This window comes from Theobroma cacao, chromosome 5 (genome assembly GCF_053813885.1).
Source record: "Theobroma cacao isolate CCN51 chromosome 5, ASM5381388v1, whole genome shotgun sequence".
NCBI lineage: Eukaryota > Viridiplantae > Streptophyta > Magnoliopsida > Malvales > Malvaceae > Theobroma > Theobroma cacao.
The window spans coordinates 23,135,801-23,207,889 of NC_142643.1; the positions used below are offsets into that span (position 1 = coordinate 23,135,801).

The window sequence follows — 72,089 nt, forward strand, 5'->3', positions numbered from 1 at the left end:
GGCATTGGAAAACACAAAGCGAAAGCCATCAATTGACAAGAACAAGAAAAGTTCATTTATAGTCATTCATGCCTTCAGAAGCCTAATTACTAGCTTTAAATGGTTTTATAATCTTTCAGATGATTTTAAGTTGAACCTTTTTTTCATTTTTAGCTAAAAAAGATCATAATTGGACGTTAGCCTTGGGAAATGTGAAGTGAAAGCCATCCATTGACAAGAAAAGTCCATTTATTGTCAGCAATGCCTTCGAAAGACTAGTTACTCACGTTAAAGGGTTTTATAATCTTATAAATGATTCTAAGTTGATTTTTTTTTCATTTTTTGTTAAAACAAATCATAATTAGATGTTTGCCTTCAGAAACGTGAAGCAAAAGCCATCTATTGATAAGAAAAGTCCATTTATGGTCACTTATGCTTTCAAAAGCCTAGTTACTCACTTTAAGTTATTTTACAACTTCAAAAAGGATTTTAATTTGAATTTTTTTCATTGTTGGCTAAAATAGATCATAATTGGATGTTTGTCTTGGGAAACATGAAGTGAAAGCCATCTATTGACAAGAAAAGTCCATTTATAGTCACTCATACCTTCAGAAGGCTAGTCACTCCCTTTAAATGATTTTATAATCCTATAAATGATTTTAAGTTAAATTTTATTTTAGTTTGTGTTAAAACAGATCGTAATTGGATAATTGCCTCAAGAAACATGAAACAAAAGCCTTCCATCGACAAGTAAAGTCCATTTACATTTACTTACACCTTTAAAAGACTGGTTACTTGTTTTAAATGGTTTTATAATTGTGTAAATGATTTTAAGTTGAATTTTTATTTATTTTTGGTTAAAACAGATCATAAATGGATGTTTTCATTAGGAAATGTAAAGCAAAAGCCATCCATTGACAAGAAAGGTCTATTTATAGTCACTCATACCTTCGAAGGACTAATTACTCGTTTTAAATGCTTTTATAATCTTATCAATGATTTTAAGTTGAATTTTTTTTTGAGAAAATATTTTTGGAGGAAAAAGGTTTGATTTTGATAAATAGATTTTTTTAAAAAATTTTTACAAATACTAATTCACCCTTTTCTTGGTGTATTGCTATTAAAACTTTTACACTAACAAATTGTAAAGCTAACACAGGAAATGTAGAAAAATTTATGAAGTTGAGAAATTTGTTGGAAGGTTGATTATTTGAGCTTAGAAAAGCCATTTGAAGTTTCAGAACTTGATTTATGAACAAGAGTAGGTGGAAATCACAACAACAAGGTCATTCGGTGAGCCTATTTTAAAACATATTTTGATAGATATATACTAAGCCTAGTTTAAGTTCCTATTGTTTGTGTTGAAAAGCTTGATTTAATGCTTATTGAGACTGCATGAGTTGGTTGGTTATAAGCATGATTTTAAAGATTGAAGTTGATTTAAATTGAGTGGGCTTGGTTTGAATGCTAATTGTTAGTATAAGCCCTACAAGCCAATTTTTGGTTGTATGGGAATTGCAATTTTAAGATAATCATGTATGACATTTTGTTATTCATAATAACATTGAGGTAGTTCTTTATCCACAAGTTTGTGATTTAATTACTTTTTGTACTTATGTAGCTAAAGCCCATGGAACTATACATGCCTTGCAAAGGAATTGTATTGGGATACAATTATGAGATCCTTATGCACTAAAGCATTGTTCCTAAAAGTTCTTGATCCTTGTATTATTGAGACAAGGCATCAATAATGCTCAAAGATCGGCACATGTTATGTTCTTTACTTGTCAACTAAGCAATCGCTTTCATAGGTTGAAGTATAGAGATACTTGAAACTAGCATGTGGGTACTTGCCATGGGAGAGCGAGTTCACTGAACATGACCCGCTATGAGAAGTGCATTTGGTACCTCACTCAAGTGTTTATGCAATATTTCTCATGTGTCAGTTGTGTAACTACTCCCTAGACTTGAGACACCAGGTTGTATTGTATGTGACGTACTATGCTTTGATTTCATCCTTATGGGTGCCTAATCAAGGATGCCAAAATAGGATGTTTTTTAGTATAGTATGAAGCAGATGAAGGTAAATGAGTGGTCAAGATAAGAATCATCACCCCATGTGATTCAAGGGGAAATATCTCATTAGTTCTTGGTTGACATTAGCTTAATCAAATCCTTGGCCAAGGTGATTGGGAGATTATGAAATGAGTTTCAAAAGTCTCCATAAAGTTAATGATCAAACTGCAAGAACAAATATAGAGATCAATAAGAGTAGTCATTGCACCAAGCTCTTATCATCTTCGGGATATATGATGAGGGAATGAATTACACTGAAAAACTATACATTGAAAGGTTGTCAAAGAATCCTTTGACTCTCCTAACAATTGGGTGGCCATGATGCATTGCTAGATGCCAATCATGGTCTATGGCATTGAATTAGTTAATTTAAAATTGAATATGATGTTGGGTGAGGGCTGATCATGCATCAAATGCAAATAAAACGCAGTGCAAATAAATTTAAAAAATTAAATTTATGCCTCATTGTCAAGACCCGTTACTCCCCTCAAGCCCGTGACAACCGCCACGATGTCCCTGATCGACAATCATTACCCGAAATGTCAACCTGAACCCCGCAAGGCTTTAATATCAGTTTCTCATTTCCCTTGTGAGTAACCGTTGCCAAATGTCATGTTCTAAAAGATTTTAAGCTATTTCCAATTTAAATAAATAAAAAAATTTATTTCTGTCTCACAGGGGCATTTTGGTAATTTTTTCTCAAAAATCTCGAAACCAGCTAAAAATATAGTATGCAAGAGGAAAACATATATTTCATAATAAAAAATTAGTTTAGATATCTAAAACATTCATTTAAAGTGAAATTATAACTATTTGAATATAATAAAAAATATTCAATAAAATATTCTATTTTCTTATAAAATAATATTTATAGAGTTACCGGTAAATAATTTTTGTAGCGTAAAAGCTAAATAAATTCATACATACTGTAATACAGATAACCAAAGTATAAAATTTAATTTATAGTGACACTTGGGCCCAAAACGACCAAAAGTATCAAAAACGGAAAACCTACAGTTTTTGAGGATGCAAGTCCAATTGTTGCCCTTAACAAAGTGAGCTATCTATCGACTATTCTGAGCCCTAAATGGGTGGAAAGGAGGGTGGTGAGATTATATAATCCCAGTGAGTAAACAAATACAATCTAAAATATCTAAAGCTGAGTAAATGGAGACTAATAAAATAGTTTAACATACTGTAATTCATCACCTTTCAACTCATTTGAACCACATAAAATCAATTCATATAAATTGAGTAATCAACATGACTTATGAATTTCTTAAAACTTTGGCTCATGCCAAAATCATTCTCATATTCAGTTATCAGGGATACCTTGGTTGAGGGCTATCCCAATCGAGTCCGCCAAGGCTGTTAAAAAGTTATGTACGCATAAATCATGTTTTTATTTTGAAAACATAGCCATTCCTTGGCGTTGGCTGAGTTCACCCTCACGTGGTGGTTTGGCATGAAGTGGACTCTAAATTCTTAACCTCAGGAGTTATCCATCCGCGCCTTTCATATTGAGGTATGAATATAATAGGGTTCCCGTGGCCCCTCTAATAGGCTGGTCCACGGAACCCGTCCACTGCAACGACTAATCAATAACCCACCAATTCAATAAAATTTAACAGCATGACATGGCAATTTTATCAAAATCCCGCCTATCAAGGCAAACAACAGTTTATACATTTTCAACACAAATACCAATTCAACCATTCATGCCAATATTGCCATAAGCCAATCAATTAGAACCATAAATTCACAATACATCAAATGGTCTCCAATTACTCTATTTTCAAAGCTATCATTCAATTTCGAGACAATTTATAAAATCATTTCATTTAAACACATTTTGTTTATAAAACATAAAGATTTACCATTTAAACTCATTTTTCTATCAAATCACAAAAACGAATAAAAACTACTATAGATAATTAAGATGATAATAAGGTTACTCACTATTGCGGGAGTCGAATTCTGAGTACTCCGATTCTTAATCCTCGGGTACTATCTCTTTACTTTTACCAAAATGCTCACCACCTAAACATAATGCACAATAAGCCATTTACTACATTTGTGCTAAATTGTTATAAAACCAATTCAGGCTCTATACTAATGCATGAAATGAAATGCAAATTGTTTGAATTATCGTCTAAATACGGTGTTCTACACAAATTCAATTGTGTACCTAAATAAAAGGGTATTGGCCTAATTCGATCTATCACTCGATAATTGGTCAATATGTCCAATTTAACTCCATTAATTCCATTTTTCTTCCAATTCTCCAAACCATCAAACACAAGTTAAATAACTTGAAATATGGCAAAATCACCCTCACATTTTCTCTTGGAAAATTCGGCCATGGTGGGTGCATCAACACTATAATTTTTCAAGCTTGATTCTCACACCATAATATCACTAATTCCTAACCAAATCACTTGAAATAAAATCAAAATCATCATCAATACTCTACAAGGAATATTCGGCCAATGGAGGTTCTCGAGGGGTATATGTTTTTTGATGCTAAACATTACCATTTTCGGTTTCCACCACTACAATTCATTAAATTTAAACTAAATAACGTAAGACATCACAAGATTCATCTTCAATATTGTCTTTATGAAATTCGGCCAATGAAGAATCCATGAAGAGCATGTGATTTTTCTTACTTGTTTTCCTTCCAAACATGATAAATCAACTATAAACACTAAAATATCTCAAAATCTAACCAAATAAATCATCAAATCTTCTCTCTCTAAATTTGGTTAGCTATGAATCCTTCATGATATCTTGCAATTCAACCATGGAAAATGCAAAAGAATGCATAGGAAAGGTAGATCACAAGTCAAAATCAAGAAATTTTACCTTTGATTGCTTGATTACTTGAAATCCACCAATTTTCTCTTGAATTTTCACCCTAGGGTTCTTGTTCTTTCTTTTCTTCCTTTGTTCTTGCTTTGGCCGATCATATGAAGAGAAATGGGCTGATTTTATGATGGTTTTTAAGCCAAATAATAAATGGATGAAAATTTGACACGTGTCACCATTCCATTGGTCCATGCGTCATACTTATCCATTAAGCAATCTCTCTCCACCACTTAAATTTCCTCAATTATCCATGATGTTGGGTGGTGTAAAATTACAATTTTGCCCCTGGGGTGGCAAAATGACTATTTTGCCCTTATACTCAAAAAAATGCTGAAATTAAAATTTTTCACTTCTCAAACTCAAATTATGTTCTAAATAGTCAATCCTGATCAAAAACTTCTTCCAACATTCCAATTTTAACCTCGAGTGGCAAAATGACCATTTTGCCCTTAGATCATGAAAATTCCAATTTGACTCCAAATCGATCTTCGAACTCTGAATCACCATTTTAAGTCATTCTAGGGTTTTAAAATTCTCAATTGCATCTTAAAATATCTATTTAGACTAGTTTGAGGCTTAATTCAACTTAATTGTACAATTTGGTACTATACCATCCTTTAATGATTTTCGAGGTACCCAAGTAAGCAAACATGCATTCTTATGTAAGAATGGCATAATAAACATATTGTTGAGCTGGGCTTGACACTCACCCTCCTAGGATCTCTTTCATACTAAATTGTGTATAGAATTAAATTAAAAATAAAAGTATATGATCAGATCGTTTTACCTAAATAACAAAGGTTGATGAATCCTTTGTTAAAGCACCAAATCAGCCTTCAAAAAGCTCAACCACCCCAGTTCAGTTGTTGCAAATCAAAGCTATCCAAGGAATCCTTGTGCAGCCTCTAATGGTGATCCACACCAATGAATGAGAAAATCCTTCTGTAAGGATTGAGAGTGCTAAGCCTTTACAATGTGCTAGCAAAGATGAGTTTCATAAACTCATAATCCACACAAATTTGCGGGGCTGAACACACAAAAATGAAGTGAATGAAAAACTATTTTTCTTCACACAATGAACGGCAAGACAAAAGAATTTCTAATGTGCCGTTCACTTCTCTCTTTTTTTTCAGTCGTTTTCCACACTCATGTTTGGAGGCTATAGCAAGGTATTTATACCTTGGATTTATTTGAAACCCTAATTACAAAACTATTTTATAATTGCCAATTAATCCAATAATTTGATTAAATAATTTAATTAAGTCCTTAAGAAGCCCAATTAACTTAATTGTTTAATTTAATCAATTAGGCCCAATAACTTAATTAAACAATTTAATTAATTAAGTCGAACAATTTAATTAAACAATTTTAATCAACTAGGCCTAATGACTTAATTAAACAAATTTTGTCAATTAGGCCCAATAACTTAATTGTTTAATTTAATTAATTAGGCCCAATGACTTAATTAAACAAATTAATTAATTAGGCCCAATGATTCAATTAAACAATTTAGTTAATTAGGCACAACTTAATTAAACAATTTTAATCAAGTGCTTGAGAAGCTCATAACTTCTAATTTGATTAAGTCCAACTTAATCACCTCTCCCATTTTATTTTCAACATTCATTTTAGGTGTGTGACCCATTAGGCTTCCTACATGTTGGCAATGAACTCAACATGTAATTATTAAGTTAAACTTAGAATTAGATAAATTTAAACTACCTTAAATTTATCATTAATCAAGTTAACTACCTAGAGTTCATAGACCAAGATTGGGATCTAGCAATCCATCATGGCCACCCAAATGTTAAAAGAGTCAAGATGGTTTGACTCAACCTTTCAGTGATCAGCCTTTCAGTGTAATTCATTCCCTCATCATATACCCCGGAGATGATAAGAGAATGGTGCAGTGTCTACTCTTATTGATCTCCATATTTGTTCTTAAAGTTTGATCATCAGCTTTATAAAGACTTATGAAACTCCTTTCATAATCTTTAAGTCGCCTAGGCCAAGGACTTCAATAAGCTAATATCAACCAAGAACAGCTAGGATATGTCCCCTGCATTACTTGGGGTGATGATTCCTATCTTGACCACTCATTTGCCTTCACATGCTTCATGCTATACCCAAAAGCATCCTGTTTTGGCATCCTTGGTTAGACACCCGTAGGGATGAAATCAAAGCATAGCATTCCACACATAAGACAACCTGGTGTCTCAAGTTTAGGGAGTATTTACACAACTGACACATGAGTAGTATTGCATAAACACTTGAGTGAAATTCCAAATGCACTTCTCATGGCGGGTCATGTTCAGTGAACTTGCTCTCCTAGGCAAGCACCTACATTGTAGTTCCAAGTATCTTTATACTTCAACCTATAAGATCGATTGCTTATTTCTCAAGTAAGGAACATAGAATGTACCAGTCTCTAAGTATCATTGATGTCCAGTCTCAATGATACATTGACCAGGAACATTTTGAGATTACGCTTTGATGCATAAGGGTTTCATAGCTGCAACCCATTACAGTTCCCTTGCAAGGCATATTAATCTCATGGACTTCATCTAATTAGACTTATAACTTGTTATAATTGATGTCTTATTGATGAAGGAAAACCTTTAATCATTCAACATGAATGATGTTGTTGCATGATTGGAATCAAGCTTTAACCAATCCCAGTTGTTCCTTGGCGTTAGTTGAGTTCCCCCTCACGTGGTGGTTTGACGTGAAGTGAACTCTAAAATGTTAGCCTCAGGAGTTATCCACTCGTGCCTCTCATACTAAGGTAAGATATAACGGGGTTTACCATGCCCCTCTAATAGGCTGGTCCACGGAAACCCGCCCACTGCAGTAAGCTAATAATTATCCCACCAATCAATAAAATTCAATAACATGATATGGCAATTATTGTAATTCACAGCCTTTCAAGGCTAAATACACAGTTCATATATTTCAACGCAAATACCAATTCAGCCATTCATGCCAATATCGTCATAAGCTAATCGATTAAAACCATAAATTTACAACATATCAAGTGGTCTCCAATTACTCTATTTTCAAAGCCATTATTCAATTTTAAAACAATTTATAAAATCATTTCATTAAATCACATTTGGTTTATAAAATCGAAAAATTAATCATTTAATTCATTTTCCATGAAATTCACAAAATCAGATAAAAACCACTTTAGATAATTAAGACGATAGTAAGGTTACTCAAAGTACTAGGAGTTCGATATACTTCTATTCCAGGTCTTTAGGCACAATCTCTTTACCCTTGTTAGAGGGCTCACCATCTATACATCATACGTGACACGAATTTCAATAAATTGTGTCAATTTATCATAAACTATTTCAAGCTTTATAAATCTATAAGAATGCACGAAATGTGATGCAAAATGTCTAAATAGCTGTTTAAATACGATATTCGACCTAATTCGTACTATTCTCGATGTCATTGGCTAAAACCTCTAATTTAACTCCAAATCGATTTCTTTCACTTCCTACACTCCAATGATACTTAAAATAGCTCAATGACTGTGAATATGATTCAATTTATCAGTCCAAACCATAAATTGCACATGTCTATACATTAGGTAAAAATTCAGATTTTCATGCCAAAATTTCCCATTAAATTTCTAGCCTCACCAATCATTAAATACCACCAAAATATCAAGAAATATCATCAATTTCAGCCTCAATATCCTCCCTAGAAAATTCGGCCTCTTGTGGGTTTGTGAAGAACAAGGTGATTCCTTGCTAGATTTTCATACTTTCCATTACCAAACAATCAAAAACATTTAATTAGCTTGAAATCTAGCAAAATCAATACTCAAAACCTCTCCTCTCAAATTCGGCCAGCATGGGTTCATCGTGCAAACTTGAGCTCTAAGCATGGAAAATGAAAAAGAAAGCATGGGTAGTGTAAATCACAAGATAAAATCACAAAATCTTACCTTTATTAGCTTAATCCCTTGAAATCCCACACTTTTTCTTCAATTTTCCCACCTAGGGTTTGTGTTCTTTCCTTTCCTCTTCACTTCATGCTTTGGCAGGCCATATGGGTGAGAAATGGGCTGATTTTATGCTGATTTTTAAGCCAAAATAATGAATGGATGAGATTTTGACACATGTCACCATTCCATCGGTCCATGTGTCATACTTAGCCATTAAGTAATCTCTCTCCAACACTTAAATATCCTCAATTATCCATGATAATATTGGGTAAAATCTATATACTGGACAAGTGTTGGGTGGTGTAAAATTACGATTTTGCCCTTGGGTGGCAAAATTACTATTTTGCCCCTATGCTCGAAAAAATGCCGAAATTAAAATTTTTCACCTTTCAAACTCAAATCATACTCCAATGAGTCAAATGTGATCAAAATCTTTTCTAAAAATTCCCATTTTGTCCTCGAGTGACAAAATTACCATTTTGCCCCTAGAACATGAAAATTCCAAATTGACTCCAATTCAGCCCTCGAACTCCAAATCATCATTTTAAGTCATTCTGAGGTTTTAAAATTCTCAATTTCATCTTAAGATCTCTATTTAGACTAGTTCGAGGCTTAATTCAACTTAATAGTACCATTTGGTACAATATTAACTTTTGACAATTTTTTTTCAGGGCTTTCCAAGTATGCAAGCATATTGTCAATCTCATGAAGGACATGGAAAGTACTTTATAAGGTCAGACTTGACAGTTGCACACCAAAACTATCCAAGGAATCCATGTGCAGCCTCTAATGGTGATCTGCACTAATGAATTAAAAAATCCTTCTTTAAGGATTGGGAGTGCTATGCCTTGACAATATGCTAGCAAAGATGAGTTTCATAAACTCATAATCTATACAAAATTGTGGGGCTGAACACACAAAAGAAATTAAGTGAATGAAAAACTCTTTTTCTTCACACAAGGAGCGACAAGGCAAAAGGAATTTCTAATGTGCTGTTCTCTCTCATTTTGTTTGAAGGCTATGGCAAGGTATTTATACCTTGGATTAATTTTAAACCCTAATTAAAAAACTATTTTGTAATTGCCAATTAATCCAATAATTTGAATAAACAATTTAATTAACTCCTTAAGAAGCCTAATTAACTTAATTGTTTAATTTAATCAATTAGGCCTAATAACTTAATTAAACAATTTAATTAATTAAGCCGAACAATTTAATTAAACAATTTTAATCAATTAGGCCCAATGACTTAATTAAACAAATTTAATCAATTAGGCCCAATAACTTAATTGTTTAATTTAATTATTAGGCTTAATGACTTAATTAAACAATCTAATTAATTAGACCTAATGATTTAATTAAACAATTTAATTAATTAGGCACAACTTAATTAAACCATTTTAATCAAGTGCTTGAGAAGCTTATAACTTCTAATTTGCTTAAGTCCAACTTAATCACCTCTCCCATTTTATTTTCAACATTCATTTTAGGTGTGTGACCCATTAGGCTTCAACATGTCAGCAATGAACTTAACATATAATTCTTAAGTTAAACTTAGAATTAGATAAATTTAAACTACTTTAAATTTATCATTAATCAAGTTAACTACCTAGAGTTCATAGACCAAAATTGGGATCTAGCAATCCATCATGGCCACCCAAATGTTAGAAGAGTCAAGATGGTTTGACTCAACCTTTCAATGTTCAGCCTTTTAGTGTAATTCATTCCCTTATCATATATCCTAGAGATGATAAGAGCCTGGTGCAATGTATACTCTTATTGATCTCCATATTCGTTCTTAAAGTTTGATCATCAACTTTATAAAGACTTATGAAACTCCTTTCATAATCTTCAAGTCGCCTTAGCCAAGGACTTCGATAAGCTAATATCAACCAAGAACAGTTAAGATATGTCCCCTGCATCACTTAGGGTGATGATTCCTATCTTGACCACTCATTTGCCTTCACATGCTTCATGTTATACCCAAAAGCATCCTGTTTTGGCATCCTTGGTTAGGCACCCGTAGGGATGAAATTAAAGCATAGCACTCCACACATTAGACAACTTCGTGTCTCAAGTATAGGAAGTATTTACACAACTGGCACATTAGAAATATTGCATAGACACTTGAGTGAAATACCAAATGCACTTTTCATGGCGGGTCATGTTTAGTGAACTTGCTCTCCTAGGCAAGCACTTACATTCTAGTTCCAAGTATCTTTATACTTCAACCTATGAGATCAATTGCTTATTTCTCAAGTAAGGAACATAGAATATACCAGTCTTTAGGCATCATTGATGCTCAATCTCAATGATACATTGACCAGGTACATTTTGAGATTACGCTTTGATGCATAAGGATTTCATAGCTGCAACCCATTACAGTTCCCTTGCAAGGCATATTAATCTCATCGACTTCATCTAATTAGACTTATAACTTGTTATAATTGATGTCTTATTGATGAAGGAAAACCTTTAATCATTCAACATGAATGATGTTGTTGCATGATTGGAATCAAGCTTTAACCAATCCTAATTAGCTGCAGGGCTCATCCCAACAACTTAAATATAATTATAGATAATGTTGTCTTAAATATTATATTTAAATTATCTAATGAGATTAGATAATTGAAGACACAAAATCTTTAATTTGAAAGGATTAGTAAAAGTTACTTAAAACATTTAAAGATTGCAAATTAAAAATGTTTTAATTTGTAATAATATTTTAATTCTAATCCTAATGAGATTAGGAATGGATAATATTACTATTACCGATTAGTAAAGACTTTCCATGCATGAAAACTGTTTCTATACATGGAATTAAAAAAATGAACTTGAAATTAGTTGCACACTAATTTCGAATGACTCATATGATTAACAATTAGAATAAGACATAGTTTTAATTTTATGTTCATGTGGATGGATGAATATGGATGATTATGGACTAGGCCAAATGTGATTATGGATGTATGGTTAAATTGTATCATGGTTTTTATTTATTAAATAAGGTCTTCGCACCTTGCCTTTCTCTTGATTTTCAGGGATTGTAAAATTCTTTCCTCACCTAACTCCCCTAGGATGTACCATGAGGTTTTTTCACTAAAATGTAATTAGTTGCATATAAGTGTAGAATTAGGATTAGTTTAAGAGTTATTTTACAATCCGGAGATGAAGACCTAAAGGTGCCATGAAGATACAAGTAGAAAGATTACAATATGTTGTATGTTATCCCTTAGGTTTGACCAAGCTAATTTTCTTCGATGGCTCAAGGAAATTAGTATAGATAAAGTCCATAACAATCCAAAGTAGTATGCATGAGATAGATTTATTTATGCAACTAATAAATGCTATGCATGCAAATATGAGACCTTAACTAAATTAAAAATAAGAAAATCCCTCGGTAAATATTGAGTCACATGCCACGCATGATTAAGTTGCCTTCCACCATATAGCAAGATAACCTGGTGTTAGAGCCCAATTCTCGGGCCATGACCGGCGCAAGGGCCCAATAGGCATAGCCCACTAGACCCAAGCAAGCCTTTCTTTCTTTAAGATCTATTACTCAAAATTTCTAATGAATGTTCTTTGGAAATTAGACCGTGAGAACCAAGTATATATATATATATATATATATATATATATGTAACATCCCTAAAATAGGGTTATCATTATTCAACCTTAACCGACAGGGGTAATCAATCAACATACAGAGTGGATAACAATCCCATAATTTACATTTTAGTAAAAATATACACTAACAAGAGACCTTGACTATCAACAGAGTGACTCTAGGCGTGGGTGCCGCTACAAGATACCATGGTACTTACCAAATGGTGAATACCAATGGACACTTCAATCTAGGTCCCAACTACCTCCGAATCTGAAAACATGAAGTTAAAAAGAGTGAATATAAACCTAGTGAGTGAACATAAGAAGGGAACACGCAAACGATACGGAAAGCTTTTCAAAAAGATGATGCATTTGTGTAAAAACAATGCAATTTTATATATTATCAACAAAACTCGATGCCATGCTATTTTTCAACTCATTTTAAAACATTTAGGAAATTCAAGCAAGGCAAGCATAGTAGAGTGAATCTCGCTGCAGCAGAAAGGCATTCTATAGTATATAGTACAATCACATTTTTTATTTTCATAACTTATCTATAGCATATATATATATATATATATATATATATATATACATGTACACCACCGCCGCCTTACTCAGCTCATGTGCACTCCCTACACGCACAAGGCAATATCATCATGTGCACTCCCTACACACACAAGGCAATATCATCATGTGCACTTCTACACACACATTTCAAAATATCATCATGTGCACTCGCTACACGCACATTTCAATATCATCACAGGCACTCCTGCTCATATCATTACCAGAATGTGCACTCCCACACTGCACACCACTAGAATCATCATATGCACTCCCACAGCGCACGTGCATGGTTATAGCTATTATACAACATTATCACTCAAAGCATAACACACATATCCACATAATATAGGAACACATGGTTTCATTATATCACATATTTTACCACATAAAAACATTTCATCAAGGGCTTGTTCCCATGCACGTTTTAAAGAAAAGTCCGATAAAACATTTCAGGTGATTCAATTAAACACGTATGCATTTATCCCAAAACATTTTAATGTAAGTTCACTCACTTTACGATAGCGGGATATTACATTGCTATTTGTTCAGAGGCGTATCTAGCTATTTTTACTTGCTGGTCGCTTGTTATTTCCTCTAGCACGCCACCACAATCTACTATCTTTACTTTTGCACTTCCTAGAAACAATCCAAATTCAATATTTTTTAGTGTACATCATTTCTACTTTTTTTCCTTCAATAATTAATCCTTATTCAACTAACTTATATCTTAACACATTTTTAGCATAGTTGCCTTTATCCTTTACTTGTGTAATTCTTTAAATTATAATTATTGGCAACTTAATTATGACTTTAGCTCCCATGTTAACCTTTTCTAGCCATTTTCATTCAAATTTGTCTTATATTTCCACACATAATCCACATAAATGGCAGCAACAATCATCCTCACTTTCACTCAATTATTTCCAAGTTTATATGCATCATTATCTATCTAACTTTCAATACTTTGTTTCTCAATTCTCCATCCACAATATTCCTTTTTCATTTCTTTTCAAACAACATGCCATACAAACTTAACAGATTCCAACAAGCTTATGCAAATAGATCCTTTCAACAACCACAATTCCTCAAAATATTCAACTAACCGTAGGCTTTAAAACATAGTGTTAAGCTTACCTTTTTCCTTTTCCACCTTGAGTCCATCGTATACCCATGGGTTTATTGGCTTGTATGTCACGAATGTTTCTCCTATCAAGCCAATATTTCTGCCACAAGACATTTCTCATAGTCACTAACTCATTTTCAAAGATTACTCTAACTAAAAACAAGAATCCTTACCTTTCCTTGCTTGAATCACCAAAACCATGTTTTTTCTTCCGTTCTTTCTTTTTCTTTCTTTCCTTTCTCCTTTCTTCCAATTGATCTCATTTATTTTCTTTCCAAGAGTAATGTTTTCCTAGCAAAACAGAGCCATTTTTCTTTTCAAATGCATGTTGGCAAGGTGAAATGGCATGGAAGCTTGAAAATGGCGTGGAGCATGGAGAAGAGGAAAATATCTTGTGGCTGGAGATAAGAACCAGCCATGGGATAAGGATGAAGAGTCAAAGCTTCCTTTAGTAGCTTTGACGAACTTAATGGCAAAATTACCATTTTGCCCTCCAAGGTTTTCACACTTCTTAATTGTATCCTCCCATAATCTTTTAATTCCAATTTCTTTCCATTTTTCTTCCTTAACACTTGTATCAGTAAGATATCAAGTTCATGCTTCAACGCGGTATCACTGAAATATTTAAATATTTACTTACCCACACTAGCTTTATTTAATAAAAACACACAAGGCCCAATTAATGTCATTCTTCTCCAAAATTTCCTCATTCTTCTTCTCCCCCACTTAGATTGACCATATACTCCTTCTTCATGAAAAATTTTGACAATGAATAAAATATTAATATTTTAATATTATTTTATTCTAAAATTTTTCACTTGCCTCCTTGGCACCTAAAAGGTCTTTTTATGCTCTGATTCACTTCCGACTCACTTTTAAACAGTCTAATTAACCTCAATTGGCTTCCGATGAGCTTTATTAGTCAACATATCAAAGTACGAGGTATTATAGTCTCTCCCACTTAAACAAAATTCGTCCTCGAATTCAAATCAACATAGGGTGAGCAATTAAAGTTCTAAAATTCTACCACATCACTTTCGTTGGCCATTCTTGACAAAGGATCTTGGTTTATACATTATATCAACTTCCAATCTTTATAGACAACTTGACAATGTCGTAATATATGCAATTATGTGTACTACACTTCTTCGATCAAAACAATATTATTCTTCATCTTATAGAGTGAATTCAAATATGCCATTAATTCTAGTTGCACTGCAATCAAATCAACTTTAAATTATCAATCATGCATGTTCACATAACCATTTACAATTCCTCTACCTTGATCTTTTATCAAACTTTTCAACATTCAAGCATTTATCCCACCATTGACTATGGGTCTAAATCATCAATCAATCTCTATTTTGGTTTACATACTTCCACACAAATCCCATTTAGGCATTTCATAATACATAAGGATTAAAACGTTTTATCTATTTCATATATATTCAACATTGCAGATGATTCAAATCTAGTAACCAATAGTACTATATTCTAGATAATAATCTATAATATTTTCATGATCGAGTGCTCTTTAAGTAATTTCAACTTATACCACAATGCATTTTAATAATCAATGATATTCTTGCATGCATCCTCATGACTTAACCGATCTTTATAATTCATGAGTCATAACCAACTTATTAGTTATAGGTCACATACAAACATATCCAACTTGAGATTCCTCAAATTTACTTCAACTGCTAAATCTCACAACCTCATTAGTTCATTAACCCGAAGATGAAATTAGACACTTATCTTTCCTTAAGTGCACTTTAAAATCAAAGAATCATCTATGAAGACCCTTCTGATAGTAACTTCTTTTAGCCTTTTTACCTTAGAAAATTAAGTCCATAATCATCCATTCTTAATCATGGGCTTTATGCCAAACAAGGGAGGTTTTAAACTTCTCTTACACAACTTCAAATGCACAACCTTCATGCATAAGCTATAAATTTTTCCCAAATTTCCACAAATCATAACTTTATACTAGAGCTATACCAATACTAATACGTTATATTCCGTTAGCCTTTAGGGGATTAAATCCACGGCACACTTCTCTATTTGTGTGCTTCATAATAGCCTTTAGCTTACAATTAAGCTAGTTCAAATGCCCAGCCTCTCAGGCTATATCAAGAACATCAAGTTTGATTACGATATAATAGAACTTTATGAACTCATACCAAAAATATAAACACTTACCTTTAGGCTAACAGAATTTTAATCAACTTATTCACTGCCAAGATCACCGATGGATTATCTTAGTCATTACCTAATGCTACAACCGTTGAAAGGCTATCATCATCAAATCAAATTATAACCAACTCCGTCTAAGCTCCTTTTCACCCATATGCAACATATATATATCCATATATATTTTCAAAAATTTCGACTTTAAATAATCTTTAGGTATAGAAAGTTTAGTAAACCACTTGTAATATTAAAATAGCCGTCAAATTTAGTTTAAAATCATCTCCTCTTACGTTTAATCGAATCATGCTCACCATCATGTGGGGAATACTCAAAATCGGTCTATGTGTTCTATTTTCGTATTAGAGTCAATCACTAGTTGACATCATCCCTAAGCACCACGTATCTTAAAAGTTGACTTTCTTAGCCAGAATTTATATTCTATTATCATGCCTCTAAGTCATAGCTCATTACCAAAGTCTTTGCTTGTATAGGATTACTTAAAATCTCAAATCATCAACTCTTTCTAAGGGGATCTCTACAATTCCCGTAGCATATATCTATTTCCTCACTAAGGGTAGTACTATTTAATCAAACCATATCACCCTCGTTCTCTAAACATTTGTAACATAATTCAACCTTTGCCTACCCTTATTAAGAACTTTACCTTGATAATTACTCAAAATAAATTTGAACCTTGTGGGGGGAAGAAAGCACGTTTCACAATTTATGCCTTGCGTCTACAGTATATCGAAACCGTAACTTCATCAGGTCTAAAAAATGGCAAGATAATCATTGCCTTAGACCAATATTTCCAAGAATCCTTATATTTGCAACATATCTTTATACTTATGTGACATATCAGTCACGAGCCCCAACTTGACTATTATAGCCATTTGTTCTTTAAACTTTAATGTTTTCTCAGTGTGAGAAATTTCTTGAATTTATCTCATTAGGGTGTTCACAAGGTGGATGCAAGTTCATAACTTATAGTTCAATACCTAAAGCAGTGAACATTATCTCACCGTTGGAGTTTTACGCTATGTCATATTATACAAAAATATAATCTCATAACTATGTCATATTATCTCATTATGGCATTTTCAATCTCATGCCAAACTTATAATCATGTAACCACCAGTGAGACTAAATTCCTCCATAAAATATCTCCTTCCACATTATGCATGTGAATCACAAAACATACCACATTCAAGTATATGCCTATATATTGATAACCTTCATATATTTCATGATCATGGAAATCACAATTTGCAAAACAAATTTTCTATCACAAATACGCAATCGGAATATTAATTTCAACATATCTATTTCACCTTTTGTGGTATGCCAAAATTGTCGTTTAGGCATATTTCACTACTAACAATCATATTCCTTTACCATAACATTTAGTACAATTTGATTAAGTAATTGTCTCCCAATAACTGTTACTTACGTATATATCAAATTGCACACCACTTACAGTCAAGATCTTGACTTTACTATTCAATTCTTAACCGATTACATTTATAAAGTGAATAATTTACTTAATTATTGTATCTCGCCTTTGCGATCATAAGATCAAAGTTTCTTAAACTTAGGATACAGAAACTCCCTCTTAGAGCATATCCAAAAATCAACATCTTCTAAATCTCTTACCTTTGGAGAAATCAAATTCAAGTCTAATCATTTTCATCATAGTTTGCATACTAATCCAAATAGACTCCTAAATTGATCATTAAAGCAATTTGTATATCAAGCTCAAATATAGATCTCCATATGGCATTTAGACTAAATCAACATTTCTAAGTCATTTAACCTCAAACTACCAAATCCACAACCAATCTTTTAATCCTTTAGCTTCAAGCTAAGCATAGCAAAATTCAAGCTCATCCTTAGAGTAGATTTGTTTACTAGCCTTGCACTTGATGACTACACATTAATTATAACAATCACTGATTTTCACCCTTGGGTTGATTCATGTACTTATAAGTATAACCCATAATGGGTCAAATCAATTCTTGGGATCTGACAGTCAATTAGTTGAAATCAAAACTAGCTCTTTCTAAGCTGCTGCACACATATTCAACACTTATTCACATATAAAATATTTCAAAAACCCAACACCATTTATATATATGGGCATGACAAGCTCAATTAACAAAGTGCACTTACCCCTGTGCACATAAGTATTGGTTTACACCTCCCTCAATGCTTAGATTTATAAACTCTAAGAGAATTACAATAATCACTATTCATTCAAGTCAAATTACGCTCCTTAGTACTATTATCGCACGTGATCCTTTATATCGATCTCAAATACAATCCATAGTCATCTAATTTTCCTCTCATTGACAATCATGGGCTCAAATTATAGCTTCACCAAATGAGTAAGTTATTACGGTCCTATTAGTCTAGCTCCACTTTCCTCCATCCTTTGTCAGAGGGATACATCATTATAGTACTCGTTCATTAGGAGCATTGGCTTTAAAATCTTTTCGACAACAATTCGTGTCTCGGGTGGCATCTCAAACCCAGACAACAGCACCACTTATAACCTTTATATGACGTTAGTAATAGGTAGGTTACTAGGAATAGGAGTTCATATAGCCTACTGTCTATGACTTGTGTTGCAATCACAAATCATAAACAAGACTCTACACTAACTCTGACAACTCCGCTAACTGACACAAGAGTTCCTAGGACTCGAATAAACCTAGGCTCTGATACCAAGTTTGTCACAGCCCAATTCTCGAGCCATGACCAGCACAAATGCCCAATAGGCATAGCCCACCAAACCCAAGCAAGCCTCTCTTTCTTTAAGATCTATTACTCAAAATTTCTAATGAATGTTCTTTCGAAATTAGACTGTGAGAACCAAGTATATATATATATATATATATATATATATATATATATATAACATCCCCAAAATAGGGTTATCATTCTTCAACCCTAACTGACAGTGGTAATCAATCAACATACAAAGTGCATAACAATCTCATAATTTACATTTCAATAAATATATACACTGACAAGAGACCTTGACTATCAACGAAGTGACTCTGGGCGTGGGTGCCGCTATAGGATAACATAGTACCTACCAAATGGCAAATACAAATGGACACTTCAATCTAGGTCCTAAATAGCTTTGAATCTAAAAACATGAAGTTAAAAAAAGTGAGTATAAACCTAGTGAGTGAACATAAGAAAGGAACAAGCAAACGATATGAAGAGCTTTTCGAAAACATGCTGCACTTGTGTAAAAACAATACAATTTTATATATTGTCAACAAAATTCAATGTCGTGCTGTTTTTCAACTCAATTTAAAACATTTAGGAAATTCAAGCAAGGCAAGCATAGTAGAGCGAATCTAGCTACAACGGAAAGGCATTCTATAGCATATAGTACAATCACATTTTTTATTTTCATAACTTATCTATAGCATATATATATATACATGTACACCACCGCCTCCTTACTCAGCTAATGTGCACTCCTTACACGCACAAGGCAATAACATCATGTGCACTCCCTACACCCACATTTCAATATATCATCATGTGCACTACCTACATGCACATTTCAATATCATCACACGCACTCCCGCCCACATCATTATCGGCATGTACACTCCCACACTGCACACCACCAGCATCGTCACGTGCACTCCCACACCGCACGTGCACGGATATAGCTATTTATAGCATTATCACTCAAAGCATAGCACACATATCCACATAATATAGGAACACATGGTTTCATTATATCACATATTTTACCACATAAAAACATTTCATCAAGGGCTTGTTCCCATGCACGTTTTAAAGAAAAGTCCGATAAAACATTTCAAGTGATTCAATTAAACACGTATGCATTTATCCCAAAACATTTTAATGCAAGTTTACTCACCTTACGATAGTGGGATATTACATCGCTATTAATTCGAAGGCGTATTTAGCTATTTCTACTTGCCGATTGCTAGTTATTTCCTCCAGCACGCCACCACAATCTACTATCTTTACTTTTCTACTTCCTAGCAACAATCCAAATTCAATATTTTTTAGTGTACATCGTTTCTACTTCTCTTTTTTCTTCAATCATGAATCCTTATTCAACTAAATTATATCTTGACACATTTTTACCATGGTTGTCTTTATCCTTTACTTGCATAATTCTTTAAATTATAATTACTGGCAACTTAATTATGACTCTAGCACCCATATTAACCTTTTCTAGCCATTTTCATTCAAATTTGTCTTATATTTCCACACATAATCCACATATATGGTAGCAATAATCATCCTCACTTTCACTCAAATATTTTCAAGTTTATATGCATCATTATCTATCTAACTTTCAAAACTTTGTTTCTCAATTCTCCATCCACAATATTCCTTTTTCATTTATTTTTAAACAACATGCCATACTAACTTAACAATTTTCAACTAGCTTATACAGATAGATCCTTTCAACAATCATAATTCCTTATAATATTCAACTAACCGTAGGCTTTAAAACATAGTGTTAAGCTTACCACTTTTCTTTTCCACCTTGAGTCTATCATGTACCCATGGGTTTATTGGCTTGTATGTCACCAATTTATCTCCAATCAAGCCAATATTTGCTGCCACAAGACATTTCTCTTAGTCACTAACTCATTTTCAAATATTACTCTAACTAAAAACAAGAATTCTTACCTTTCCTTGCTTGAATCACCAAAACCAAGATTTTTCATCCTTTCTCTCTTTTTCTTTCTCCTTTCTTTCTATCCTTTCTCCTTTCTTTCTTTCTTTTCTCCTTTCTTCCAACTGATCTCATCTATTTTCTTTCCAAGAGTACAATTTTCTTTGCAAAATAGAGCCATTTTTCTTTTCAAATGCATGGTGGCAAGGTGAAATGGCATGGAAACTTGAAAATGGCGTGGAGCATGGAGGAGAAGAGGGAAATATCTTGTGGTTGGAGATAAGAACCAGCCATGGGATAAGGATGAAGAGTCAAAGCTTCCTTTGGAAGCTTTGAGCAATTTAATGGCAAAATTATTTTGCCCTCTAAGGTTTTCACCCTTTTTAATTGTATCCTCCCACAATCTTTTAATTCCAATTTCTTTCCATTTTTCTTCCTTAACACTTGTATCAATAAAATATCAAGTTCATGCTTCAATGCGGCATCACCGAAATATTTAAATATTTACTTACTCGCACTAGCTTTATTTAATAAAAACACGTGAGCCCCATTAACATCATTCTTTTCCGAAATTTCCTCATTCTTCTTCTCCCCCACTTAGATTAACCATATATTCCTTCTTCATGAAAAATTTCGACACTGAATAAAATATTAATATTTTAATATTATTTTATTAATAAAAATATTATTTTATTCTAAAATTTTCCACTTGCCTCCTTGGCACCTAAAATGTCTTATTATGCTCTGATTCACTTTTGAATCACTTTTAAACATCTTAATTAACCTCAATTGGCATCCGATAAGCTTTATTAGTCAACATATCAAAGTACGGGGTATTATACCTGGTTGCTCCTTTAATCGGAGACTTGTTGAGCACACTCAAGGTCACACTTTTACACGACTTTGTTTGAGCTATTGGTGGGTCTTACTCAACTAGTTTCATAAAATTCGGGTGCTTGAAAACTTGATTATTATGAAAACTAAAGGCAATGGCTAGGCAAAACATATATGATATGTTTAAGAAATGTATTGTCACCTAGCTGATCTAGGAGTTGTATAGAGATATAATTGGTAAGCTTAGTTACCTACCTAATCCACTTATTATGGTTTGTTGAGCACGCTCAAGGCCATGATTAGAGTGGATAAGTATCCTAGCCCACTAAAAAAATCCTTGTAGAGATCTCTCGAGGTGATATGGAGGGTTATCATCTTGAAGAAAATAGTGGGAGCAATCAATTTAAGATTTACTATCTCATCTTAATTGATTATAATATATGATTACTCATAAATGTTCTTTAAATGTCTAGGTTGCTAGAATGTGAATACACATTACTTTGCATGGCATACTTGATGTCATCATGAAATTCGGGCCAAAATGTTTGGACTGGTATATTAAGTTGAGAAACGTTCTCAAATATCTATTAAGAATAGATGTCATTAAGGAAGATATCCTAGCCTTCTTAACAAGGTCAAAGAATGGGAAACTTGTAGAAGTTTCACCTTTGACCATGTATATGATTGAAGTAAATCTGTCTACTATTGATTCATCATCATGGGTATTAGATACTAGATGTGAGTCACACTTATGTAATGACATGAAGGTGTTGGAAACGAGTAGAAGATTAACGAAGGAAAAGGTGGTCCTAAGAGTAGGAAATGGAGCAAAGGTTGCTGCGTCAACTGTGGGGACAGTTACCATACCTTTACTTTCTAGGTTGATCATGGAATTAAAACATTGCTACTATGTTCCTTCCATATCTCGAAATATCATATATGTGTCATACTTTGCATTATATGATGATATTGAATTTTACATTAAGGGCAATTATTGTTCTTTCTCGAAGGTAGAGATGCATTATGGTGTAGGGACACTGTGAGACCTCAACCTCTATAGGCTTGTAACCAAGTATAGATGTAATAATACAAGCTAGGGGTAGTTTCGTCATTTTCTCTAATAAGCTTCCAAAAGAAAGTTTTATGATATTTTAAAGCCTAAATAGGCATAAGACTGCATAAATGATGTGTGTTGATGAAAACACGAAGAAAACTAGAAGTTTCAACAATTTTCATAATAGGGGCAAAATGGTCATTTTTCACCTCGGGTTAAAATTTTAAGTTTTTATGAACCCGAACATGTCTAGACCATTATGGATCTTGTCCCAGTGTTAAAAGAGCAAAACGATTGCATAAAAGATTGGAGGAGAATAAGTTAATTGGTGGAAGGGCATTTTCGTAATTTTATGGGAATGGATAAGTTTGGCCTATAAATATCTTGAAATTTCCAGTACCTTCTTGAATTTCCAGCAGCTTGTCTTCTTCTTCCTTCTCCTTTCTCACGTTTCTTCAATTCCTCCATGGGAGTTTTCTTCATGTTTCCATAACTTTCTCTCTCTAGCTCCAATTTTCATGCCTTTGGTGTACTCTTCCATAAACCCTTATGCCCTTTCATCCTCTCACTTTAAAACCCTTCAAAAATTTGGTTTTCATACTTTCTCTCACTAGTTGGGCATTCTAGAGAGAGAAAGAGAGAATTATCCCATTAATTAGGAAGCTATTGGAAGAGAATTCGACTACAAAGGAACCCTAGGGTAAGTGATGAACTAAGCCCAATTTTTAGCCGTAGAAAATGGCTAGTAATTGGAATTTATGAGCTGTTTTATTGTTGAGTATGTTCATTACTTTTAGTGATTAAGATAGTGAACATAGATGGCCATTTAATGTGGCAATTGAAAACTAGCTAAGAGATAGCTTTTAGGGTTCATAGTGTATAAATTGACCTATTGCTTATGCTAATGTGATCCTAGGTTCTAAGGAAGCTCCATCATCTCATTTGGACAATTAGAGGAATTGGAGTCATCTAAAGGCTCTACAATCAATTGGTGAGTGGATTGCCTATCAAAATTGTTTTGGGAATATGACTGTTTTGAACAAAGTGTTTGAATGATTTTATACAACTTTTCTCAAAAATGAATGCCTTGGGAACAAGCTCTTGTGAAATGGTTTATGTTGTGATATGTGGTTATTATGGATTTCTATGTGGCTGCATTATGTTGATATACATATATGCTTGAATATAATGTTGTGTAATTATATTGACTCGGCTATGTGCGAGTAGAGAGTGCGTATAAGCCGAGGATGACCCAATTGTGTGCGAGTAGGGAGTGCGCATAACACTGCAGCGAATACTCGTTCTCGTATTTGACTTACTTGTGCAATATTGAAGCTTTTATTCTTCAAATGGTTCGCTATGTATGGGTTCATGATTTTCAAATGATTAATCATTTAAGGGCTTGGTGAGGGGTTTTTAATAAGAATAAAAACAAATTGCATTGTTTTGAAAAAGAATGCATTATGATTTCATTAAAGATTCCTTATGGTTGCTTGTTCCCTTCCTTGTTCACTCACTGGGTTTATACTCACCGTTTTCAACTTCATGTTTTCAGATCACGAGGCAGTCGGTAACTAGGACAAGGTGTCCTTGTAGACTTATACCCATCTTTTGGTAGGTGTCTCGGCATTCAATAGCTGTACATTTTTTGAGTCCCTCCGCTAAAAATCGAGTCTTCTTTTTGAGATGTATAGACAAACTTGATGTAAATTAGTAAGATACATGCTGTAGACAATGTATGTATATTTTAAATGAGTAATGCTAATACGAGTTGGAAATGTCTATTACTATTTTGGTTTAAAGTTATAATTTGTGACTTAACAATATTTGATGGAATGATGAGTAAGATAAATCGATAGGCTTGCTTGGGCTTAATAGACTACGTTTATTAAGCCCTTGCGCCGGTCCTGGCCAGGAATTTGGGTCGTGATAGACACATTCGAACGGTCTCTATTTTCTTGATCCTAAGAGACCCACACTCAATATAGAGGTCAAGAAAGCAAAGAAAGATGATCTAAAACTATCCTATATTTGGCATTGTAGGCTTGGACACATCAATGAGACTTGCTTAACCAAGTTACACAAACAAGGTTATATCGATCCATTTAATTTTGAATCTTATGGAACATGTGAGTGTTGTCTCTTTGGTAAGATGACCAAGTTGCCTTTAACCACGAAGGGTGAATGAACTTAGGTGTTACTAGGACCTGTACATTCGAATGTATGTGGTCCTATGAATACTAGTGCAAGAGGAGGATACTCTTACTTCATCACCTTCACAGATGACCATTCTCGCTATGGTTATGTATAATTGATGAAATCTAAATCTGAATCCTTTTGACAAGTTCAAAGAATACAGAGCGGAGGTTGAGAAACAAAGTAGGAGTATTCTCACTCTTAGATCTGATCGAGGAGGAGAATATCTTAGCCAACAATTTCAAGATTATCTGAAAAAGAATGAGATTCTCGCACAATGGACTCCTCTAGGGACTCCATAGCATAATGGGGTGTTTGAGAGAAGGAATCGAACATTATTGGACATGATTCGATCCATGATAAGTCGTGTAGATCTTCCTATATCTTTCTGGGGATATGCCCTAGAAACTGTTGCTCACATATTGAACCAGGTTCCTACCAAATCTGTGAGACCTCAACCCCCATAGGCTCATAACTACGCATAGACGCAATAATACGGGCAAGGGGTAATTTCATCATTTCCTCTAAAAAGCTCCTAGAAGGAAGTTTTCTGATATTTAAGGTCTAAATAAGCATAAAGACCAAATATATGATGTATAATGATGAAAACACGAAGAAAACTAGATGGGGAAATAATTTTCACAACAGAGGCAAAATGGTCATTTTGTATCCTGGGTCAAAATTTTTAAGTTTTCCCAGACCCGAGCATGTTTAGACTATTATGGACCTTGTCTTGGTATAAACAGAATAAAATGATTGCACCAAGGATTGCATGAGAACAAGTTACTATGCTAAGGGCATTTTCGTAATTTCAAGTGGAATGGATAAGCTTGAGCTATAAATATCTTCTCCTTCCAGCAGCTTCTTCAATTTCCAGCAACTTCTTCTTCTTCCTCCTTCCATCTCACATTTGTTTTCCCCTCCATGGAAGCATGGTATGAAAACTTCATAACTTTCTCTCTCTAGCTCCAAATTTCATGCTTTTGCCCACTCTTTCATACGGTTTTTCATGCTCTTCCACTTTTACATCTTAAAACCCTCAAAAAGTCTTTGTTCAACATTTTCTCTCACTAGTTGAAAGTTTTAGAGAGAGAAAGAGGGAGCTTCCATAGTAGCTTGACAATTTTTCGAAAGAATTTCAATTATAAAGCTACCAAGGTGAGTAGTGAACTATAGTTGATTTTTAGGTGTTGAGAATGTCTAGTAATTAGAATTGTGAGAGTTTATTTGTTGGGATTGTTGTTCATTTTAGTGTGACTAGAGAATTGCAAACAATGGCCATTTAATGGTGGTTGAAAACTAGTTAGGAATGACTAGTAGAACCCAATTTGGAAAATAGTTTTGGAATGGTATTAATGCCAATTTGGGTTGGTTGTGATGTTGTGTGTGTGTAGGTTCCAACAAGGCCTCACATGTCCATTTGGAGCATTAGTTGAGGTTAGAGTCAAGCAAAAGAATCAACAAGACCGGTGAGTGAACTTGCATTTCAAAATATTTTTGGGAATATGAATGTGTTTGCACAAGACTTTAAATGATTTTACCCAATTTTTCTTAAAAATGGGTGCCTTGGGAACAAGCCCTTGATAAATGGCCTTTGTGTTGTGATATGTGGCAATTATGGATTCATGCACTACCACGTTATGTTGATATACATGTATATATATATATATATACGAATATATGTTGTACATGGATAAATAATGTTGTATGATGATATTGACCCGGCTATGTGCAAGTAGGAGTGCGCATAAGCCGATGCTGACCCCCCTATGTGCGAGTAGGAGTGCACATAAGCCGTTGCTGACCCGGCTATGTGCGAGTGCGAGTGCGCATAAGCCATTGCTGACCTAGCTATGTGCGAGTAGGAGTGCGCATAAGCTGTTGCATATGAGCTGATAATGATGGGAGGGTGTGCATGATGATTTATATATATATATATATACACATATATGGCATATGGTTGTAATGCATGTGAAATTTTGGCATGTTGAACTTTGGAAACCTTTGAGCATTTCATGTTGAAATTGGCATGATGAATCTTGAGAATGTCCCATTTTCTTGCAAATTGAGTTTATTGCAACACCAAATGAATATTTAGTGCAAAGGAGGTCCTTTCTACACTTAGGTACCCTACTTCTCACTGCAGCGAGAATAACGAGAAACATTCTATTTTGGCAGTAGAAAACTCGCTACAGCGAAAATAAATCTCGCTGCAACGAGAAACTCTCGAGTTATGATGCAGTACCTTCACTTTGATGAAGATTTTGACCACCTTCCCGTCCGAATTGGGAAAAGTGGAAAACATAAAAGTTGTATCCCTGCCTCTTATCTTTCTAATGGTCAAAAATTAGGTCAATTGGACTTCTATAGCAAAAGATATACTAGAAAAACTGAAACACATGCAAACTGATACTGTTTCTCACTGCAGCGAGAAACACTATGTCCTACATGCTACCCTATTCGGTTTTTGACATAGTTTTCACCCATTTAACTTCATGGATATGGAGTAGGAAAAGGTCCAACTTGTCTTATGCTAGGATTTGGGGATGTACTACTTATGTGAAGCATGCAATGTCTGATAAGCTAGAAGTGAATCAGACAAATGTAAATTTGTGGGATATCCTAAAGAAACACACGGATATTATTTCTATAATCGCACTAAGCTAAAGGTGTTTGTCTAAAGGCATGCCACTTTCCTTGAGAAAGAGTTCTTAAATGAAAGGGCTAATGGGAGTAAAGTTGTACTCGAAGAAGTTCAAGACCCATAAATTGACATTCCATTGGAACTTGAGCCTGAGATTGTGACATCTAATGTGCAACCACAATCTCAAGAGGCATAACCACTCAAAAGGTATAGTAGAATATGTTAAGCTCCAAAAAGATATTTATTTCTCTTGGAAAGGGATGCATTGCCCATAAATGATGAGCCTACAACTTTTTAGGAGGCGATGTTGGACATCGATTCTGAGAAATGGCTAAAAGCCATGAAATCTAAAATGGATGCCATGGATACCAACCAAGTATGGACTTTGGTGGATCCACCTGAAGGGATTAAACCTATTAGGTACAAGTGGGTCTTTAAGAGAAAGACCGATGTAGATGGCAAGGTGTAAACCATTAAAGCTAGACTGGTAGCAAAAGGTTACAAACAAAGACAAGGTATTGACTTTGAAGAAGCCTTTTCACTAGTTGCTATGCTTAAATCCATTAGGATTTTGCTTGCAATTGCTACATACCATGATTATGAAATATGGCAAATGGATGTAAAAAGTGCATTCCTTAATGAAAACTTGTGAGAGGAAGTGTACATGACATAACCTGAAGGTTTTATATCCAATGCTAATGCTAATAAGGTATGCAAGCTTCAAAAGTCCATTTATGGACTTAAGCAAGCTTCTCGGAGTTGGAACATCTATTTTGATGAAGCTGCAAAAGAGTTTGACTTCATAAAAAATGAGGATGAACCATGTGTCTATAAAAAGGTTAGTGGGAGTGCCATAATTTTCCTAGTTATATATGTTAATGACATATTGCTCATAGGAAATGATATACCGTTGTTGTAATCTACGAAGATTTGGTTGTTCAAACAATTCTCCATGAAGGATTTAGGAGAAGCAACTTACATTGTAGGAATAAACATCTATATAGATAGATCTAAAAGGTTGTTAGGTCTTTCCCAATCCACATACATAGACAAGGTGCTAAAAAGGTTTAGCATGATGGAGTCCAAGAAAGGACACTTGCCTATGTCGCAAGGCATCTATCTCTCCAAGGACATGTGTCCAAAGAATCAAGAAGAGAGAAATCACATGGATAAAATCTCATATGCTTCAACAATAAGATCTATCATGTATGAGATGCTTTGCACTAGACTAGATGTATCTTATGCTCTAAGTGTCATGAGTACACCAAGCTAATCCTGGTGAAAGTCACTGGATAGCTGTGAAAAACATCCTGAAGTGCTTACGAAGAACTAAGGATGCATTTCTAGTTCATGAAGGAGGTGAACTTCAAGTTAGGGGTTATATGAATGCAAGCTTTCAAACTGACAAAGATGATACCAAGTTGCAAAGTGGATATGTGCTCACACTTAATGGAGGTGTAGTGAGTTGGAAGAGTTCCAAACAAGAAACAACTACGGATTCTACAACCAAGGCGAATACATCTCTACGTCTAAGGTAGTGAAAGAGGTAGTTCGGATTAGGAAGTTCATTACTAAACTACATGTGGTTCCTAGCATTGTTGATCCAGTATCTTTGTATTATGATAACAATGGAGCCATTGCACAAGCAAAGGAACCAAGGTCTCATCAGAAATTCAAACTTGTATTGCGGCGTTACCATGTGATCAGGGAGATCATTGGAAGAGAAGACATTTGCATAGAGTGTATACCCACTGAGGATAATATTGTTGATCCTCTCACTAAAGCATTGTCCCAACAGAAGCATAATTGTCATGTTGAGAACATTAGTATTAGATACATAGGTGATTCGCTTTAATGCTAGTGGGAGATTGCTAGTATAAGCCCTACAAGCCCATCTGTGGTTGTATGGGAATTGCAATTTTGAGATATTCATGTATGACATTTTGTTATTCATAATAACATTGAGGTAGTTCTTTATCTATAAGTTTGTGATTTAATTACTTTTTATACTTATGTAGATAAAGCCCATGGAACTATACATGCGTTGCAAAGGAATTGTATAGTTCCAATACAATTCCTTTGCAACGCATGTATAGTTCCATGGGCTTTATCTACATAAGTATAAAAAGTTCCTGATCATTGTATTATTGAGACAGGGCATCAATAATGCTCAAAGATTGGCACATGTTATGTTCTTTACTTGTGAAGTAAGTAATCGCTTTCATAGGTTGAAGTATAGAGATACTTAGAACTAGCATGTGGGTGCTTGCCATGGGAGAGCAAGTTCACTGAACATGACCTGCCATGAGAAGTGCATTTGGTACCTTACTCAAGTGTCTATGCAATACTTCTCATGTCTTAGTTGTGTAACTACTCCCTAGACTTAAGACACTAGGTTGTTTTGTATGTTGAGTACTATGCTTTGATTTCATCCTTATGGGTGTCTAATCAAGGATGCCGAAACAGGATGTTTTTTAGTATAGTATGAAGCATATGAAGGCAAATGAGTGGTCAAGATAGGAATCATCACCCCAAGTAATTTAAGGGGAAATATCTCATTAGTTCTTGGTTGACATTAGCTTAATCAAATCCTTAGCCAAGGTGATTAGGAGATTATGAAGTGAGTTTCAAAAGTCTGCATAAAGCAAATGATCTAACTGTAAGAACAAATATGGAGATCAATAAGACTAGGCACTGCACCAAGCTCTTATCATCTTTAGGATATATGATGAGGGGATGAATTATGCTAAAAAACTATACACTGAAAGGTTGTCAAAGAATCCTTTGACTCTCCTAACAATTGGGTGGCCATGATGCATTGCTAGATGTCAATCATAGTCTATGGATTTGAATTAGTTAATTTAAAATTGAATATGATTCATTTAAATTAAATAATTAATAATGTTATAATTCAATTCCATTGCCAACATGTTAGGAACCTAATTGGTCACACACAAAGATTACAATTTGGGTTAAATTGAGAGTGTGATGATTTAAGTTAGACTTAAATCAAATTATAGGTTTTAACTACTAAGGACCTAATTAAAAGAGTTTAATTAGGTATTGGTTAAACATTATAATTGTTATAATATTCAGGACTTATTTTGCAAATTTAAATAAGTTAAACCTATATATAAATATCACATTATAGCCACTCTTTTTTTTAAGGGAAGGAAACAAAAAAAAAAAAAGTTTTTCTCTGGAGTGCTGCCACTCTTGAGAAGTTTATTTTTTTTATTTTGAAAACTTCTCCTTTGATTCTTTGCTGGAAATCAAAGAAGAAAAAGAGGACAAATTGTTGTCCACTTGCTAGCACAAGCCCGTGGCATAAAGCTCTTTCTTTGAGAAGGATTCGTTGCAATTGTTTGTGCATCATTAGAAGCCAAGCGATTGAGTGGCTCGGATTCTTTCACACAAAATGTGTTCATGTTTTGTCAAGAAAACGATTCCATTTGATCACGATATCACTTGGAATTATTGAGACAGGGCATCAATAATTCTCAAAGATTGGCACATGTTATGTTCTTTACTTGTGAAGTAAGTAATCGCTTTCATAGGTTGAAGTATAGAGATACTTAGAACTAGCATGTGAGTGCTTGCCATGGGAGAGCAAGTTCACTGAACATGACCTGCCATGAGAAGTGCATTTGGTACCTTACTGAAGTGTCTATGCAATACTTCTCATGTCTTAGTTGTGTAACTACTCCCTAGACTTAAGACACTAGGTTGTTTTGTATGTTGAGTACTATGCTTTGATTTCATCCTTATGGGTGTCTAATCAAGGATGCCGAAACAGGATGTTTTTTAGTATAGTATGAAGCATATGAAGGCAAATGAGTGGTCAAGATAGGAATCATCACCCCAAGTGATTTAAGGGGAAATATCTCATTAGTTCTTGGTTGACATTAGCTTAATCAAATCCTTAGCCAAGGTGATTAGGAGATTATGAAGTGAGTTTCAAAAGTCTGCATAAAGCAAATGATCTAACTGTAAGAACAAATATGGAGATCAATAAGACTAGGCACTGCACCAAGCTCTTATCATCTTTGGGATATATGATGAGGGGATGAATTATGCTAAAAAACTATACACTGAAAGGTTGTCAAAGAATCCTTTGACTCTCCTAACAATTGGGTGGCCATGATGCATTGCTAGATGTCAATCATAGTCTATGGATTTGAATTAGTTAATTTAAAATTGAATATGATTAATTTAAATTAAATAATTAATAATGTTATAATTCAATTCCATTGCCAACATGTTAGGAACCTAATTGGTCACACACAAAGATTACAATTTGGGTTAAATTGAGAGTGTGATGATTTAAGTTAGACTTAAATCAAATTATAGGTTTTAACTACTAAGGACCTAATTAAAAGAGTTTAATTAGGTATTGGTTAAACATTATAATTGTTATAATATTCAGGACTTATTTTGCAAATTTAAATAATTTAAACCTAGATATAAATATCACATTATAGCCACTCTTTTTTTTAAGGGAAGGAAACAAAAAAAAAAAGTTTTTCTCTGGAGTGCTGCCACTCTTGAGAAGTTTATTTTTTTTATTTTGAAAACTTCTCCTTTGATTCTTTGCTGGAAATCAAAGAAGAAAAAGAGGACAAATTGTTGTCCACTTGCTAGCACAAGCCCGTGGCATAAAGCTCTTTCTTTGAGAAGGATCCGTTGCAATTGTATGTGCATCATTAGAAGCCAAGCGATTGAGTGGCTAGGATTCTTTCACACAAAAGGTGTTCATGTTTTGTCAAGAAAAGGATTCCATTTGATCACGATATCACTTGGAAAGGTACAATTTTTCTAATTTTATGTGGTGCTTAACTTTGCATTAAACAACCAAGGTGATCCAAAGATAGGAGGCATGGTTTTTATTTTATTTCAATTTTTGTAATTCCGCTGCGTTGATGCTCTAATCATGCCGTTCCTAGCACTAATTTCAAGTAAGTTTTGGAAGGATATTAGTATATGTATACATATAAATATTACTATGTAAAGCGATTTTAAACGTAAGGACATAAGCCCTTGAAATACCTTGTACCTCAAATGTAGTTTCAAATGAAAACTTGACAATATGAGCCGTTCTATGAATGGTTTCAATCTTTTGTACTCCATATTGAAATGTGCCGAATGATACATCCGTTGTACTACCATGTGTTCATAATTGAGCATGACATGTGCATAACCTTGATTTAAAAGCTGCCAGCATCATTATTTATCTAGAACATGGCATGTATTTTGAATCATTAGATTTAAATCTTGTTAGAACCACCCTCCCATTGCTTACATGATTATGCTTTTAAGGAAACTATTTCGGGATTAAGTCCTGCAGTTATGACAGTAGACGTAACCTTTGTGCAAAAAAACAATAATGAAGCTAGAGAAGGAATTATGGTCGTCGGGATGCCCACGGATTTACATTTTAATGTGGGGATGTCCACCAACATGTCTTTAACGCGGGATGCCCGCGAGTATTCCTAGAAGTGGGGATGCCCATTGTTATGCTTTAATTGCTGGGATGCCCGTAAGTATTCTTGAACGTGGGGATACCCACGAATTATTCTCTTAGAACTACTCGAGGTTTAGCACTTTACTACTAAATTTTATATGTACATTGACATTGGCATTGCTTGTAGCAGGGCATGGGTTTTAAATGGGATCTTCATAGCATGTCGTGCACAATTTATTTGCCTTATAATTTTTCCAAGGCATGTACTTAACGTACTAAACATTTGAATTGAAGAGAAACCAGGAAATGTTTTGAAACTAAAGGGAAGGAGTTCTTATAAATGGTTTAAGCAAGGTTCCTGGCCTTAAACATTATGAATTTGCAGTCTGGATAGGGTAGGATCAACCCCCTATCCTCCATGGGTCAACCTCCCTCCTTACGGAAACCTAGAAGCAAGTTTTAAAGCATAGGATTGACCCCCTTTATGGAAACGGTCGATTTGCTGTACTTAAATAGAATCAATTTTGAATATTTAGCCAAGGATCGACCCTAGACACTTAGGGATCGACCTTGGGCCCTCGATTTGAGAAAAATAAGGCATTTTCTTTGGATTTTAAACTGAGTAATTCATCGACATTTTTATGCACTATTCTGCATGCACAAACTGTTATTTCATTGCATCAGGTATTTTTTTAAAGTTAAATTACTATTTCTAAGCTCCTTTTCAGCAAATGTTCAGCTTCATTGCTTGTTTCTCTTTTTCACTCACTCACTAAATCTACGAAACTTATCCCAATTAATTGATGTGCAGATAAGTACCTTCGTGGAGACTCCATCAAAGAGTGTGAGGCTAATTTGCTTGGTAGTTGACTAATGAATCTCATAGACACTCAGTTTTCCACGTCAAACTCTGCTGGTCCAAGTTTTAAGTAAATGTGGCTGTTTAAAGCCAGATATGTAGGGTCGAGGTCCACGGTTGTAGCCAATGCATGACATATGAAACTGGTTTATGTAAATATGGTTAGACTTTACCCTAAAGCACATGTAGTATTGTTTTATGTTTATTTGCCTCGGGTATAGGCCGGTTAATGTTTAGCATGTGTAAACCAAAATCATACTTCATATATAATTATGTTCAAGTTATATTTTCTATTGATATAACTTAATTATAGTTAATGGAAAATGAATGTACACTCTTGCTGAGTCTTATGGGCTTGTCTATAGGGTCTATTTGCCGGTAACAGCCTGGGGGCTTGGATCATTACAATGCTAAATAAACATTGACGTGATATAAATATGTAATGGGCTTCAATAGTTTTGTTTCAATGAGGGCTCCAATTACTAAAAATATTTCATTAATGGCTCAATTAGTTATTATAATATATAAAATGATAAAGACTTTCAAAAAATTTGGTATGTATAGTATTTTTCCAAGTAATTTAATCTATAACAGTAATAATAAGATTTAAATACAAAAGAATACATAAATTAATTAAATTATCATCAAATTTTTTGTCTGTTTATTACAATCAATTAAATCCTTAAACAGTTATTTTTATTTATTTAAATTATTTCATGAACAAAAATGATCACATTCAACCTGGAATATAAATGATCATGAGATGGACAAGCCGACCAAAAATGTCAAAACGATGGATCCACCATGGATGAGAAAACTCACTATGTTTTGTGAAATATGTATCACTTAACATGATAAATATTTAGGAATTTAATTAATTGCAATTAAAAATAAAAATTAAACTTAATAATAATAATAATAATACTAATAATTGTTTGTTAGTCAAAGTCGTTAAGAAGCAGTGGTTGTAAAAACTTGATTACGCAATTGCATAAGAATGAAAACCATTCGTATATTGCAGTACCTTAGTGTATTGCATTTATATCATATATAAATATTAATATATGTGGAAAATCGCATTGTGCGCCCTTCCTCCTTAAACTATATATTATCAAAGCCACCGAAGTCGAACCTCTGCAAAGAATTTGGAACTCTAGTGCTATCCATGTCCATGTCAAACTTCTCCTTGGAAGCAATGAAATCCCCAGCCCCGCTGACATCTCTGATGGTGGACACTGGTGGAAAGTCGTCATCAGCAGTCCATGCCCGAAAATTGATCATTGCAGGTGGGATCTTGGACAGGAACACTTCTTTCAAGTTGTTTAATATGCCTTTGTTGAACGGATTTTCCTTCTTATCGTATCCGTACCGGAAATTCTCGTAAGTTGTCTGAAATTCATGATGCAAAAAGGACAAGGAAATCATGAGAATCCCCAAAAACATATACTGAAAGATAGAACATGGTGAAGCGATCGGAGAGGCGACAAAAATTGTACAAGTAATCACCTGGTTGGTGAAAATGAGGTGGAAATGGAAAACTGTTAGGCCACCAACAAACCAGACGGCTATGAAGCAGTAGACGATGAGAATGACTGATAGTATATCACGAGACATGGCAGTCCACAAGCCGCAGTGTTGTCCAAGAATGTTCACCCAAGAACACACGAACACATATATGCACAAGGCAGTCGATGATGATATAAAGCAAAGGAAGAATGGGTAGTTGCGCTGCATCCATTGAAACCTCAATATTTTTTTTCGACTTAAATTCAATAAGAACAGGATCACCTGTAGTAAGCTAGCTAGCAAAGCAAGCAAGGCTCTTATAGATAAATAGCTGATGAGAAAATTAAAGTAACTTACTGCTCCAATGCACTGACCCACCCATGGACAGTGGTGGTCGAATCTCTGGACGCAGTTGTTGCAGATGGAGCAATGAGAAGCACGCGGCGGACGATAGAGCAAGCATGTCTCACAGAACTTGACTTTAACCGTTTGACCGTTCACCATCACATTCTTAATCCTTGGTATCTTGAGGTTTGGAGTTTTACTACTGACCCACTCCATGGATGCACTCTTTGTCATGTAATTAATCGAATCCTCCGACGATTCAGGTGGCGGTGATTTCAAATTTCTAGGTATTATTCCCGGATCTCTACTGCATGTCAGGAGTAGAAACCCGAAATCCTGCAGGCACAAACATCAATTACATACAGCGGTGAGCCATGGCAGAGCTCTTGCTTAATTTGCTAAAACAAATTACCAACCAAAACAGTGAGGATGAGTCCCCCTAAAAATGCATGATAGTTGAAAACCGGGTAGTCTTGATTGGTGATCACCGCCACCTTTATGCAGAATGCTATTGCAGGGCATCCGATTAGAAACGATGTTAAAAATAGTGATGATGCGTCGGGGCCAAAGATCATTCTCCCACCACAACAAAATTTCTGACATTTAAAAACTGTGCATGCATTAGTTCGTAAGCAAAGCCAGATCTTGGTATAGCCTGTAGATACTATTACTCAAAAAAAATTAACTACTTGTTTTAACTTCATCTTCGAGATGACTCATTCTGATTCTAAGCAGCCCAAAGTTATCCAGCAATTAAAATTATTAAAAGAAAGAAAAGGGAATCAGGCACCGGAGAAGCTATAAAGAATACAGAAATTAATAATGGAACAGTAATCTGATTACTCATTGTTTAATGCTTACTTATAAACGGATTGAGAAAATTGAGATAGATGTCAGTAATCCAAGAATTATTAAACTAGTATTTGGACCCAAATACTATCTTGGACAGTATTCAAAGCAGACACACACAATATCCAGCCATGATACGAGTAATAATTTGCCATAATTTATATAAGCTAAAACCCTCATGCATATACTCAAGAACACCCCAGAATCATCCCATAACAACTAGAGGTTCCACAAGTTTCTGTACAACAAAACTAGCCAATCAAAATATATCTGCACATCTATAGGAATTCACATTCAGCTATGCCGCTCATTAACAAAGCATTTTCCCTCTTACAAATATATAGCTAGACACAAGTATGATATTTCTTTGGAGTTGAATTGACAACATATACATGACGAGGGGCATTGTTAAAACTTCATTTGCCAAAATGAACTGTGAATTCGTATTCATGAGAAGCAATAAGAAGAATAGAATGACAAGCATGAAATTTAAGCACCAATTTAGAAAAAGCATCAAACGTTGTAAAAGGAAGACACAGAGAGAGAAAAAAATAATACATTGTTTCCCTTCCAAACTTGATAAATCCTCTTGGGAATGGGTTTGGGAGGGCACCTTTCCATGTCAACGGAGGAAGAGTCATAAACTTGGCTTTTGTTCCTATTCATGGTTCTCTTTTTACGGTCTTTCATTTGAGTGCATGATTCAAGCTATCTCAGTTTAGAGAAAAACACCCCCAGAGAAAAAATCAGGAAGCCTATACTGCCAAATAGAATCAATGAAAACTAGATAAAAAAAAACCCACACAAAATTGAAAAGGGTCAAAAGGCTTTCATTGTTTTCGTTGGTATAACGTAAGATAGCGAAATACAAAGATATCAAACGCTTTGATGGTGTTTGTTTTCTCTTCTCTCACATCATCTCTCCCTCTCTAACTTCCCCTATGTTGGGTTACCAGATCGATCCTTACAACTCTCCCTTAACAAACTTTCGATGTGTCGTTAATATTTTAATTTCAAGCGAGTTTTTCGCGTGCTGCCAAAACTGATTTCTTGTTATATTTCATGTTATGTTTGAGTAAGGACAAAAGGTAATTGTGTTTGACATTATGTTCTGTACCAAGTTATGCCATCATTACATCGGTAACGAAGCTAGCATTAATCAAAATTGAGGTGCCAATAGACATTGAGTTAAAAGTGTTTCTTTCGCAAGAATTAAGTTAAAGAAAAATAAAAAAATATTAATATTTTTTAAATATTCAATTATTTAAATCTTTTAAAATCAACAAATTAGTTTAAAACTTTTTTTTTTACAATAGTTCTCGTATTGTTGTATTTAATGCTATTAGAGTTTTAGGATAAAACCCAAGATGATCATCCTATTTGGATAAAACTATTGGAAATAATGCTTTACACTTTTATCTTAACAAATTGGAGTTATTAAAATTACTAAATGTTAGGGTAAAATACCCCCACCCCTTAAGTTTTAATCAAAATTCCAAGTGGGTCCATTAGTTTTCGAAATAGACGCTCTGCCCCAAAAATGCGAACACCATTAATAGAGATTGAAAAAGACTAAAATGCCCTTTCTTTCTTTATTAATTTTAAAAATTGTTATTATATTTTATAAAAAAAAAGAAAGGAGCACCGATCTTCCCCAAAGAAAGGGAAGCATCGACTGATGCTCCGAAGGGAAGGGAGCACCAGATCGGTGCTCCTAAGGGAGCCCGATTGTGGCTTCCTAAGGGAGCTTCAGTGCTCCCCATATGGGGAGGTTTTTTATTTTTTTAACTAATAAAAAATTTAATAAATTATATAATAGTAATTTTAAAATTTAATCAGGGGTAAAATAGTGTTTTTACCCTTGCCACATCATCAAATTGATTGAAACACTAATAGTTGATGAATGGCTAGACCTAAGTGTCTAGGAAAAAATAGTCTTTTGGGACGAAGTGTCCATTTTAAAGATTAATGAACCTCCATGAAATTTCGATCAAAACCTAAAGGGTATAGGTATTTTACCCTAAATAGTAACATCATCTGATAAAATGTTATGAGCATTATTTTGATAAGAATTATCAATTTTTTTAAAGGGTTATAAATAGGTTTAGGTGTTCCAAAAAATATAAGATGTCACATCTTAAATCCAAAGACATGACTAGTGCAAGGACCTACGTGGGTATGGCCCATAAGACTCAAACAAGCCTTTAACTCATCATATAATCACATACCATTTCATATTAAAGCACATTTAAGCAAGTTCAACATCATTCATCATGGAAAACATCATTATATGGTAAGATAAAACATTTCATTCACCTTTCACAAACATATCGCACATAATGTAATGCATCTTTTCATATAAATGTCATATGCACAATTTGGTGCTCTTTGTACGTACACCTTGGTGCTCATATCATCAATGGCCCAATTACCATAAGCTTAACATATCCTGTCCACCCTTTTCGATGCTAAAGTACACATCCCATACATGAGTAACATAAACATAAATAGTCTCACTTATTTACATAAACACATCATCATCATAAAATGAGAAATAAACATAAGACTCCTTGACACACTAGAGAGTGTAACAACAGTAGAAGGCTCAAAGGAAGGGCATTATCACACTTACCAAATACAAGTTGTGCTACTCCAAAACAAGGTGGCAAGCTAAGATAGCTACTAATCTGAAACAAAAACAATAATCTTCTAGTGTGAGTTATAGAACTCAATAAGCAAACACGAGAAGGGGACAAGCCAAAAAGGAAGAGCTTTTGCAATAATCCATATGTCTTTACCCAAATCTAGGGTCCATGACCAACGTAAAGGCCTAATGAGGATATCCCACTCGACCTAAGCAAGCCTTAAACAAAATGAATCCAATGTTCAAATACCTCATGCTGTTAACTTTAAAATTATTATAGTTTTGATTATGACAAAATGAGCAAATTTGCTTGAACATTATTTTAGTGATCCCTAACAAGTTCTTGAAATGATTTAACTCCCATACATTGTTCTTACATAGTTACAAGCTTGGCTCTTGAAGTTATTGAACTATATCTGTAAGCTTGTACGACTTAGGTGTACGAGTGTTTATGATTCCCATTCATTAAAGTCTGATTTAAAGATTAAAGGAAAATCTAGATGCACTCATTAAGGGGGAATTTGAATATCTTTTTAATGATGACAAACAAAGTGAAAAGGAAGACTAAGTTAAATAGAATTTGATAGGCCTTTATGTTTAATTTATGTGTGTGATACTTAGTTATGGTTTTGTTGAATATTTTGTGCTAGTTATTATGGATATTCAATATATCTTGCTTAGCTACTGTGGATATTGTATATCTTGTTTAGCTATTGGATATTATAAATATTTTATTACAAATCTTTAAAGAATACTAGATGCATTAACTAAAAGGAAGAAACTCATTATGCATAAAGATTTGAAGCATTCATATTGAACATAGACATTGCACTTTTAATCTAGAAGTGTAATGTGAAACCTCGACTTTCATAGATGCGTAACTTGAGTTGGAACTTATGTTTAAAGGTTTAAATTGAGCTAATGATGCTATTTTTATGTTACTTATAATTATTTTATGTCGTTATAGGAGTAAGATTCAAAAATAATTTCAATTGGTGAAGAAAGGTGTATAATGGGTTGTTGCTCTATTTGCATATATTTCAGTTTTTCAAGCATATTTCCCACTAAAGAAATCCAAATGATATGATTTTTTTATCATTAGAAAGCTAAGAGGCAGGGATACAACTTTTATGTTTCTCACTTTGCCCAGTTTTGATAGGAAGGTGGTCAAAATCTTTGTTGAAGTGGAAGTACTATGCTAGGAGAACAGATTCAGACAGAACATTTGAGGGCTGTGGTGCTGGAAATTGAGAGCCTCGGCCTTCACCATAATTTCCACAAATAACAAGTTTAGGGGATTTTTGAAGCTAAGACTTTTGGGGGCTACTTAAGGGACCTTTTTTAGGAGATTTTGGACCTTTTCCAATGTCAAAAGAGTAAAAGATTACACAAGAAAAGGAAGAAGACAAGTGGCCGTGTTAAGGGCATTATAGTAATTGCATGAAGATTTAGATAAGCTTTAACTATAAAAATCTCATTCTTTCAGCAGCTTATTCATTTCTCTAGCAACTTCTTCTTCTCTTTCCTCCCATCTTATGTTTCTCTCATTTTCCACGAAAGCTTCCCTCAAGCTTCCATCACTCTCCCAAACTAACCTTAATTTTGTGCTCTACACACCCTGTTGTAGGGTTTTTCATGCTCTTTTACTCCCTCACCTTAAACAAACGCTTAAAAGTCTTTCTTCAATACTTTCTCTCACCAGTTGAACTTTGTAGAGAGAGAAAGAGAGGTTTCATGATAGCTTGAGGACTCTTGGGAAGAAATTTCATTACAATCCACCAAGGTAAGTGATGAATTAGGATTGGTTTTAAGTTTTTTATAAAGGCTAATAATTAGAGTTATGAATTGTGTATTGCTGAAATTGTTTATCTATCTCAAGTGTTACTAAAGTAGAGAAATGAATAGACAATCAAATGGTAATGGAAGATAGATAGGAAGGGCTAGTGAAGCTTGATTTTGGAAAATAGCTTTTGGAGTGATATTAATGGAAATTGGATTGGCTGTGATGCTTTTGTGTGTGATAGGTTCAACCGAGGCCCTCAGCCCCATTTGAACCATTAGGGAAGTTAGAGTCGATTAAAGGTTAAACAAATACCGGTGAGTGAACTTGCATAAAATGTTTTGGGATATACACATACATGTTTGATTGAATCCCCCTAAAATGTTTTATTGGTTTTTATTCAAAACTCGCATGGGAACAAGCCCTTATGAAATGTTTTTATATGATCAAATTGATAGTGTGATGAATCCATACGTTTCTGCATAATGTTGATATATATATATATATATATATATACCATTGTGTGACAAATGCAATCGTGCATGTGCGGGGTGAGTGTGCACTTATCGGTGATGACGGTGGTAAGGGAGATGTATGGTGATACTGCCCGTGTGTACAATGTGGGGGGATGTACACGATGACATTAACTGTGCCCGATGTTGGGGGATGCACACGATGATTCCGGCTATGTGCACGATGTGGCGAGATGCACATAAGCTAGTTAAGATGGGGTGTCCGGCTATGTGCACGATGTGGGGGGATGCACATGAGCTGGGTGAGATGGGTTGTCTGGCTGTGTGCACTATGTGGGGAAATGCTCATGAGCTGGATGAGATGTGGTGGTATACTAATTGATATATGTTTAAGTATATGTATACACAATAGAGAGATCATTATTATAACTTGTGATTATATGGCATGATGAATCTTGAAAATTTCTCATTTATTTGTAAATTGATATTATTGTAGTGAGAAACATTCTGTTTATACTGCTTTGCCTGGCTGATTGCTTGAAATTTCCTCTCCTTCCAATTTCATGTTCAATATGGTTTCTTGATCATTAAATGATTTAATAACTAGGGGTTTAATGGAGGGATTTTAATAAGAACTTGAACTAAGTTGCATTGTTTTCAAATAAGCGCATCATGATTATCAACTTTCCTTATCGTTGCTTGTTCCCTTCTTATGTTTACTCACTGAGTTTGTACTCACTGTTTTCAACTTCATGTTTTTAGATTATGAGGCAATTGGAACCTAGGCCGAGGTGTCCATGTAGTTTCGTCTCTTTTGTAGGTATGTTGGCATTCAGTGGCCGACCCTTCATCTTGGTCATTCCGCTGGAGGCCCAAAGTCATTTTGTTTGTAAATACGTACATGTGATGTAAAGAACTAAAATGCAAGCCTTAGAGCATATATGTATATTCTGATTGGTAAGCCACCATGAGTGGCAATGGTTAACATATTTTGGTTAATGTGAAATGCAGTTTTGATTGCTATAGCATATTAATTAGGTTCTTATAGATTGGAAGTATGAAAGGTGACTTTAAGAATAGTTGATGGAATGATGAGCAAGATTATATAAGTAGGCTTGCTTAGGCTTGGTGGGGTATTCCCATTGGGTCCATGCGCCAGTCACGGCTCGAAAATCGAGCCGTGACAAAGTTGGTATCAGAGCCCTAGGTTGTTTAGGTCCAAGTACTTCCTTTTGTTGGTTCAGCAGAGTGTCAGGTCTTTATGTGGACACTTCGGTTGTGAAGTGTGATTCGCTGCACATTTTACAACCAAGTGACTGCATAGATTCCCCATCTTAGAAACAACCTTTTTCCCTTAAGTATGATTATAAAATGTGTTTAATAACAGGTGTTTGCTCTTGTCTAGGTAAGAATGCCGCCTAAGACACGAGCCGCCTCAAGACAGATGGGGGAGCAAGATGTTCCTAATGAGATGACAGATAGGCCACAAGCATCCACTCTTAAGGGGTAAGGTAGATGTTGCGAGGCCATTAGGCCGGTGAAGGCGGATACCCCTGTGGGTAGGCAAGAGGAGGGACAGTTTTCGAGTGATGTGGATAGACAACTAACTGGGGGCATTACCATTGAGGACTTGGCAACAGGCCTGCAGGGAGTTAATCGAGTTGTAGAGATGATGGCAGCCTGTATGGACGATATACAGAGGATAGTGGAGGGGAGACCTACAGTACAAGAATCCCTTAGTTCCCAAGTGCAGGCTGAACGTCAACATGTTGAGGTCGAGAGGGGTCATTTAGAGATTTCTTTTCCTGATTTTCTCAAGCTTAAGTCTCTGTCATTTTCAGGGTCTGATGCATCGGAGAAACTCCAAATTTTCTTAGATAAGATGGAGAAAATTTGTAAAGCCTTGGGATGTTCCAATGTCCAATCAGTCGAGCTAGCTACCTTTTGATTAGAGGACGTGGTGCAAGTGTAATACCTCGCACCCTCGTTGAACATAAATAAGACCTTATTGATCAAACGAATGATCGTTTGATGTGAATTGGCGTGCTAGAGAGTGACAAAGGATGAAAGGAATGTTTTAGAATAAAATGCTTTACGCGTGCAGAAACAATAATTAAATAATAATATTTTTGTTGGAGAGGAATTAGTAAGCTAAAGGATGATTCGGAAGTAAACCAAGATATAATGATGTGTTTCAAGACCAAAGAACGCAAGTGAAATATTTTGAAATAAAATAATATTTTATTTAATAAAATAATATTAAAATATTAATATTTTATATGTTTCGGAATTAGTCATGAAAAATGGAATATGACTAATTTAAGTGGGGGAGAAGAAGTAAAGAAGAATTTTGAAGGAAAACGACGATAATTGTGTCAGCGTGATTTTATTAAATCGAGCTAACGCGGGTAAGTAAATATTTAAATATTATGGTGACACCGCGTTGAAATGTGATCTCGATATTTTGATTATACTTGTGTAAGTAAAAGAAGAAAGATAGAAGAAAATTAGAATTTTTAAACGTGTCGGAATGATCAAATTTTAAGATACGAAAATTGGAAGATTGAGTACCAAATAAAATGAAGTTGAGGAATTACATGTAAATTGCATTATTTGGAGAGAATAAAATAAATAAATAATAAAATAATAAGGAAATAAAAAGGATGGGAATGATGTGCTTTGGATGGGAATGAAGAAAAGATGTTGAAAAGTCAAACCAAAGAATTCTAAGGTAAATGGCCGGCAATACAAAAAATCAAAGGAAGAAAGACACAAAAAAAAAAACAAAGAAAACAAAAGAGAATAATGTAGAAATGATGGTGGGGCCAGCCATGTGAAATGAAAAAGAGATAAAAGAGAAAACAAAGAGAGGAAGTCGGTTGAGAGTGGGAGAGGAAGAAAGAAATGAAGAGAAAAAGGGAGAGAAAGAAAAATCATGGGAGAGGAAGAGAAAAGGAATGAAAATTTTGCTATTTTCTTGGCACGGTTTTGCTGCACATTGAGGACGGAAAAGAGAGATTTTTACTGCAATTTTTGGAGGAAGAAAAAGCTGAAAAATTTGAGGTAAGAAAGCTGATTTTTTTTCAGGTTAATTACTGGAATTTTTGAGGTTTTTATGGCTGATTTTGGCTACTGAAAATTGAGTTGTTTGCTGCCAATTTGTGTAGAAAAATTGGAGCTGTTTGCTGCCAATTTGTGCAGAAAAATTAGAGCTATTTGCTAGTAGTTTGTGTAAGAAAATTAGACAGCATTGTGCTGCCAATTTGAGGGAGAAAAGGTAGCTTGGTGCTGCTAAATTTTTGAGGAAAAGAGAGCTGAAAGTGCTGCCATCGGAGGAGGAAGAAAATGAGCCCAGAAGAAGAAACGTGGATGAGAGAAAAAGAAAGAAAAAAAAAAAGAAATAGAAAATAAATGGGCATGACCTAATAGAAAATAAGTGGGCATGGCCCAATAGGAAAAAAAAATAAATGGGCTTAGCCCAAATAGGAAAAATGGAGATGCCCATGGAGAAGGCCCAAAGGTCATAAAGAAATAAAAAAGGGCCAATGGAAAGTTTGTCGTGGAGGCGTGCCGAACGAGGTATGTGACCGACAAATAGGAATAATTATATACACGTACGAATCAATAGTGAAGTAATATCCCACTATTATGAGGTGAGTAGGGGGTGCCAATTTTAAAAATTCTGTATATATATACATGTACATATATTTATGTGAAGTGCAAAATTTATGGAAAGCATGCGTTGATAGAATTTTAAGGAATTGTGGGTGTAAGTTATTTTTAGAAATCATTTAAAATATATATATCTATATATATATATATATATATATATATATATATATATATATATATATATATTAGACGTAAAGTGTTTTAAACCGGGAAACAAGCTTTTCGAAAAGATTTACATCAAAGGAAATTGTGCCTTATTGTTTGTGTGGTGTGCATTCATGAAATTTATTACATATTCACCATGCTATTGTGATACAAAATATCATGCAAATATTTACAATGAACATTTTACAAAAAGAGAGTTTTAACGTGATGTGGGGATCGATATTTTGAGAAAGATTTAAAATATCCCCTTGAAGATCAAATTTGAATTCTTTTAAAAGGTGATTTCATTTTAACCAAGAAATTCAAGAGCAATTAGAAATTGCTACTTGTTGTGTCATAAATTGTATTTTGAATTGAATAGCTTATGACAATATTTGCATGAATGGCTGAATTGGTATTTGTGTTGAAATATATGAACTTTGTATTTAGCCTTGAGAGGTTAGATTATGAAATAATTGCCATGTCATGCTATTGCAAATTTTATTGTATGGTGGGTTTAGCTTGCTGCAGTGGGTGGGTTCTGTGGACCAGCCTATTAGAGGGGCACGAAATCCGGTTATATTCTTACCTCAGTTGGAGAGGCGTGTAGGGTAACTCTCGAGGTACAACTTTAGAGTTCACTTCACGCCAAACCACCACTTGAGGGTGAACTCAGCCAACGCCAAGGAACGACTATGTTTTCAAAATAAAAATATGATTTATGCATACATGACTTTTTTTAACAGTCTTGGAGAATTCGCTGGGATAGCCCTAGGCCAAGGTACCCCAGACAACCGAGTATGATAATGATTTTGGCACAAGCCAAGTTTTTAAGAAAGTCATAAGCCATGTTGTTTATTTTTGACAAAAATGTAATGGTTTTATACGAGTTGAAATAAGTTTCAATATTATGAATTATATTTCTTTGCATGGTGAAAAAGGAATTAAACGATTTTTCGCAGCTCCCCTATTTGTTTATCTGTGAAATGAATCTGTAATTCCCCGCATATGGGGCGAGTTATGATATGGGCATGATTTTAAATATTATTTGCTTTCGTGGGACCTTACTAAATTTTATTGATTTAATTCAAAATGATTATTAATATATTTTGATGCGAAAAATTTTATTACCTTGATTATTTATATTTTATAAGAAATACTTGATTTTTATATAAGGCACAAACCCTCGTTTGAAACGAATTGCTTTTATAATCTTGCATTTTTATATTCAACTGATCTGTCATTTGCTTGTTTTCCCATCTACGTCCTACTCGCTGAGTCGATGATTATCACTAAGTCTATGAGACTCACACCCCTTTATTTCCCCTTTTGCAGATAGGGATCAGCCTAGCGTGTAGCTAGTGATGCGTTTGGTCCACCATGAATAGGTAAAGGCATCTCCTAGCAATTTATTCCGAGTCGCTCCGCTGTTAGAGGTCAAGTTGTAGCATTTTATTTATTAAGTTGTAAACGAATTCTAAATTTTTATATAAGCATTAATTTGGAGATTATAGATTTTAATACAGATACTTACGAATAAAAGGAAAAAAGTTTGTATTGATTTTTATATTTATGGTTCAATTTAGTATATGAAAGTATCAATATTATATGGTGATTGAATGTGTGGATTGACGAGCAAGTTCTAGACAGGCTTTTTCGAGACTTGGCGGGTCTTTTTTGGAAGTCTTGGACACCGACAGCTATTGGGGAGAGGTCGTTGCAGCCAAAGTGGTATAGCTCCTTATGTAGAGGCAGACTAACAGATGCAGCACCGTTGACTTGGAGTGAGTTCAGTACAGCCTTCTTAGATCAATTTTTACCACTTAGTGTACGTAATGCCTGAGCCAAAGAGTTTGAGGCTTTGGTGCAAACCTCGAGTATGATGGTGTCGGATTACGACATAAAATTCACACAATTGTCTTGATATGCACCTTATTTAGTTGCTACAAAAGAGATGAAGATACAAAGGTTTATGGATGGGATAGTGGAGCCACTGTTGAGGGCTGTGGCATCCCGAGATTTCAATACCTACTTCACAGCAGTGGATTGCGCTCAGTGAATTGAGATGAAGACCAATGAGAGTAAGGCTACGAGGGATAGAGCAAAAAGGGCCAAGATAGAGGGTTATCAAGGTAGTAGATTTCAGCAGTGGTATTTCATCTTCTAGCCGTCAGGGTCCACAAAAGGACTCACGATTGCCTCAAAAGGGGAGTAATGTGACTAGTGTCAATGTTGGACCATGGCAGAAAACTTTTAGTGGAGGAAGGTAGCAAGATTCTAGACAAGGTAGTCAAGTTATCCACCTTTGTGATACTTGTGGGAGACGACATAGTGGACGATGCTTACGTACTACAAGAGTATGTTATGGGTGTGGTTAATCTGGACATATTAAGAGGGATTGCCTGATGGCTCATCAATCACAAGGTTTTGCTCATGGCTCCACCCAGCTGGCTTCATCTGCTCCTTCAATTGCCACCTCATCTGATCGGGAGGCTAGTGGATTAAGAGGTAGAGGTGCTACTACTTCCTCTCAGGGCAAGAGGTCTAGGTCTTGACTTCAGAGTTCTACTAGTAGGGGCCAAGCGAGGGTATATGCTTTAACACCCTAGGAGGCCCAAACATCCAATGCAGTGGTTTCAGGTACTCTTTCTGTTTGTAATATGGATGCTCGAGTATTATTTGATCTTGGTGCTACCCACTCTTTTATTTCTTCATGTTTTGCATCTCGTTTGGGTAAAGATCGTGTTAGGAGAGAAGAGTAATTAGTGGTGTCTACTCCTTTAAAGGAGGTATTTATGGCCGAATAGGAATATGAGTCTTGTGTAATTCGAGTCAAAGACAAAGACACTTTGGTGAATCTAGTGGTGTTAGACACCTTAGACTTTGACGTGATCTTGGGAATGGATTGGCTATCACCCTGCCATGCCAGTGTGGATTGTTATCATAAATTGGTTAGATTTGATTTTCTTGGTGAACCATCATTTAGTATTCAGGGGGACAAGAGTAATGCTCCAACCAATTCGATATCGGTCATGGTACCAGAAGGTTATTAAGACAGGGTTGTTCAGGTTACTTGGCTGTTGTGAGAGATACTCAAGCGAAGGTTGGAGATGTAAGCCAAGTATCAGTGGTGAATGAGTTCATGGATGTATTTCTTGAGGAATTACTAGGTTTGAGTCCCGAGCGAGAGATTGGATTTTGCATAGATTTGATTCCTGATACTAGAACTATATCCATACCCCCATATTGAATGGCACCTGCGAAGCTTAAAGAGCTTAAGGATCAGTTAGAAGATTTGTTGGATAAAGACTTCATCCATCCTAGTGTCTCACCATGGGGAGCACCAATGCTATTTGTAAAGAAAAAGATGGGTCACTTAGATTGTGCATTGACTACCGACAGCTTAATAAGGTAATGGTGAAGAATAAGTACCCCCTTCCAAGAATAAATGATTTATTTGATCAGCTACAAGAGGCACAATGTTTCTCTAAGATAGATCTGCGATTTAGGTACCATCAGCTGAGGATCCGAAATGAGGACATACCCAAGACTGCATTTTGAACCATATGGGCACTATGAGTTCTTGGTGATGTCATTTGGGCCTCCTAATGCCCTTGCGGCCTTTATGGATTTGATGAACCGAGTGTTCAAGCCCTATTTGGACAAGTTCGTGGTGGTGTTTATTGATGACATCTTGATCTACTCGAAGAGCCGAGAGGAGCATGAGCAGCATCTTAAGATAGTGCTCCAAACTTTGAGAGAACATTGATTGTATGCTAAGTTCTCCAAGTGTGAGTTTTGGCTTGAAAGTGTTGCATTCTTAGGACATGTGGTTTCCAAGGATGGGGTACAAGTCGACCCAAAGAAAGTTGAGGCAGTGGAAAAGTGGGCAAGGCCAACATCGATTACGGAGATTAGAAGCTTTTTGGGTTTGGCTGGCTATTATCTTCATTTTGTGATGGACTTCTCCAAAATAGTCACCCCTCTAACTAAGCTGACACGTAAAGATACAAAATTTGAGTGGACAGATGCTTGTGAGAATAGCTTTGAGAAGCTTAAGGCATGTCTCACCACAGCTCCAGTATTAAGCCTACAGCAAGGCATAAGGGGTTATACAATATTCTGTGATGCATCGCGGGTTGGTTTAGGGAGTGTATTAATGCAGCATGGGAAGATGATTGCGTATGCATCGAGGCTACTTAAAAGGCGTGAACAAAATTACCTCGCACATGATTTGGAGAAGGCAGTAATCGTGTTTGCCTTAAAGATTTGGAGACATTACTTGTATGGTGAGACTTGTGAGATATATACGGATCACAAAAGCTTGAAGTACATATTTCAGTAGAGGGATCTTAACTTGCAACAATGTAGGTAGATGGAGTTGCTAAAGGATTATGATTATACTATTCTTTATCATCCCGGTAAGGTAAATGTAGTAGCGGATTCCTTGAGTAGAAAATTGATAGGGAGCTTGGCACATATCTCCACAGATAAGAGATCCTTGATTAGGGAGATGCATAGCTTGGGAGACATGGGTGTGCATTTGGAAGTTTCAGAGGCAAATGCATTGCTAGCACATTTTAAAGTGAGGCCTATCTCAATAGACTGGATTAAGGAAGCACAAAGTAAAGATGAGTTCTTAGCTAAGGCCTTTGAGGATCCTCAAGGAAGGAAAGGAAAAATGTTTACTAAAGGCACAGATGGAGTATTGAGGTATGGAACCAGACTTTATGTGCCTGATAGTGATGGATTAAGGAGAAAAATATTGGAAGAAGCGCACATGGCAGCCTATGTGGTACATCTAAGGGCTACGAAGATGTATCAAGATTTGAAAAAGGTATATTGGTGGGAAGGACTTAAGAAAGTTGTAGCTAAGTTCGTCTCTAAGTGCTTGCTTTGTCAATAGGTTAAAGCCAAGCATGAAAGGCCTGTAGGGCTACTACAGCCACTACTAATGCCCAAGTGGAAGTGAGAGCATATTGCAATGGATTTTGTAACGGGTTTGCCTTAACTAATAGGGGCTACGACTCGATCTGAGTCATAGTAGACCGGTTAATGAAATCAGCTCATTTCCTTTCAGTTAAAACTACATACGGGGTCGCCCAATATGCCCAGCTTTATGTAGATGAGATAATACGGCTGCATGGCATTTCTATTTCTATAGTATCTGACAAGGGGGCACAATTCATCAATAGGTTATGGGAAAAGTTACAGGAAGCGTTGGGCATTAAGTTAGATTTTAGCATGGCTTTCCACCCTCAGACTAATGGACAGTCCGAACGAACGATACAGATATTGGAAGATATGTTGAGGGCTTGTGTAATAGACCTTGGGATCAAGTGGGATCGATATCTACTCTTACTGGAGTTTACGTACAACAACAGTTTCCAAGCTAGCATCTAAATGGCACCATTTAAAGCATTATATGGACGGAGGTGTAGGTCTCCTATTGGATGGCTAGAGGTTGGAGAAAGGAAATTCTTGAGGCTTGAGTTGGTGCAGGACGCCACCGAGAAAATATGCATGATTCGACAGAGGATGTTATCAACACAAAGTAGACAGAAATCATATGCTGAAAACAGATGGAGAGACTTAGAGTTTCAAGTGGGGGATCATGTATATTTGACGCTCTCACCAACAAAAGGCGTAATGAGGTTTGGCAAGAAGGGGAAATTGAGCCCTCGGTATATAGGACCCTTCGAGATCTTAGAAAGGGTTGGAGCAGTGGCATATCGTTTAGCATTACCGCCAAACCTTTCAAATATTCACCTCGTGTTTCATGTGTCAATGCTTAAAAAGTATAACCCGGATCCATCTCATGTTATATGGTATGAAACCATCCAGCTGAAAGATGATTTGACCTATGAGGAGCAATCGGTAGCTATCCTTGATCGACAAGTCAAAAAGTTTCGTTCAAAAGATGTAGCCTCAGTAAAAGTGTTATGGCAGAATCAAACCAGTGAGGAAGTTACATGGGAAGTTGAGGAGGAGATGCAGACAAAGTATCCTCACCTCTTTGATGCTTAGAGGTACGCTACCTTATAGCTTGATTTAAATTCGGAGATCGAATTTCTTTTAGTGGAGGAGAACGTGAAACCTTGACCGTCAGAGACGCATAACTCATGGTGAAACTTATGTTTAAAGATTTAATTTGAGCTAATGATGCTAGTTTTACATTACTTATAATTATTTTATGTCGTTATAGAGTAGGATTCAAAAATAATTTCAATTGGTGAAGAAAGGTGTATAATGGGCTGTTGCTCTATTTGCATATGTTTTGGTTTTTCAAGAATTTATCCCACTACAGAAGTCCAAATGACATGATTTTTGAATCATTAGAAAGCGAAGAGGTAGGGATACAACTTTTATGTTTACCACTTTACCCAGTTTTGACAAGAAAGTGGTCAAAATCTTTGTTGAAGTGGAAGTACTGCATTAGGAGAACATATTCGAACAAAACATTTGAGCACCGCGGTGCTGGAAATTGAGAGCCGCGGCCCTCACCATAATTTGCACAAATAACAAGTTTAGGGGAATTTTGAAGCTAGGACTTTTGAGGGCTACTTAAGGGACCTTTTTCAGAGGATTTTGGACATTTTCCAGTGTTAAAAGAGTAAAAGATTGGACAAGAAAAGGAGGAAGACAAGTGGCCTTGTTAAAGGCATTATTGTAATTGCATGAAGATTTAGATAAGCTTTAACTATAAAAATGTCATTCTTCCAGTAGCTTCTTCATTTCTCCAGCAACTTCTTCTTCTTCTTCCTCCCATCTCATGTTTCTTTCCTCTTCCATGAAAGCTTCTTTCAAGCTTCCATCACTCTTCCAAACTAACTTTAATTTTATGCTCCACACACCCTGTTGTAGGGTTTTTCATACTCTTTTACTCCCTCACCTTAAACAAACCCTTAAAAGTCTATCTTCAATACTTTCTCTCACCAGCTGAAATTTGTAGAAAGAGAAACAAAGGTTTCACGATAGCTTGTGGACTTTTGGGAAGAAATTTCATTACAATCCACCAAGGTGAGTGATGAATTAGGACTGGTTTTAAGTTGTTGATAAAGGCTAATAAGTGGAGTTATGAATTGTGTATTGTTGAAGTTGTTTATCTATTTCTAGTGTTACTAAAGTAGACAACTGAATAGCCAATCAAATGGTAATGGAAGATAGATAGGAAGGGCTAGTGAAGCTTGATTTTGGAAAATAGCTTTTGGAGTGATATTAATGTAAATTGGATTGGCTGTGATGTTTTTGTGTGTGATAGGTTCCAACGAGGCTCTGAACCCCATTTGAACCATTAGGGAAGTTAGAGTTGATTAAAGGGTCAAAAAATACCAGTGAGTGAACTTGCATAAAATGTTTTGGGATATACATATACATGTTTGATTGAATCCCTCTAAAATGTTTTATTGGTTTTTATTCAAAACTCGCATGGGAACAAGCCCTTGTGAAATGTTTTTATATTATCAAATTTATAGTGTGATGAATCCATACATTTTTGCATAATGTTGATAAATATATATACCATTGTGTGACAAATCCAACCGTGCATGTGCGAGGTGAGTGTGCACTTGCCGGTGATGACGGTGGTAAGGGAGATGTATGGTGATATTGTCACGACCTAATTTTTAGGCCATGACCGGCGCAAGGGCCCAATGAACGTAGTCCATTAAGCCCAAGCAAGCCTATTAATCTGACATGCTCATCATTCCATCATAAACTGCTAAGTCATATTTCATAACTTAGAATAAAAGTAATATTAAAAAATGCCAACTCATACTGGCATACAAATTAAATGTACATTACCTACACCATGTATCTTAATAATTTGCATCAAGTTTGTCTATACATCTAAAAAAGAAGACTCGATTTCTAGCAGAGAAACTCGATTTCTAGCGAGATTCAATCTCGCTGCAGTAAAATTGTAACCTAGAAATAGAAGGTTTCTCACTGCAGTGAAATTCAACTAATGAAATAGAGAGTTTCTCGCTGCAGCGAGATTCCTTTTCGCTGCAGCGAGAAGCTGCAGTGACTATCTCGCTGTAGTGAAATTCATTCTCGCTGCAGCGAGAACCAGTTCTAGTGAAGGTTCTCAAACTCAAGAGTTTCTTGCTGTAGCGAGAATGATTCTCGCTGCAACGACATATAGGGCACCAATGAAAAATTTCCCTTTCTCCCAAAGAAAAACCACCTTGCTGAAATGTCCAAACCAACATGAAATGCATAACAATCTTTCACAATTTAACATATCAAGTTTCACATGCATTACAACCATATACCATTACTCATTAATTTCCTATAACACATATTTACATATGTATATATGTATACGTATACCAATCATCATCATGCACACCATCCCATCAGCATCATCACCAACTCATGCGCACTCCCTACTCGCACATGGCTGGGTCATCACCGGGTTATGCGCACTCTTTACTCGCACATAATCGGGTCATCTTTGGCTTATGCACATTCCCTACTCGCACATAGCCGAGTCAATGTCATTACACAACAATATATTCATACATATATATCAACACAATATGGTAGTGCATGAATCAATAATAGTCACATGTCACAACATAAACCATTTCTCAAGAGCTTGTTCCCAAGGCACTCATTTTTAAGAAAAGTTGTATAAAATCATTCAAACACTTTGTACAAAATAGTCACATTCCCAAAATAGTTTTGATAGGCAGTCCAATCACCAATTTATTGTTGAGCCTTTAGTTGACTCTAATTCCCCTAATGATCCAATTGGAAGGATGGGACTTCATTAGAACCTAGGATCACATTAGCATAAGCAATAGGTCAACTACCACTATGAACCCTAAAAACTATCTCTTAGATAGTTTTCAACTACCACATTAAATGGCTATTTATGTTCACTATCTTAATCACTAAAAAAGTAATGAACACACTCAACAATAAAACAGCTCATAATTCCAATTACTAGCCATTTTCTGCAGCTAAAAATCGAGCTTAGTTCATCACTCACCTTTGGGTTTCTTTGTAGTTGAATTCCCTTCCAATAGTTTCCAAACAAGTGGGGCAATTCTCTCTTTCTCTCTCTAGAATGCCCAACTAGTGAGAGAAAGTATGGAAATAAGATTTTTCAAGGGTTTTAAGGAGAGAGAGTGGAAGAATACAAGGGTTCTAGTCAAAAGGGCTCAGAGGTATGAAAACTAGAGCTAGAGAGAGAAAATCATGCAAGCTCCATATCAAACTTCCATGGAGGTTTTGAAGAAACATGAGAGAGAAGATGAAGTAGAAGACAAGCTACTAGAAAACAGGAGAAGAAGCTATCGAAAGAAAGTATTTATAGCCAATCTTATCCATTCCACTTAAATTACTAAAATGCCCCTCAACCAATTAACTTACTTTCTTCTAACCCTTTATGAAATCTTTTTACTCCTTTGACACTGGGACAAGGTCCGTAATGGTCTAGACATACTCGGGTTCATGAAAACTTAAAATTTTAACTTGAGGTGAAAAATGATCATTTTGCCCCTATCGTGAAATTTTGATTTCCTTTCCATTTTACCCCTAATTTCACTATCTATTTATGCCTTAGGCCTACTTAGACTATAATATCATTTAAAAATCTTACTTTTATGAGCTTATTAAGGAAATGATGAAATTACCCTTGATTAGGGATATTACGTATATTACTAACTACGAGTCTATAAAGGTAGAGGTCTCACAGATATGCTTATGTGCACAATATGGGGGGATGTACACGATGGCATTAACTGTGCACGATGTGGAGGGATGCACATGATGATTCCGACTATGTGCACGATGTGGGGAGATGCACACGATGATTACGGCTATCTGCTCGATGTGGGGGGATGCACGTGAGCTGGTTGAGATGGGGTGTCCGACTATGTGCATGATGTAGGGGGATGCACATGAGCTAGGTGAGATGGGATGTCCAGCTATGTGCACGATATGGGGGATGCACATAAGCTGGGTGATATGAGGTGTCCGGTTGTGTGTGTCATGGGGGTTTTCTCTTGACCCGTGCGGCCTAGCCTTTGCCTTCGTAAAAGGGGTTAGAAAGGCTAGCAGCCTTCTCAAGGTAGAGAGTTAGGATCGATTTTGGCAAGCACAAGAGAGTTGAGAGAACAAAGAGAGAGCTTTTATTGCTAGAATTTCCAATACAAGAGTCATTAGTCCTAAATGCGGGGGCTCAAGGGGTTTATACAGCTTTGGACCCCTTGGAGCTGTTACAAGGCATTCCCCAACGGTTAGGGGCTGTTTTGGCCTTTGCTAGGCCCTTTTGACGCACCCCTAGCACTATTGCCAATGGTAGCCAACGGTTGCCCCGCAAGCCTTTTGGCTGGTCAATGCTTCCCGTGCTTCTAGCAGATTGCTTAGGCAGTTCTCGAGCTCCTGCTGCGCGCCAATTTACCAGCTCTGCTACGCGCTAATTTCTTGCGCACTTGCGTGCCCCGTCTGCGTGCTGGCCTGCTTACACTGCTTGTCTGCTGGCCCGCGCCCCTAGTCTGCCTATGGGTGTCGTTGCCTCTGAGCCTCTCAGTGCCAAGTAGGGGTTCCAGCTCTTGTTGCTCGCCCATCTTCAAGCTGGCTCTCCCACTCCAGAGCCTCAAGCCCTTGGCATCGGGCTGTCCCGCCCTCATCCACAAAAAGGGCATGACACTCTCCCCTAACTATTTCGGTAATGCCCTCATTGCCTGTTGGTCGTGGAACTGCTCCACCAAGTCCTCGAATTACCACAGCGTCTAGACCTGCTCCCAACTGATCTCACTTGTTGGTAGTCCCCTTCACTAGACTAGGTATGGATGCTGCGACCGGTGGTATTTCCTCCTTAGAACCCGCTCGACCAGAATCTGTTTGACTTCCCACTCAAATGATGCCTTCTGCCCCATGGGATGCCACTGGCTGCGGTTCTTACTTGGGTCGTCCGGGTTCTCATGGTGTGGCTTTAGCATGCTCACGTGGAAAACCAGATGCACCCTTGGCTTGGGCAGCATTTCCAACTTATATGCCGTACGACCCACTTTTTTCTTGATGCGGAAGGGCCCCTCGTACCTCCAGACTAGCCTTTTGTGCAGCTTCTCGTGGTGGGGAACCAAGGGAAGCTTCACCAACACCAAGTCCCCCACGTTAAAGCTCACGTCTCGTTGGTACCTATCCGCCCACTTCTTGTATCTTTGGGTGGCCCGCTCAAGGCTCGCCTTAGCCAAGTCCCGCTGCTCATGCCACTATTGGGCATATCAAAAGGCTGTTAGTGTCAGCCATGTGTAGCTGTTGACTAAGGCCTCGGGGGTCATCGACTGTTGCCCTATCACCAGCTTAAACAGGCTCTTCTCGGTCGGCTCCTGCTGCTGCAGGTTGTAGCTAAACTGTGCAACGTCCAGTAGCTTCACCCAATTCGATTGCCTGGTGCGGACAAAGTGCAGCAAGTAGATCTCTAACAAGTGGTTTACTCACTCCGTCTGCCCATTGTTTGCTGGTGGAAGCTAGTAGAAAAGCGGAGCTTGGACCCTAGCAGCTTGAACAGCTCAGTCCAAAACTTGCTTGTGAAGTGCCCATCCCTATCGCTCTCTAGGCTCTCCGGTAAGCCCCATAGCTTGACCACATGCACCATGAATGCCCGGGCTACCTACTTAGTTGGGCACTCTCGTGTGACTGGCACAAAGTCCCATACTTGCTAAACCTGTCAACCACAACCATCATAGCACCAAACCCGTTAGTTATAGGCAGGTTAGTAATAAAATCTAAGGCTACAGATTGCCACGGTCCGTCGAGCCGCTCTAGCAGCTTGAGCAGGCTTGTTGGCTGCTACTGGTAGCCCTTGTCTTGTTGGCAGACCAAGCATGTCCGCACATAGGCCTCGACGTCCTCGAACAACTTGGGAGAGTAGTAGCGTGTCGCGATCAGTGCCTAAGTCTGCTCGGCGCTTGGATGTCCCGCCCATAAGGAATCGTGGTGCTCCGGCATGATCTCCTTGCATAGCCCCTCGGTCTTTGGCACATAGACTCGAGTTCCCTTGGCCATGAGTAGATCCCCATCCATCCAAAACTGTCGCGTCTTTCTCTCCTTGGCGCACTTGATAATGGCCTGTGCTGTGGCATCTCTCGCAAGCCCCGCACGAATCTTGGCTAGCAACTCATCCTACTCGTGGTTGATGGTCGCCAGTTCTACCTTGCGGCTCAACGCATCAGCAACCCAATTGGTGGCATCAGGCTTATACTCCATGGTGAAGTTAAATTCTGCCAAGTACACCTGCCACCTAGCTTGCTTGGGGGTCAGCTTCTTTTGGGTTTGGAAGAAGCTGTTGGCTATGTTGTCCGTCTTCACCACGAACCGTGCCCCTAGCAAGTAGTGCCGCCACACCCTAAAGCAGTGCACTACCACTATCATCTCCTTCTCTTGAGCCATGTAGCACCACTCGGTGTCATTGAGCTTCCGGCTCTCATACGCCACTAGGTGGCCTTGCTGCATGAGCACCCCGCCTATGGCATAGTCTGACGCATCAGTGTGCACCTCATATGGCACACTCAGGTCTGACAGGCGCAACATAGGCTCCTTAGTCATTGCCTGCTTCAGCCTCTAGAACGCTTGCTCACACTCGGGGCTCGATTGCCATGTGCGATCCTTGCACAACAAGTCGATCAACGGTGCTTCGATGTTTGAGTAGCCTTGCACGAACTTGCGGTAGTAGTTGGCTAGCCCTAAGAAACTCCGCAGCTCGATCACTCTAGTGGGCTGCTCTCACTCGTTGATAGGTCAGACCTTGGCTGCATCCATCCTAATTCGCCCTCCCCCAATAATGTGATCGAGGAAGGGGATTTTCGATTGAGCAAAACAGCACTTCTCCTGCTTGACATACAACTGGTGCTGCTTTAGGCGCTCAAACACACCCTGTAAGTGCCCCACATGCTCCGCCATGGTCCTGCTATAAACGACAATATCATCAAGGTATACGACCATAAATTTGTCAAGAAATGATGGCAATACCTTGTTCATGAGTGTGTAGAATGTTGCGGGGCATTGGTTAAGTCGAAGGGCATGACTTGAAATTCAAAGCTATCATAGCACATCATGCAGGTAGTCTTCTCTTGGTCCCCCTCGACAATCCTCACCTGGTAGTACCCAAACCGCAGGTCAAGTTTGGAGAAGAGCCGAGCCTCACCTAGCTGGTCGAACAGCTCAAAAATGTTGAGGATCGGATAACAGTTTCGGATGGTTAGCTTGTTGAGTGCTCGATAGTCAATGCACAATCGCAGCGTCCCATCCTGCTTTCGCTGGAAGAGGATAGGTGCACCATAGGGTGCTTTGCTTAGATGAATGAAGGCTGCCTCGATCAACTTCGTAAGCTGCCGTCGTAATTCAGCTAGCTCTAGGGGTGCCATTCGAAAAGGTGCCCTCGCGGGTGGCTGTGCCCCCAGCACAAGCTCAATCTTATGGTCCACCTCGCGCTTAGACGGCAAGGAGCTTGGCAACTTGGCCGGCATGACATTCACATACTCGTCCAGTACATTTGCTACCTCACTCGGCACGGGTGCTACCTCGCTCGGCTCAGGTACTGCCTCGCTCGGCTCGCCCTCGTTCAGAGACAGTGTGGCTACAAAGGTCTCTTCTCCCATGCGCACACCATTCGTTAGCTATATGGCGCTCAGCATCGTGGTCGCGAATTGCTGCCCGCGCCTCACTGGCACCACACATTGACCCCGCAAGTCAAGAATCACAATGTAGCTCAAGAATGGGACAACCATGCCATTTATTCGATCAAGGAAATCCAAACCAATTACAAAATCATAATCATCCAAAGGAATAACTTCGATGGTTTCCTTACTGACCCACTCACCTAGTCGTACATCCACGTTGCTTGCAGTGCCAACGGTGGGGATCTCCTTGCTGTTGATAGTCTTAATGCGCGCTACCCTAGCCTTGGTGTCCAGCCCCAACATCTTGGCTGTCTCAACAGAGGCAAACAGATCGTTTACTCCCGTGTCAACCAGCGCATTCAATTTCTTGCCCGCCACCGTTATATCCACAAACATCAGGCCCTTGCTACGGTTCAGCTTGTGCTGTTTCAGTGCTGCCAGCATCATGGTGCCCAATCTCAAAGAATCCCACTACTACTGCCCCTTATTTTCCCCTTCTTGGATGATGGCAGACAACTTGGCCCTCTTGGGGCAATCTCGAACCATGTGTGGTCCGTCACACAGAAAACATGTTTGAGGCGTCCTACCCTTATCCTCTTTATAGCTACCTTGGTTAATACCCCGCGTGCTACCTTGCCCGCTGGTAGTGCCCCTCGGTAGTGGCTTGGTAGTGGCATTCACCTTGGCCTTGCCTTTCCTCGCATCCTTCTCCGCATCCCCCTTGCAGAACTCAATCAGGGACTCTGCTGCAGCCATAGCTGTAGTTATGTCTTAGACCTCTCGGTGCTAGAGCTCTTGTCTTTCCCACAGCCTCAGCTCATCAAGGAAGTAAAACAAGGCCTCCCGCTCGCCTAGGTCGCTGATCTGCAGCATGAGTTTGGTGAACTCCCTCACATACTCCCGAACTCCCCCTTGCTGTGTTAGGCGTCTCAATTTGCCCCGCGCCTCATCTTGCGCGTACTCGGGGTAGAATTATGCCTTCAGCTAGCTCACAAAGTCAACCCACGTCGAGATGGCAGCTCCACCGTGCCTCTCGTCACACCTCCTACGCTACCATAAACACGCCGAGTCAGTAAGATACATCGAAGCAGTGTTGATTTTCTTACCATCATTGGCAATGTTGGTGGCTTGGAAGTATTGTTCCATCCCCCACACGAAATTGTTGAAGTCTTGGGCATTCCGCTGGCCCTTACGCTCCTTTAGTTTGGGGATGTCCACCTTGCTAGACGGTTGCACAACTAGTAATCCTCCACCAAGGAGTGCCTTGCACGCTTTAAGCTCTTGCCTTAGCTCGCTCATCGCCCATCGCAGCTGCTCGGCCTCAGCCTCTCGCCTAGCATCACCTTAGGTTAGTGCCTCGAGGGTCTCATTGAGAACGGCCTGCAGCTCCTCTCGCAGCTCGACCATGTGCTCTTTGCACCCATCCCTCCGAGCTTCCTCTACCTTGCAATGGTCAGCCAACTCCACCACACGCTCCTCTTGATGGGTCAACTTGGACTCTACCGCAGCTAGGAGGTCTCTTGAGATGGACTTCCTCTTCACCCTACCCGAACGTGTCTCCCTTGTATCGGGGGTGGAAACAACACCCTTGGTTCCCACTCCAAACCTCGTGTTTGCCATTGCCACTCTGATACTAAGTGTCACGGGGGTTTTCTCCTGACCTGTTCGGCCTAGCCTTTGCCTTGGTAAAGGGGGTTAGAAAGGCTAGTAGCCTTCTCAAGCTAGAGAGTTATGATCGATTTTGGCAAGCACAAGAGAGTTGAGAGAACAAAGAGAGAGCTTTTATTGCTAGAATTTCAAATACAAGAGTCATTAGTCCCAAATGAGGGGGCTCAAGGGGTTTATATAGCTTAAGACCCCTTGGAGTGTTACAAGGTAATCCCTAATGGCTAGGGGCTATTTTGGCCTCTGTTGGGCTCCTTTGACGCACCCTTGGCACTGTTGCCAATGATAAGCAACAGTTACCTCTCAGGCCTCGGGTTGGCCAGTGCTTCCCGCATTTCTGGCAGACTTCTTGGGCAGTTCTCACCCTCCTACTGCACCTCAGTCTGCCAGCTCTGCTGCGAGCCAATTTCCTGCACACCTACGTGCCCCGTCTACATGCTCGGCCATCCACACTGCCTGTCCACTGGCTCGCGCGCCTAGTCTACCCATGGGTGCCGATGCCTCCGAGCCTCTCGACGCCAAAGTAGGGGTTCCAGCCCTAGTTGCTCGCCCATCTTCGAGTTGGCTCGCCCACTCCCTAGCCTCAAGCCCTTGCCATCGGGCTGTCCCACCCTCTTCCACAAAAGGGGCATGACATGTGCACGATGTGGGGGGATGCACATGAGTTGGATGAGATGTGGTGGTATACTAATTGATATATGTTTAACTATATGTATACGCAATAGAGAGATCATTATTATAACATGTGATTATATGGCATGATGAATCTTGAAAATTTCTCATTTATTTGTAAATTGACTTTATTGCAGCAAGAAAAATTCTGTTTATACTACTTTGCTTGGATGATTACTGAAAATTTCCTCTCCTTCCAATTTCATGCTGAATATGGTTCCTTCATCATTAAATGATTTAATAACCAGGGGTTTAATGGAGGGATTTTGATAAGAACTTGAACTAAGTTGCATTGTTTTCAAATAAGTGCATCATGATTATGAACTTTCCTTATCGTTGCTTGTTCCCTTCTTATGTTCACTCACTGAGTTTGTACTCATTGTTTTCAACTTCATGTTTTTAGATTAGTAGGCAGTTGGAACCTAGGCCGAGGTGTCCACGTAGTTTTGTCTCTTTAGTAGGTATGTTGGCATTTAGTAGCCGTCCTTTCACCTTGGTCATTCCACTAGAAGCCTAGAGTCATTTTGTTTGTAAATACGTACATGTGATGTAAAGAACTAAAATGCAAGCCTTAGAGCATATATGTATATTCTGATTGATAAGCCACCATGAGTGGCAATGGTTATCATTATTTGGGTTAATGTGAAATGCAGTTTTGATTGCTATAGCATTTTAATTAGGTTCTTATAGATTGGAAGTATGAAATGTGACTTTAAGAATAGTTGATGGAATGATGAGCAAGATTATATAAGTAGGCTTGCTTGGGCTTGGTGGGCTATGCCCATTGGGTCCATGCACCGATCACGGCTCAAAAATCTGGTCATGACATTTGTCATCATCGAAACTAAGAGAGGGAGAATGTTGACTCCATGTGTTTTTGATGTATTGTTGGAAAGATTTTAAGAAAATGCTCCTAATGAAAGGTTAATGTAATAACAAATTCCTCCTATTAAAGATGGAGGAAATTGGAGCTGGACTAATTGGTCCATAATGACTTATTCATTGAGTGGAGTTATAACTTGAGCCTATAATTGTTAATGCGAAGAAATTGGACGATATTGGATCATTATTGCGGTCAATATAAAGAAACATATACAGTAATGGTACAAGGGGCGCACTTTGATTGGAATGAATAGTGATGATTGTCATTCACTTGGAGTTTATAAATTTAAGCATTAAGGTAAGAGTAAGCCAATACTTATGCTTATAGAGGTAAGTGCACTTGGTTAATCGAGCTTGTGATGCCATATATAAATGGTGTTGGGCTTCCGAAATATTTATATGAGAATATGTGTTGAATATGTGTACAACAGTTTAGATGGAGCTGGTTTTGATTCTAATTAAGTGACGGTGAGATCCCAAGGGTTAATTTGAACTATTATGGTTTAAAATTAAAGGTATATGAATTAGCTCAAGGGTGAAAATCAGTGATCATTATAATTGATGGTAGTCATGAAGAAAAAGGCTAGTAAACAAACCTGCTCTAAGGACGAGCTTGAATTTTGCTATGCTTAGCGTGGAGCCAAAAGATTAAAGGACTAGGTGTGGATTTAGCTGTTTAAAGTTAAAGGACGTAGAAATGATGAATTTAGTCTAAGTTCCATATGGAGTTCTATATTGAGATTGATACATGAATTGCTTTAAAGGTCAATTTAAAAAAAAATCTGTTTGGTTCAATATGCAACCTATGATGTAAATGATTAGTCTTGAATTGGATTTCTTCAAAGGTAAGGAACTTAGAACATGCGGATTTTCAGATATGCTCTAAGAGGAAGCTTCTGCATCTTCAGTTTAAGAAATTTTGATCTTATGACTGCAAAGGCAAGATACAAAAAATTAAGTGAATTGTTTATCTTATGGATGTAATTGGGTAAGAATTGATGAGTAAAGTCAAGATCTCAACACTAAGTGGTGTACAATTTGATCTATGTGTATCTAGGAGTAAATTTGAAGATCATTGCTTAATCAATTTGCACTGAATGTTATGGTCAAGGTATGCAAATGCTAGTAGTGAAGTATGCCCAAAGTGAGATATGTTGAGACTAATGTTCTGAACGCAAACTTGTGATAGAAAGCTAATTTTGCAAATTGTGGTTTTTATGACCGTGAAATATATGGAGGTTACTAATATGTAAGCATACACTCGGAGTTGTATATCTTGTGATTCGCATTCATCGTATGGAAGGAGATATTCCATAAAAGGATTTGGCCAAATTGGTGATTACATGACTATAGACTTGGTATGAGATTGAGAATGCCCTAACATGTATGAGAAGTGTGTTGCGAAAGGCTGAAAGTCATTAAGACGAATGATGGGTGAAACCTAGATGTTGTTATGACGAGCATAAAAAGCTCAAGGATAATCAATGCAATTATATTAAGTTAGTTTCGTTCAGTCCAAAATAAGAGTAAAAACATCTTGAAAGATCTTAAAATAATGTTCAATGGGGTTAATGAGCTAAATGTAATCAAATATATATTAAATTGTTAAAGTTATGCGTGGCTTTGAAGATAAGCCCTTGATTGTCTGAGTCTTCAACATAATTCTATTAAAGGATGTGTTTAAGCATTTTGGAAGTGCATTGGAAAACATAAGAATAATATACTAGTTTGACTTGCTATAAGAGGTCGAATTTGGATGGCCATGAATGGCTTGTAAACAATCAAGTAGTGTAAAGTATGTGCTCATAAAGAGAGCTATGATTGGTAGATAAAGGTGGAACTTTAGAATTTCATTGTCATAGTTATTAGATTATATTTTGTATTATAGGATATAGCGTAGAACATCAACGATGAGATCGTGTTTAATGCTTTATGCCTTGAACTATAAGTTATGGACATGTATCCACCTTGTGAATACCCTGATGAGATAAATTGAAAAGATTTTTCATAGTGAGATAACATTAAAGTTCAAAGAGCAAATGGCTATATAGTCAAGTTGGGCTCGTGACTGATATGTCACATAAGTATGAAGATATGATACAAGCATAAGTATACTTGGAAATGCTGGTTTGAGGCAATGATTATCCTATCGTTTTGTGGACCTGATGAGGTTCTGGTCTTGACATAATTGTGACGCAAGGCATAAATTGTGAAATGCGCTTCCCCCACAAGTTCCAATTTTATTTGAGTAATTATCAAGGTAAAGTGCTTGATAGGGATAGGCAAAGGTTCAATTATGCTTCAAATGTTTAGAGAAAGAGGGTGACATGGTTTGATTAAATGATACTACCTTTAGTAAGGGAATAGAAATACGCTACAGAAATTGTAGAAATCTACTTAGAAAAAAGATGATGATTCGAGTATTTATATAAGAGTAAATACTTTGGTAATGAGCTACGACCTAGAAGCATGATATTAGAATATGAATTTTGGCTAAGAGAAAAAAAATCAATTTTTAAGACACTTGGTGCTTTGGGGATGGTGCCAATTAGTGGTCGATTCTCGTATGAGAATAGAATATTGGGATCAGCTTTGTGTATTCACCACAAATAATGAGCATGATCTAACCAACTATAAGAAGAATTGATTCTAAACTTGATTATTAGTTATTTTGGTTTTACAGATGGCTTATTGTGCTTGATATGCCTAAGGCTACCCGAAGTTAAAATTTTTGGAAAAATATATATGTATGGATATATATGTTGCATATTGGTATAAAAAAAAACTTATATGGAGTTCGTTACAATTTGATTCGATGATAATATTCTATCAATGGTTATAACGCTAGTTAGTGATTAAGATGATTTATCGGTGATTTTGGTAATGAACAAGTTTGATTATAATGTTGTTAGCTTAAAAGTAAGTGTTTATACTTTTGGTATAAGTTCCTCAATTTTTATTATATCGTGATCAAATTTGGTGTTTTGGTACAGCCTGATAGGCTTGGCATATGAACTAGCTTAATTGTAAGTTAGAATTTGTTAGGCTATTATGAAGTACCCAATTAGAGAAGTATGCCATAGATTTAATTCTTTAAAGGCTAATGGAATAGAACGTATGAGTATTGGTATAGCTTCAATATAAGGTTTTGACTTATGGAGATTTGGGTAAAAATTTATAGCTGATGAGTAAAGGTGTGCATTTGAATTCATGTAATTAAAAGTGTAAAATTTGCCTTGATTGGCATAGAGCCCATGATTCAAAATGAAGGATTATGGATTTAATTTTCTAAGGTAAAAAGGCTAAAAAAGTTGATTTCAGAAAGGTCTTAGTAAATGATTCCTTGATTTTAAAGTACACTTAAAGAGAGGTAAGTGTCAAATTTCATCTTCGAACTGATAAACTAATAAGGTCACAAGATTTAGCATTTGGAGTAAATTTGAAGAATTTCAAGTTAGATATGTTGTATGTGATTGATGATGAACAAATTAGCTACGACATTGGAAATATAGAAACGATTAGTTATCAAGATGAGACTTGGAAAAGGAATCTTAAAGGAAAACTTTGAGCAACTTTAACCTTGAAAAGTTGAGTTATTGATTAAAGGGATTGGTTAAGATCATAGGAGGTATGTAAATGTCATGATTTATTGAAATGCTTCGTGGTATAAGTTAAGATTTATCTAGTAAGCACTCGATCATGAGAGTACTGGAGTTTTATTTTTCGGAATATGGTTACTAATAGTTACTAGATTTGAATCATTCATGATGTTAAATATATCTGAAATATATAAAGCTTGTTTTGATCTTTACATATTATGAAATGCTCGAATGGAATTTGTATGGAAGTATGTAAAACGGAATAGACGTTGGTTGATGATTTAGACCCACAGTCGATGGTGGATATAAATGCTTGAATGTTGGAAGGTTTGGTAAAAGGTCGAGGTAGAAGAATTATGGATGGCTAAGTAAACATAAATAATTGATGATTTAAGGATGATTTGATTGATATGTGACTAGAATTAATAGCATATTTGAATTCTCTTCATAAGATGAAGAATGGTATCGTTTTGATCCAACAAGAGTAGTACACATAATTATATATCTTATGTTAAGAATGGCCAATGGAAGTGATGTAAAAGAATTTTAGAATTTTGATTGTTCACCCCACGCCGATTCGAATTCGAGGACTAATTCATTTTAAGTGGGGGCGATTGTAGTACCTCGTACTTTGAGGTGGTGGCTAATAATGCTTACCGGCTGCTAATTGAGGTTGATTACCGAGTAAAAGGGGTAATTCAGAAATGAACCTGTGAAAGCTCAACCTCTATAAACACGTAACTAGAAGTAAACCCGATAAAACGGACTAGGGGTAATTTCATCATTTTCTTTAGTGAGCCCCTAGAAGTATGCTTTCAAACATTATTAAGGCTTAAGTAAGCCTAAGCCACAAATGAATGATGAAAATAAGGATAAGATGACGAAGGAAATAGAAATAATGATGATTTCCAAGATAGGGGCAAAATGGTCATTTTGCATCTCGAGTCTAAATTTTTAAGTTTTCAAGAACTCGAATACTTCTAGACCATTATGGACTTTGTGTTAGTGTCCAAAGAGCAAAAAGTTGAACCGAAGGAAAGAATAAGACAAAGTCTTCTTATGGAGGGAATTTTCATAAATTACATGAAAAATTGGATAAACTTTAGATATAAATATCTAAAGCTCCAGCAATTTCCAGCACTTTCTAGCCATTTCCTCTTCCCTTTCCATCTCACGTTTCTTCATCTCCATGGGAGCCTCCCTTAAAGCTTCCATAGCTTTCTCAAATTAACTTCAATTTACATGCTTTGGTGCACTTTTTCATAGAACTTTTAGTGCTCTTTCACTCTCCCACCTTGAAACCCTCAAAAATCTTTCTTCAGCACTTTCTCTCACTAGTTGAAAGTTTTAGAAAGAGAAAGAGGGACTTGCCATAGTCACTTTAAAACTCTTGGAAAGGAGTTCAACTACAAGTCCACAAGGTGAGAGAAGAGTTAGGGTTGATTTTTGGTGGTTAGAGATGGCTAATAATTAGAATTGTGGGCTGTTATATTTTTTATGGTTATATTGTGTGTGATAGGTTCCAACGAGGCCTCACATGTCCATTTGAAGCTATAATCGAAGTTAGAGTCAATTAAAGATTCAACAAATATCAATGAGTGAACTTGCATCAAAGTGTTTTTGGAAAATACATATGTGTTTGGATGACGCATTTAAATGATTTCACTTGGTTTTTCATTAAATCATGCATGGGAACAAGCCCTTCATAAAATGTTTTGATGTTGTGAAAATGTGAAATGTGTAAAAAGATGAATCCATATGCTCCTATATTATGTTGGTATGTATATATATGAATATATGTTGTACATTGATGAATAATGTTGTGTGATAACGATTACCCAGCTATGTACGATGTGGGAGTGCACATGAGCTAATGATGACTTGGCGATGTGAGAGTCGGGAGTGCGCATAAGTCGATGATGACTCGGTTAGGTGCGGGTAGGGAGTGCACATGACGATGAATGAAGTGGGGTGGTGTATGAGTTTATATATGTTTATATATGTATATGTGATAAAAAGTTTATGATTATAATATGTGATTGAAATGAATAATGAGAAACTTGATTATTGTCAATGTGTTCACTTTGATGTGCAATATAGTAGGAATGGATTTTGTGGCATGTGAAAATCCCTTAATGTTCATCTACCTTGAATCTCCCTACAGTGAGAATGCATTCTCGCTGCAGCGACAAACTGTAGGGTGGTGGGGGCACAAACTAGCCCTGTTTCTCGCTGCAACGAAAAAGAATTCTTGCTGTAATGAAATTACTCGCTGCAGTGAAAATGGATTCTCACTGCAGCGAGAAACTTTCTAGTAGACCCAAAATTCTAGTGTAATTCTTTTGATTTGACAACTGTTTTGACCACTTTTTAGTCAGAATTGGGCAAAGTGGTAAACATAAAAGTTGTATCCCAACCTCTTCGATTTCTAATGGTCAAAAAATCATGTCAATTGGACTCCTGTAGTGGGAGATATAATGGAAAAACCGAAACATATGCAAACTAAGACTATTTCTCGCTACAGTGAGAAACTTGCTATCATGCTTGCTACCTTGCTTGATTTTGACATATTTTTCACCCATTTAACTTTATGGATTGATCATGGGTTTTTGAAACACTATGAGATTATTAATCAAAGTTTGAAATGAAGGGTTTTTAGTAAGAAATTAAATCAATTGTATTGTTTTTGAAACAAATGCATCATGATTTCCAAGTTCTCTTTATCAATTGCTTGTTCCCTTCTTATGTTCACTCATTGAGTTTTATACTCACTTTTTTAAACTTCATGTTTTCAGATTCGGAGGCAATTGGGACCTAGATTGGGTGTCCACATATTCTCGTCTTCTTGGTAGGTACTATGGCATCTCAGTAGCTGTACCTTCACTTAAAATCACTCTGCTGACAGTTTAGAGTCTTTGTCTATGTACACTAATGTAATGTAAACTAATAGGAGTCATGTTATAAATGAAGTATGTATATGTTGGATTGATGATGATGATGCCCTTATGAGACAGTAATGAATGACAGTAATTTAAGATAATACAAATATGAATATTCGATTACTATAAAATATTACTGAAACATTCATCATTAAGAATTACAACACATGGTTTTAAAGATGGATGGAATGAGACCTATGTCATGACCTAAATCCCGGGCCATGACTGGCACGAGGGCTCAATGGACATAGCCCACTAAGCCGAAGCAAGCCTAGCTATATTATCCTGCTCATTATTCCATCAAATTACTAAAGTCACATCTCATAATTTAGAATCCAGTTAATGCTATTCATTGCCAACTTATAATGGCATTACCAACTAATATACATGTGTTGTCTAAACATATGTCTTAATAATTTACATTGGGTCTGTCTATACACAACAAAAGAGTACTCGACTTCTAGCGGAGAGGCTCGGATGAATGTACAGCTACTGAATGCTGAGACGCCTACCAAGGGTAGAATATACGAAGACACTTCGATCTAGTTACCAGCTGCCTCGTGATCTGAAAACATGAAGTTGAAAATGGTGAGTATAAACCTAGTGAGTTAACAAGGAAGGGAACAAGCAACAGTAAAGAAAGATTTAAAAATCATGATGCACTTATTTCAAAACAATGTAATTTAATTTGGTGCTTATCAAAACCCCTCAAGAAAACCCAATTGATTAAATCACTTAATGTAAAGGGTCCATGCTCAACAAAATATTTGAAGAATGAAAACTTTAATAACTTTCATGCAATTCAAGTCAAGTAGACGATGGGTCCTCGCTGCAGTGGAAAGGCATTCTCGCTGCAGCGACATTTGACTTAAATTATCAACTGGCTGAGGGTTTCTTAGCTGGCCGAGGGTTTCTCATCAAACCCCTCATTTTAAACTTAATTTGTTTGTTCCTTAATGTTGGAAGTCCATGCTCAACTATGGTACCAAAGAAGTGGAAAATAGCGCAGCAATCGATCAAGATACTAAGCGAAACAGAAAGTTTTTCGCTGCAACAAGATTCAAGCCATAAAACAGAAACTTTCTCGCTGCAGCGAGAACCATGTCTTGTGAAACCCTCAAAAACCTGAGAGTTTCTCGCTACAGTGAGAATGAATCTCGCTACAGCGAGAAACAGGGCACCAGCAAAAATTCCCCATTTCCTCAAGAAAAGGCCACCCTGTTCACATGACAAATGCAACATGAAACACATATAAATTCCCAAAGCTTAACATGTCAAATTTCACATGCATTTCAACCATATACGTATTCAAGAACTTTCCATGACACATATATCTATATATGTATATATATATATATATATCCATCATCATGCACACTCTCCCATCATTATCAGCTCATGTGCACTCCCCACTAGCACATGGCTGGGTCATCATCGGCTTATGCACACTTCTACTCGCACATAGTTGGGCCATAATCGGTGTATGTGCACTCCGACTCGCACATAGCTGAGTCCACATCAACATACGAAAGAAACACCCAATGCATATTATACATATCATCAAATTGTAATAACACATAAACCATTTATATAGCACATTTTCACAAGATAAAAACACTTCACCAAAGGCTTGTTCCCAAGGTACATTTTTAAAGAAAAGCTAGATAAAATCTTTCAATGTATAATTACATTCACATTCCCAAAACAAATTTTGAAATGCAAGTCCACTCACCGGTATTATTTAAGCCTTTAGCCGATCTTAACTTTCCTTGTCACGACCCGGTACTCTACTCAAGCCTGTGACAACCATCGCGATGTTCCGATAGACATTCATTACCCAAAATACCAATCGAAATCCCGCAAGGCTTTAATATCAGTTTTCGCACCTCCCCTATGAGCAACAGTTATTAAGTATCATATTTTGAGAGATTATAAACTATTTCAAAATCAAAACAGTAGAAAAATAATTTTTCGCTCACAGGGGCATTTTGGTCATTTTTTCTCGAAAGTCTCGAAACTAGCTAAAAATGTAGTATGCTAGTGGAAAACACATATTTCCATAATCAAAAATAAGTTTAGATGTCTAAAACATTCATTTAAAGTGAAACTATAACTATTTGAATATAATAAAAATATTCAATAAAACATTCTATTTTCTTATAAAACAATATTTATATAGTTACCGGTAAATAATTTTTGTAGCATAAAAACTAAATAAATTCATACATACTATAATACAGATAACCAAATTATAAAATTTAATTTACAGTGACACGTAGGCCCACGAACGACCAAAAGTAATGAAGGCTATGAACCTATAGTTTTTGAGGATGCAAGTCCAACTGTAGCCCTCAACGAAATGAGCTATCTATCGACTATCCTAAGCCTGAAATGGGTGGAAAGGAGGGTGGTGAGATTATATAATCCCAGTGAGTAAACAAATACCATCTAAAATATCTAAAGTTGAGTAAATGGAGACAGATTAAAATAAATTATCATACTGTAATCCATCACCTTTCAACTCATTTTAACCAAATAAAATCAATTCATATAAATCGAGTAATCAACATGGCTTATGAATTCTTAAAACTTTGGCTCGTGCCAAAATCATTCTCATACTTAATTATTAGGGATACCTTGGCCGAGGGCTATCCCAACCGAGTCCGCCAAGGCTGATAAAAAGTTATGTAAGCATAAATCATGTTTTTATTTTGAAAACATAGTCGTTCCTTCGCATTGGCTGAGTTCACCCTCACGTGGTGGTTTGGCGTGAAGTGAACTCTAAAGTGTTAACCTCATGAGTTATCCATCCGCGACTCTCATACTAAGGTATGAATATAATAAGGTTACCGTGCCCCCTCTAATAGGCTGGTCCACGGAACCCGTCCACAGCAGCGACTAATCAATAACCCACCAATTCAATAAAATTTAACAACATGACATGACAATTTTATCATTATCCAGCCTATCAAGGCAAACAATAGTTTATACATTTTCAACACAAATACCAATTCAACCATTCATGCCAATATTGCCATAAGCCAATCAATTAGAATCATAAATTCACAATACATCAAATGGTCTCTAATTACTTTATTTTCAAAGCCATCATTCAATTTCAAGACAATTTATAAAATCATTTCATTTAAACACATTTTGTTTATAAAACATAAAGATTTA

The 72,089-nt window shown here is 36.5% G+C and overlaps 1 protein-coding gene across 1 annotated transcript; it reads right to left on the minus strand.

The window, feature by feature from the left end:
• Nucleotides 1–35,203: 35,203 nt before the first annotated feature.
• Nucleotides 35,204–37,468, minus strand: LOC18598531 (putative protein S-acyltransferase 3). Its single transcript, XM_018121224.2, has 5 exons — nucleotides 37,361–37,468; nucleotides 36,370–36,549; nucleotides 35,966–36,289; nucleotides 35,609–35,830; nucleotides 35,204–35,491 (listed from the first exon to the last, which is right to left on the minus strand). Exons 1-5 carry the CDS (start codon nucleotides 37,466–37,468, stop codon nucleotides 35,204–35,206), a joined length of 1,122 nt encoding a protein of 373 aa, XP_017976713.2.
• Nucleotides 37,469–72,089: the final 34,621 nt, after the last annotated feature.

Bases quoted from the DNA above. Each gene is read 5' to 3' on its own strand.
- LOC18598531 (XM_018121224.2), bottom strand. From the start codon at position 37,468: ATGAATAGGAACAAAAGCCAAGTTTATGACTCTTCCTCCGTTGACATG. The intron at 36,550-37,360 runs GTATTATTTTTT...TTTAAATGTCAG, and splicing joins AAGTTTGGAAGGGAAACAAT to AAATTTTGTTGTGGTGGGAG. The intron at 35,831-35,965 runs GTAAGTTACTTT...CAATGGATGCAG, and splicing joins TGGGTCAGTGCATTGGAGCA to CGCAACTACCCATTCTTCCT.